Genomic DNA, 72,089 nt, shown 5'->3' with positions numbered 1-72,089 from the left:
CAGGCTCTTGGGAACCTATTCTTCATACTGGATTGCCTTGTCCAGCCTAAACACATGGGTAAGAGGGGTGCTTCGTCTTATGGCAACTTGATATGATTTGCTAATACTCATGGAAGACCTGCCCCTTGCTGAACAGAAACAGAGGAGGAGTAGGGGTGTTGTGAAGGGAAAATGGGGGGAAGGAATGGGAGGAAAAGAGGGAGGGGAAATTGCAGTCAGGATGTAAAATAAATAATTTAATTAAAAATAGTGATGAAAAAGAAATACATTATTGACTTTAAATATTTATGGTTTCTCAAATTAAGTCTTCAATGACAGAAGTTTCTTCTTACCATTGCCACAGCTACATCCTATATATTTTGACACATTTTAAAATATTGTTTCATTTATCTCAAAATGTTTAACATCCTAGTATATTTTCCTCTTAAGTGTGTTTAATTTTCCATGGTTGTGATTTTATAAGTAAGTCTTTTGCTATCAATTTCTAATTTTAATTTCATTGTTGGCCAAGAACACATTTGGTATAATCTTTGGATTTTTGTCTCTTAGTTAGAGTTGGCTTTATAATTTATTCTTCTCATTTTTTCATATGCTCCTGAGAAGAAACTGTCTCTTTTGTCTCCTATCCAAGTCATCCCTCAAGAATATTTTCATGAATTCTTTCAATCCTTTTACATGTGATCATGGTAAGCTTCAGTATTTGAATTCCTCCCATCTCCACTGTACACAAGGTCTCACACTTCTTCATATTCCCATGCTTGGAATTCATCAATTTCTATTCCTTTTTTGACATTTTCTACCAGTGTCAATCTATGTCTTTCCAGGTGAGCAAATATACAAACATCCACCACCCCCTTATAATTCCTGAGACTTTGTGTTAAGCAAGCCCTCTGTCCCTGATTTTTGAAACAGTTATATTTTAAAGTTATTTTGATTGACTTTTCTTGTCGTTTAAAGTATAAGTGTAATATTCCTTATAATTCTCTATAACACACTAGAACAACTTGGTATTAATTTAAGTCTATTTCTAAAATACAGAAGTTCTTCACTCTCTATTCCTACACTTAGAATCTATGAAAAAGTATCATCCACATAATTTCCAGATGTTTTAAAGATGTGAGATATCTCTACATAGACAATAGCATTGAATTTGGGCATAGTTTTTAGAGAATAAAATAACAATTCCAAAGAAAGCAATGAAAATAGCATGCAAAAATTATATACTTCTTTAATAATTAAAATTGATTTATGATCTGTTACATTTTTGCTTAATCATGTGAGAAAAGTTTATTACAGGGATGAAAGAAAGAAAAATAAAATCAATTAACATACCTTACAGTAAGATTCAATTACTGAATTATAAAGAAATGAATCTAGAGATACAGAACCAAGTAAAAACTGGAACAATGAGCCACCAACCTTCATCTACCATTTGACATGTGGGGGTAGCAAGCCCTATGGAAAACTTTTTGTCACTGTTTAAAACAGTGACCCATGCAAGTTGCTTTTTTATATCTGACATTTAACTGCATTGTAACATACTGTTCCAGGAAAGCTTTTTGCAGTCAGGCACATCAGGCTCCAATTACAGCTTTCAACTTTCAAAGTTAGCCAAGGCTGACAGCTAGAATTCAATAGACTTCTAAAAAAATAGCTTATACTCAAATACTTCATCATTATTCCAGATACCATGTAGATTAAGTTTGAGCTGCCAAAGGATACTTGGCAAAGAAAACCCACTGTGATCATGTGTTTGCTATTAATTTTCCTCAAATTTGGAAGTACAGCAACTTCTATTTTTTAACATGATATCCTTGATTAATGAAAAGTAATTACAGAGTTAGCTAAACATACCTGATTTCTAAATCTACCCATGTACCAGTGAGAGAAATATTCAACAATATTACCTATAGATACTTCTGCACCCACAAGATGAGAATTTAAAATACCTACATCTCTAAATAGATACAACTAATTCACCTAAACTATCTAAATCTCTATTACTTCCATTATTACCATTTTTAATATCATACAGCTGGAGAATATCAGATCCAAGATGTAATTACAGATCTGTTTACAAATTTGTGCCCATACCAACACAAGAAATATTACTATTTCCTAATGAGTTTCCATTTTAAACGCCACAATAAAGATTAAGAAGACTCAAAAGAAATTCTTTACCGCTGATAACAAAACAGTATTCTGGGGTTTTAAAAATTGACTTTGATATTAAATTTTATCTTCAATTTGTGTTTTCAAAATAATTAGGTGGAAATGAATAAATTAATTTCAGATATACTGATATTTCTATTTTCAAACATGAAGGGATTATATGAGAAACTTGAAGTCATCCCATACATCACTCCATGTATAGATATCCTTAGTTCTTTATATAATTTGAAACTTTTAGTGATGTTCATGACTTGTTTCATACTTCTTTGTAATTACTGATTTGCTTTGTAGTCTCCCAAAGGAAAACTTAGATATTTAATCTTAAAAGACTTACTAGTCTATTTCCACAATTATAACAGGACAACAATTCAGAATAAGTTCACTCTAAGTACAAATTAAACTCCCCATTAGACTTTTTGAACAAATAAATTAATGTGAGTAATTCTTAATGGATAGGTTTTCTCTTGAATTGTGAAACTTTCTGCCATGGTGCTTTTTAATTTGTCTTTTGGTTGAAGTAACTATTAAAAACTATTTTTGACATAATGCAACAGCTTTACATTTTTGGCTGTGAAAGTTTTCTGCTATATGGAATTTTTTTTAAATTGCCAGATGTTGACTTAAATAAAAATATAGTCACTTGAGGCTGGAGAGATGGTTCAGTGGTTAAGATCATTGGCTATTCTTTCAGAGAACCTAGTTTGATTCCCAACATACACATAGCAGCTCACAACTGTCTCTAATTCTAATTTTAGGGGATCCAATGTCCTCTTCTGCCCTCTGTAGTCCCTAAGCACATGCACGGTACACAGACATATATGCAAGCAAAACACTTATATACATAAAATAAAATGATAAAAATTGAATATACAGAAACTTATGGAAAAACATTCAAAATATATTTAATTTCCTATATAGTCAATAAAGTACCAATATATATTCTCAAGAGACTTTTCTTTATTCTTGAGTTTCATCATCATTCAGAGTAAAACCCAATTATATGTTTCCTATCCTGTTTTATAACCATTGTAAAAGTCCATATACATAATTTCACGAGATACTAGCCTTTTCCATAGCCTCTGGTTCTTACAGGCACACTGCGGTGCAGCCTCCAAAATCACATTCATCATTCCATCCATTTACTTTACCTACTATAAGATCTTTATAGTGTCCGTGCTAATGTTAAGAAAGATTCTAAGATCACTAAGAGTAAAATTGATGGCTTTACAGTCCACATGAGACAAAGGATCAAACTTCACTGCTTAAGGATATAGACTTTGACTCCACATATCTAAATGCAGATCCTTTCTCTGCTACACATTAGCTGTGAATTATTTGTATTTTGCCCAAATGGCTTAACAGTAAATCAGAGACTATACAATCTACTATTGAGTGTTGTAAGATACTCTGGTGATGTTATTATATCCACTTACTGCCCTTAGAAATACTAACTGCCAAAATTATTCAGATATTTAGAACACCTTTAAATATAAAATCTAAGAAAATTTTCTTCTTATTAAGTTACAGCTAACATTTGTGTATAAAATAGTAGCTGCTTTGTTGATGCAGATAAAATACAATACAGAACTAAGGGTTTGCCATCTTCCTAAACATTCTGAAAATGATTCTCTGCAGATGACCCCGGGAGGCACTTGAGATACTTCTGAGAATGATAGCTGTCTTCAAATGCACAGACACAGCATGTGTGAGTGCTGAGATGTGTTTTGAGTACTTCCAGACGGCTGAATTGAGACCCAAAGGTGGAAGCTGTGAGAGGTAAATGACAGCTCAATATAAAGAAATTGTTGAAAATAGACCTACCTGTTCAGAGAAAAGGCTGATGTGGCCATCCCCAGGCTGATCTAAAGAGCAAAACAGACACAGTATCCATGCCCAAGGAACCTGTTATTATTTCAAATATTTTAAATACAATATTACTCTGGTCCCTTTGCATGGAAGCCTTACTGTCTTTTCCTTACTGATACTTGTTCTCAGGCAAGGCTGATATTGAAAAGACAAGTAAGCGATAAACACATGATAGGCACATATTTCCCCCCTACTTTTCTGCTCTCTCTGAGCTCTGTATTTTAATCCAATGCCATTTTATACCCTATATTTTCTGTCTATATAAAACAGTGTTGTCCTTTGGAAGCAGAGCCAACCCCAGACCTTGACATTATTTAAACAATCCAATAGGCACTTTCTCCATCTTTTTGTGTTTTTTCTGAGTGGGGGGAACAATAGACAATTTTTGCTTATGCTGAAAATGAGCACCAGGAGGAGCCTGCAGAGTTGGAGATTTTCTGATTTTGGAGAACCTGTGAAAATGACTGCTTCAAAGAAGCTTTTTGGTACAACCTCATCATCAGAAACCTTTGATTTTCCTTTCCCAGCAACATGATATTCTAGAGACCAGTGTAAAATATGGTGGAAATTAAGTGGATGATTTCTGTGAGAAATGGAAATGTGTAGAGATTTTTGTAAATAGAGTAATACCTTCCCATGACAGGACTGATGTGTTGGTTAACAAATGCAACAGATATATTTAAGTGACCAGTATGCAAGACTGGTATTTTTGATCTGGATTAGCTCAATAAAAAAGGATATCCAGATGTAAAAATAAAAGGATAATTTTAATGTTGATTATATTAGTGACACTACACAACAATGATAAAGAGTCCTGTATTTTTGAAATGACATTCTGTCTTTGATAAGAATATGAACTGCCAAGACTTGAGAGGTAAAATAACATTCACTTCTCATAGTTCTGAAGGTCAGAGAATACAATATCAAGGTTCTGGCAGACTTGGTTCCTGGTGAAAGTCCTCTTTGTGATTTCAGATCATTGCCCCAAGTTCTCACACAATAAGCAGGCTAGTCTCTGTGTCTTTTTCTTCTTATTAAAACACCAATTCCCTTTGTGCTTCTGCCGGGCACGGCATATAAGATGGCTGACGTGCTGCCAGCAGAGATTGGAGATAAGGGGACCTGAAATTGTGGACCATCAACACTCCGGATGTTCCCCTCCTGATCTTCTGCTTAGCATGCCTCTAGAGGGCCAAAGCAGAAATGTCTATGTGTCCCAAGGTCATGCTTTATGGCAAGCACATGTCATGCCCTCCTCATATAAATATTTCTGGTAATACTAGTCTTTTTCTTTTATCTGATCTTCATGTTTTGTGTTCCTAGATCAATGGTGATTTCTGTGATGCAGGAAAGGAGTGAAGTAAATTTCACAGGAAATTATACAGAGATGATCATCCAGGCTGGGGTTAAGGCAGTTATGTAGTTCATGGAAAAGAACCTGCAGCCTGGGGAAGCTTTTAATGCTTGGATAAACAGTACTGAATGTGTGGTCAACTATAGCACATGGTATGATGTGGTCAATGTACCAGACAGTCATTTCCTTCTCACACAGTCTGCTCCAACCTCAAGACCCCTGTAGCCACCTAAGTTCCTCCTCAGTCCTCTGCAAACACTAAGCCCCATGACTGGTGGGCTACACTGACCTCAGACAAGAAATCTGCCCCTGCAAGTCAGCAACTTCTGTCCTTCTATATCCAGCAATTCCAAAGAAGACCTAATCTAATTTATAAAGCTCACCTTTCTTGGCAGCTCTTTTCAGTCTAGGAACCCAATAAAGCTTGTAGCAATCACTTCATCAGTTGTCACATTATCTCCACACTCCTTCAGGAGGAATAAAAAATATCTGAATTAAAGTTGCCATCTCCATTTCTTTGTGAAGGCCACTATTTTCCTCCTATTCTAGGTTCCCACACTTTTAGTCTGTCATCCCATCTATATGTTACTCCATCCATAGTCTTCAGCCAATGCCCCTTAGGATCTCAAGTTTTACACAATATCCTTGGAATATCCTCAGAAACTGAATTATTCATCATGGCCAATTTAAGTCCAGTGTGTTGATACACATCATACCATGTGCTAGTTATCTTCTGTTACTTTTATATAAAATAAATATTTTCTAATAAGTTCACTTTCCATTGTGCCGCTAATAGTTGTAGTTAAGAGACAAACTCATCAAGTTTATGAAAACCTAAAGAGGTTGTCTGATGTTAATTTATAAACCTGACCTTAAAACCTTCTTATGTCAAACATGTTGGGCAGATCTGCCCAACATGTTTGACATAAGAAGGTTTCATATAAAACTAACAGAAGATAACTAGACAAATTAAAAATAAAAGCAATGATGTCCAAGTTCCTTTATAATTATTTTTTTTGCTGAATTTTGCATCCTATTGAATTTTTTTCTCTTGAAGGCTTTTATACTTTAAATATTAGATTAACACAGGATTAATCTGATCTCTTTTTCTTTTAAAATGTTTTTAAAAAGTCCATTTCCTGCCAAATTATGAATTCCACTAAATTAAAGCATTAACTCTAGACATTCATTTATTTATTTACTTAGCCATATGTAAGTAATTTTTGGTGTTTTGAAAATTATTAAAGGGTTTGATTACATGGGATCACACCTGGTACTCCAAGGCTACAGAGAGTTAAGTGTGAGAGCAGGTAGGTGGACAATCGTCACAGGAGCCCAACTTTATGAAGGTTCCTATCCCCAACCTCTGGATAGGCCATAGAAGGCATTGGAGTGTGAGAATGCTAGGTGGTTCCCAAATAATTCCCCACTGGCCCAATGGCCTACTGCCCCTCTGCCCCACACCCCACCCTCAACCTGACCTCACCTCTCTGCCTCCCCCAGGGATGAAAGGGAGTGGATCTGGAGGTGAGGGAGGTGGGGAGGAACTAAGAAGAGTAGAGGGAGGGAAAATTGTAATCAGGGTATGTTGCATGAGAGAAGAATCTATTTTCAATAAGAGAAAAGAAAAAAGTATGATTATTCTGTGATTATTAATGAATTGCCTTAAGGAGTATAAAATAATAAATAATTGTGTAAAACTTAAAAAATGAAGTGGAATATTTAATATTCTGTCTCTGTGGGTCTATATGCTTGTTATATTCCTCTTAGAATCAATGAAATTCCAGAAAAGTAAGAGTGATACCTTTTGTGGTGGTTTGACTAGGTATGGGCCCATAGACTCATATGCTTTAATGCTTGGTCACAGTGAGTGGCACTATTAGGAGGTGTGACCTTGTTGGAGAAAATGTGACCTTGTTGGAGGAAGTGTGTCACATGGTGGCAGACTTTGAAGTCTCAGAGACTCAAGCTATGTCCAGCACACAGTCTCTCCTTCTGCTGCCTGTGGATCAAGATGTAGAACTCTCAGCTCCTTCTCCAGCACCATGTCTGCCTGCATGCCACCATGTCTCACCATGATGATAATGGATTAAACTGTAAGCCAGCTCCAATTAAATGTTTTCCTTTATAAGTGTTGCCATGGTCATGATGTCTCTTCACAGCAATAGAAACTCAAACTAAGATATATGCTAATATTTAATAATGGCATTTAATATTTTAAAGGCATACATGCATTGAAATAACATGCGTTTTGCACAAATGCCACAAATATAAGCTATTTCATGTAGCAATAATATATAATTTAGAAAATCAGTTGTCATTTACTTTTCTAAGCCATCATCAGTGCTGCAGAGACATTCTCAAGTATTTCTATCCATTAAATGTGCCACTCATTGCAAAACACACTTTTCTGAAGCCTTAACGTCACTCTAAGAACATGGGAGTGTTTTCTACTATAATGTCTCTGGATGTGCTTGCTCCCAGTCACTGTTATTAGAAAAACACAATTATTTGCCTTTTCTTTAAAGTATTCAAGAAGGAAAAGGAGGAGCTGGCATGGTAGCTCACTTTGTAAAGTGCTTGCCTTGCAAGCATAAGGACTTGATTTCAGGGCCCAGAGCTCATGTGCTAAAGCCTGACATGGTGGTCTGTGCTAAAATGTCTGTGCTGAGAGTGCAGACAGGCAATTCTACTGAAATTGTAGACCAACCAGGCCAGCTTATTGGAAAGTTCCAAGTGAGTCAGAGAGGCTTCCCTCCCTAGTTAAGAAATTAAAAGTTAGGGAATGTCTAAGGATTATTTGAGGTTCACCTCTGACCTTAACATACATACACATACAAGTATAACCAAATACATGAACAGACATACACAGTGGTAAAGAAGTAGCAGCAGTAGCCATAACTCCCTATTTTATTTTATTCTCATCTAAGCTCTATTTTATTTGTAGAATTGAAACAACGCCTATCATTAACTATAATTGTTCACTCATAATACCATACATATATCTTTTTCCCTTTTCTTTCTCCTAGTTCATTCTCTTTTTTTGCCTTTATGACAATATCCAGGTATGTCTTAGAAATAGTACCTGGAATATTTTATCTCTTTTATTGCTATGATGATGTCACAACATAAAGTCTGTGCATCTGAGAGAAAAAGAAATGGTCTCATTTTTATCATTGTACAAGTATCTGAACACATCTATATTATATTGAATTGCACACTCTAAAGAAAATCAGCAGACAAAGGCAATTAAAAAATATTGTGACTCTCAATCACACTAACCTCAGTCACAAGGAGAAATTTTTGGATTTAAGTAGCAGAAACATTTCCTAGGAACATGATTATATTCACACACAAATAAAGGAAAACATTAAGTACAGCTTACTAAAATTAGTTAGTTGTGAATCACCTTTCAGATAAATTTAGTCATCCTTTAAATTTTCCTTGGTTTGAAATGTATGAAAACAGGAAGATTTTTTTTTTAATCTCAGAGCTGCTGGTACCTTTTGCTATTTCTCCAAAGGTATAAAATATGTGTATGTAAGTGTTTCTAGCACTGTAGGGGATCTTTTAATGAAATGGTCTCTTGTCATTATTGCCTACACCTATATTATGCTCTTTTAAAGTCAGGTACATATTGTCTTTATTTGTCAGATTTTGTTTGTTTTGTTTTTTATTTTGTTTTTGTTTTTGTCTTTGACTTTTCCCATGGTTGCCTGCAGACTTCTAAGTTGTATGCTTACAAAATTATACTGACAGAAGCACATAATCCACTGAAGGCAGACAGCATTTCTACTACTGAAGTTGAAAGTTTAACTTCCATTGTCTAACACCATCTCCAGGTGTCTTTTTAAAATAGTTGTAACTTCACTTTTTAGTTCTTTTATGAAACTTAAGTCAGATATGAAAAATGTAATTTGTAGTTCTGTCAACCTGGACATCACATCCTTTGTACCACCATTCCTTTTGCCCTGGTCTTCAGTCCTTCTTCTGTTCACTATGCATCTCTTAGTTTTTAAGTCTGTAATTATTTTTATGCTATCTGGATATCAGGGCGATTAAATATTTTACCTTATTTGAGTTTGGAAAATAGTGTGTATAACATAGCCATTTAGGGGGCTAGATCTACAATTATTTCTCTTTTTGTTTCTTGACAGTTTTGTTGATTTGGGGATATGTTTCTATTTTAGAGATGTTTTTATTTACTGCAAAATTGAGTTGAAAGTACAGGAGAATCTCATATGTTCCCTTACTCTATTAGTACACTGGCTTCATCACTATCAACTCTACACACCAGTCATACATCTATTTGCTGTGGGAAATACTATGTTCTGTATACTGTGAATGTGTTTTGCTCTGATTGGTTGATAAATAAAGTTGTTTGGACAATGGTGAAGCAGAATAAGGTTAGGTAGGACATTCCAACTAGATAGAGAGGAAGGAGAAAGGCCGAGCTGAGAGATGCTGCTAGCCACCGCCAGGAGAAGCAAGATGTAAAATACCAGTAAGCCACAAGCCACATGGCAAAGTATAGATTTATAGAAACAGGTTAATTTAAGATGTAAGAGTTAGCTGTTAAGAAGCCTGAGCCATTAGGCCATATAGTTGGAAAATAATATAAACCTCTGTATGTTTATTTGGGTCTGAGTGGCTGCAGGCCAGGAGAGGACCAGAGAAAACTCCAGCTACAACTGACACCCAACGTTGGACTTGCACCCATGACCCAGCGATTAAGAGTCTCATGCTCTACCAACTGAGCTAGCTAGGTTCCTGCTGTGTGCCCAGATGTGGTGGCAAGAGTTTCCACCTAAAACCTGAGAGATTAAGAAGAGATTATAAATGTAGGGAGGAGCACTTTTCTAGTTCATGACCCTCATCGTGGCCCTAGGTATCATGACATGTCCCCTGGCTGTGTCAGGTTCACAGTATGTGGGCTAGAGCTACAGCATGGCGGATTCCCACCAAGTTACACAGAGGTTTCTCCAAGTGTGCAGCACACTGTGTGGCAGATTTAGCTTTTGTTAGTACAGACCAAGAAAAAAAGGTTTCTGGGCTACATAATGCTTTGATGGAGGCATAGATTCACTGCTTCCAAGAGTTGGTGGTGTGCATGACTCCCAGAGCTGGTAGTAAATATAACACCACCCTATTGGGAATCTGAAATGGGTGGAGTCAGCAGCCAAGGCTGCCATTTCTGTCCTAGCCACACTGCAGTTTAAAACAATAGATTCACAATAAGACAGATTTAGACAAAATAAACCTTTAAACAGTGTACAATGTATGTAAAAAGGTATGTAGGCTCAAAAGAGAGAGAAAAAGGGAATATAAACTGTTTTATATAAAGAAACGGATAATTTTGAAAGTATTATAAAAATAAGCCATGAAAGATGAAAATCACACACAGAGTCTGGATAATGTTGTCTTTGGAATTTTTAACTAAAGAGAGACATTTGATTATAAAGGTTGCTAAGTTAAACCAATATATTTATTTTAAAGGTATCTTGATTTCAAAATTTATGTCTAAGGCTATGTTGATTTGTAGAAAAAGGTTCTGCTTTTGTTTCCACAGAAGATGAGAACCTGTGAATTGATTCCAGGCTAATATGGTTGGATCAAGTAAGACCCCCTGAGATGCCCAGATGATTCACCATTCAAAAACAGCTTCAAAGCTACAGGCTCAGAGAATGCAGCATAACAGACTACTCCAGTCAGGACTTGATCATAATTCTTACTTTTCTCAGGATCCCCATTAGATTGCCAACACCCTATCCAGCAGGAAGTAGTATGAGAAGGTACACCTAAATTCCCAAAATATTGTTTATGAATGTGCATTTTTATTTAAACCAAGTTGATTATAAATGCAATCTCTTTATAAAGAAGAAAAGGGGATAGTATAGATATGATAGGATGAAAGGGTGGATTAATAAACCTACTTTTAAAGAGCAACAGCTTGTTTAAAAATATTTTACATTGTTAGGGATCTTAGTATATTGATACAAATTTAGTTTATTTTGTTATTATATATATATGTATATATATATATATATATATTTCTACTCTCATTTAAGGTATTATGTTTATGTAACTCATTTAAGTTGTAATGGATAATTAAGAAATACAGATTAATAATTAGTTTTCTATGATAGTCAAACTTATATTCATGTGAAGTTTTCTGGGTATACATAGCTATAATTCAGTTAGACATGTAATCTTTAAACACTTCAAAGACATACAGAATATGGCATTTAAAATTTTTTAAAAACTTAGGCTTTCTGGACAGTGAGACATGTCTGCTCCTGGTAGCACTGATTTACTTCAAAGAGAAAGATAGGCATCGAAGACATCTATATGGAGTTTGTCTTCTTCTTTGCAAAAATAGCCATTTGGCAAGAAAGTGTTCTTGCCTGGACTGCTTGACAAAATGTTGTATCAACTGGACATATAGGACCCATAGGAAAATGATGACTAAATTTTTCTGCTTCGCCGAGGAGACTACCAGATATTCTACAGGTCACACAGAGAACCAACTAAAAATCGCTTGGCCTATAGGCTGAAGATGGATGCCCCAATATTTCTGAGGAACTTTGGTGAGTGTCCAGGCAGCCAGCTGTCTCTGTCATTATAGACTTTTGGAAGTTGCTTACAATGTATTTCCTGTTTACTTAGGTATTAAATCCTTCCAGGGTCTTTGATGTAGTTGAAGACTAAATAGTTATAGTTATAATTTTCCTTGTTTATGATAAAAGATAAATTAGATATGAACTTTAGACTCACAAATACAGGATAGATGATAGAATATTTTCTTTAATTTTGCCAAATACAAATAGACAAGATATTGTAACTCTAATTCTTGCTTGATAACTGTTCAATTATATGTAATTTTACTATGTTAAAGTTAAAACCTTCATTTTTGATTAGACAGAAAAGGGGAAATGCTATGGGATAAGGCTTTTGTACACTGGTTTAATAAAATGATGATTGGCCAGTAGCCAGACAGGAAGTATGGGCAGAGCAAACAGACCACGATAATGCTGGGAAGAGGAGGGGCTGAGTCAGGAATCACCAGCCAGACACAGAGGAAGCAAGATGACAAGGCAGAACTGAGAAAACATACCAAGCCACATGGCTAAATATAAATAAGAATTATGAGTTAATTTAAGTGTAAGAGCTAGTCAGTAATAAGCCTGAGCTAATGGCTTAGTAGTTATAATTAATATAAGCTTCTGAGTGATTATTTTATAAATGGGCCATGGAACAACAGGGTCTTAGCAGGACCAGAGAAATCTTCCAGCTACATCTATTACAATTCATGAGCTTATAGTGTCACACCATTTTGATCAGAGTTCACAGTAGTCCATCTTTTGTATTTTACATGATGTGGTTTTGATGAAATTTATACTGACATATTATCTACTATTATAGCATTATTGAGAGTGACTTATTTAGAAACCCTTTGTGCTGTTCCTGACCTTCCCTCTTTCCCCCTTCCTCTCTTTCTTCTTTTTTCCATGTTTCCCACTCTCCAAACTTCTCCTAAACTTTATAGTTTTACTATGAACATGGTTTTGACTTATTCAGAATTCACAATGGTGAACTCATATAATATACACCCTTTGCTGACTGGCTTCTTTCACTTAGCAACATGCATTGTTTCCTCTATGTCTCTTTGTGAATTGATAAATCATCTGTATTTAGAACAGATTCATTTTCCACTGGTTGGATTTATTATAATGGTTGTTTATTGCTCTCCTGAAGATATGCTTCTTGTTATTTGCTAAATTTTAAAGTCCAGTTTTCAATGGCAGTAGATTGGCATCCAACTAATTCAGCATTTAAACTTTAAACTAATCACTAATTATACTATTAATGTTTTTCATGTTCTGTATAAAAGTATCAATTTATTTGTGAGAACTGCCCTTGCCACTTTCTGGGATTTCTTGATCCAATGATTCATGTATTTTTTTAGTTAATTGTTTATGTTCCTGAAAAACATCTATGATATCTGGCAATGTTGGGTGTTTGGGTTTTTGCATTATCTGAAACTCTCTTCTGAATGAAGGCTGGGCTAGATAAAGATTTCTAGCTTGTGATAATATTCCTCAACATCTTCACACAGTGCTATAGCAGGATTCTTAGAAGGTCTTATTAATAAAATCAAACCTGAGGCCAGTTATTGGGGTGAATGCTGGAAGATCAGAGAAGAAGAACAAGCCATAGCCACCTCACCTTGCTAGTATCTCAGCTGATCCTATTTCCTCAGACTGGAAACCTCTGTGTCCTCATCCGGAATGAGTCTCAGCTGAATTGTGCTGCTCAAAGCCTAAAAGATTAACCAGCCAAAAACTTCTATTTTCTGGTCTTCACGCCTTAAATTCCTTTCTGTTTTCTGCCCTTACTTCCTGGAACTAAAGGCTCACTTCTTGGGACTAAAGGCATGAGTCCCCATGCCTGGCTATTTCCAGTATGGCCTTGAACTCACAGAGATCCATGCCTCCAGAAGGCTAGGATTAAAGGTGTGAGTGCCACCATTTTCTAGTCTCTGTATCTAGTGCCTGTTTCATTCTCTGACCCCAGATAAGTTTATTAGGGTGCACAATATTTTGGGGAACACAATACCACCACACAGTGCACTTAGTGAACTCCCACCAGCACACATTTTGGTCCACGTGAAACACATTATTTTAAGTCTATCAATTTCAGTTATAGTCTCAGGATGTTCCTCTACAAGTTTACAACACCTTTCCTTCTTTTCCATCTTCACTTTGGGATTCTAAAGCTCACAAAAATCTGTTTCAGCAAACGTGCTTATCCAGTATGGCAGAAAAGAAATGGAGCGGGACATGCCAATTAGAAATCTCTTTTTATTTGACATTCTAATTAACTTTCTGTACTTTTTAGTCTTCTACCCTTTCTAATCTTCTCCCACCAGAGATTCAAATGTTCCCCTATGGGGTTTTGTCTTCTACTTCCACACTCTACTTTTCATTTCTATGTTTCTATCTTCACACATCAAAATTGTACTTATTGGCTCATTTTATAATATGCAATGGCTAATCTTTAGTCAATTTGTCTACATTGAGAATCACCATAGAAACACACCTCTGGCTGTGAAGACATTTCCAGAAAGTATGAAATAAGACACATTTCGATGTGGGTGGCTCAATTCCATGGGTCCAGTGCTGAATAAATAGGAGAATGTAGCCGTGAATAAATCTTTCATTTCTCACACTCTACATATAATTATTTATCAGGTTTTTGTTTGATTTTTGAGATTTCATTTTATTTTATTTGTTGTTGTTTGTTGTTGAAATTGTTACTTATTTGTTTTCATTAGGCCAGAATAAAAATAAATAATGGATAAGCTAATTATTTCATTAAGAAATGACTCAAGAAAGAATGCAAACTTCATTTGGAGCCTGTTCTACTTAATAAGAGAGAATGTATGGTTTAGAATTGAAGTCTTGGGACTCAAACAGAGGGTCTGTCATTCAGTAGTTGCATGTTGAAGAAGGTGCTTTTCCCTCTAGGAGCATTGTATTCCTAACTTAGGAAGTATTGGGAATTATGGAAATGCTTATGGGGCTGGTAAATACTAACTACGAAATATGTGAGAAAATATTCGGAATCAAATCCAAAGTTCTCTATTCTCTCCTGCATAAAGAAAAGAACTGCTGAATAAAAGAGTGGCATTTATTTTCCAGGATGACCTTGAAAGAAGAAACCAACTCTTTTATATGAAGAATGAGGTGGAAGAAGTATATGTTATAGGTCTAAGTTTCTACAATGATGACTTTTTTTCTCAAGTGGAACTTAACATATTTTAAATACAGCCTGAAACCATCTTTTATCATTTTTCTTTGTTATGGCATGGATGTTTTAAGTGATCATGCTTTTAGCATACATGGACATGAACACATTATGTCTTCAAAAATACTGTCAGAAACAGAGACTAGACAGATGACTCAACAATTAAGAGCACTTGGTACACTTGTAGATGACCAAAGTTCTGCTCCAGCACCCGAATCAGCCAGACAACTGCTTGTAACTCGAGTTCCCAGTTATCTGGTGGCCTTTGCTGGCATCCTTGGGCACATGCATGCTTATGGTGCACATGCATATATACTGGACTTGACATTTTTTAACTTCTGCATCCAGTAACAATGCCACCCACAATCTTACTTGCATCTCTTCTTTTACAGATTTTTTTTAAATTTCTTCAATAACTTGAGGATTCCAGAATAATGTATCTATATATTTAAAGTTTGGTTTTGGCATCTTAAAATATGCAAAATGTAAATCTATTTTGATATCTTAAAATTAACATGTACTGATTCTAAGTGAGCTTTCTTAACATAATTCGACATACACAAAAATCTATCCAGTTCTCTCTTTTTCACTGAGTTGTGTAAGACAAATATCTGAAAAAATGGCTCCAGAGAGGAATGGCACAAGGTTTTCGGCCTGTGTTTGAGGGAGAGATGAGAATTTTCTCCTATTGTTTTATTAATTAGCATAGAAATCATTAATAAAATAAATAAAATTATAGCACTTTAATAGTAATCATTTGTCTTCTTCACAAAAATATATATTCAATATCACTAAATTTAAATGTTCTTTAAGGAATATTAACTGTGATGATATTCAAGTTAATCATAAATAAGTAAAATGATTTACCTTGCTGTCAATCTCAGCCAGGTTGAATACATTGAGCATGGTAAATCTAGGGTTTATAAATAGTAAATTATGCCAATTAAAAATCGTCTTGGATGTCAAGCACCTTCAGTCCTGTGGATAGCTATATATGGGGAACAATTTCTGTCCCACAGAGAATTATTGAAAAAGGCATAGTTTCAGCATGTTGACATTTAAAGGAGAATTAAATAAGGTCTCAGTGTTTATTAGGGGCCAAATAGTTCCTGGGTTTTACTATTTCATGCAAGAAGATGCTGACCTTGCACCTTCATATCCTTATAAAAATTCCTTCTCTGGCTCATTCATGTCTCTTTCTAGTCTCAATTTTATATTAAATGATTTTCATTGACCTTTTTGTCATTTCCTTCCACAGTAACCTCTTTTCTTCACCATAAATACATAATAATCAATTATTATATTACTTGTTTATTATTGACTATCCAGCTGCCATGAGAGTGCCAGTTCTATGAGTTAGGAGAATTTTTATCAATATTATTCTCTAACTCATGTCAAGCATTTGACACAGTATTGTGCATATAGTATGAGTTTGATGTATATTGTTAAATACACAAAAGATGACTAGTCACAAGTTTAACCTATTTGGAGGATACCTTTGTGCTTTTTTGGCATAATGAACTTAGAAAATTCTGTCAACTTCTGCGTGTATCTCTTATTGTAATAGAGATTACCTGACTTCAGGGAATGTCATCCAATTTCAGTGGCAGAACAGATAAAAGCTTAGGTTTTACTGATTTCACACACCTCATGGCCCTCCACTTTTGTGAAGGAGACTTTATCCGAGCAGAATTTTAGGAACTGTGTTCTTTTCCATCCTAGACATCTGCTCTCTTCAGCAGTTGTCATTAAATGCCATCTGCAGCTTAGGAGGCCTCAACCATTATACAAAGAATGTAGACAACTGGGAACTACTGAGAGCAGGAGAAACCATCTTTTCCCATGGAAAAACACACCAATTTCATTACCCAATAGCAAATGGTCAGCACTGAAGATACACACATACAAGTAATAAATGGACCGAGTGGGTTTTAATTATATATGTTGGCAAACACACACACACACACACACACACACACACACACACACACACACACACACACACACGTACATGCACACATACCTGGAAATTTTTTTTTTTAAAAAAAAAGAGGCCATGAATTTGAATGAGAGCAAGGAGGATATATGGGAGAGACAGGATGGAGGGAACAGAATGAGGGAATAGTTTTTAAAAGGTCATCTCCAGAAGAAGAAAGAGGAAGAAAATGGAACCTGTGAGATACAAGCTCCCTTCGGAGATCCACCTACCCATTCAAACATATGACTGAATCATTTAGAAAATCTATGACATAGAAAAGAAGAGATAGGTTGGGAAAGTGAATAGCTACTATTTTCAAGAGAAACTGGTATATGCAATCTGGTTATGTGCCCAGAACCCAGAGAAAATCATTTGAGTAAAATTAAGTGGATGTTTGCTGCAGGGCTTTAAATGAAACCTTATTTACAGCCTCTGTAACACAACATGGCCTTTGCTTATATGTGTAGAACACAGTGCCTGGAACACAGTTGGACTTTAATAAAGAATTATGTTGGTAGATACTTTAGATTTACATTTAAAGATAACCTGTGAACTCATAATATTAACAAAAACCTACAGTTCAGCTTTTGTTCATGTTAAATACTAAATTAAATGTATTCTTTTGTTTAAGGAATATGACAAGGTAGATGATAGTCTCTGATATTGATAAGTGATCCACTCATAGTTGAAATAAAATCGTCGTTATTTAGTGATTAATTTTTGACAAATCTGGAAATTGCATCTGAGGTCCACTTTTATTGCTTGCTTGTATTTAGCAATGTGGTCACACAAACATATATTTGGTATAGATTGCTTGTCTGTGCCAGATTCATGTAAGAACATAGTCCTTATTGGTGTCAAAACTCTTGGCAACTATCAGCTTTCACTGATACTTGTGCTCACTTGCAAAACTGTTGTGACAAAATCAAGTGAACAGTTGGTTACACCAAAATATACAGAACTTAGAATCAGAGTTACCGCTGATGTCTAAGTTGTGTGATGCTGAGAGTTACATAAGCCTTCTGAGAGTTTCTTCACTTGCAAAGTGGCAAATCTACCACCACTGGCTGTAATAAGCCAGTCTGTGAAATCATTCTGGGAATGGGAGCGAGTTACTGTCTAGGAGCCAGCTATTATTATTCTTGGTCTTTGGTGGTGCTTTAGCACTTATTTCCCCATATGTACACCCTCCCAAGAAACATGTAGGTGAGAAAATATAATTAACTCAATTCCAGCTTTTCATACAAGAACTATGAATTCTGGAACATGGAAAAACAGGTGGATATTGTGACAGAATAAAGAATGTTTCATGGGACTAATTTGCATATTAACCTCAAAAATCTCACTAAGGACAAGTAACTATTAGTAAGAATAAGCATATGAACAATTTAAAAATGTTAAGACTATTATTGAGTCATATATGTATATATACATACATATATGCACATATATAAAGACCATATATGTTAAGGTAGTATATGTTATATATGTACACATATATATTAATTAACATTATTATTATTATTATTATTTTTTTTTTTTTGGTTTTTCGAGACAGGGTTTCTCTGTGTAGCTTTGCGCCTTTCCTGGAACTCGCTTTGGAGACCAGGCTGGCCTCGAACTCACAGAGATCCGCCTGCCTCTGCCTCCCGAGTGCTGGGATTAAAGGCGTGCACCACCACCGCCCGGCTAACATTATTTTTAATATATATTAAGATCTACCATCAAGTGCCCAAACAGGATTACAATTAAACTGAAATCAAAATACGTGATTCATTATGAAATTGGTTAAAGTGATTTTTAAGTATTTATGGAGGAAATTGCAGGAGGGAGAAACCATGGCATTTTCTTTACAGGAGAGATATTCAGGCTTGGGTTAGCATCCTACCTGCCCTGAATAAACTAGTTATGAGCATATACCTAGTCTGTATGTAATTCAGCTTCCTTATCTATTGATGACAACTGATCATTCTTAATACATCCAGCTTCATAGCCAGCAAAGCTGATGAACATGGTCATCAGTGGCTAATGCGTGATAGACCTAGGACCTCAATGATGTTTACACATAGCATTTGAAAGGCCCATCTGCCATCTCTGCCCATCATACCATTGCAGTCCTTATGTCTTGTTGACCTCTCTATTCAGTGTAGACTTCCTGTGACCACTGCTGTCTCTTATCAGGACTTCAGCACCCTCATTCAAAATTATAAGCCAACTTGTCAGCTGTAAACTCTAGCTAATCTCTGGCTTGCATGTGTCCAGCCAGTTCCATCTTGGAAATTGTTGCCTAAGAAAACGGCATCCCCTTGTAGATATGCTACAATCACAGTGCTCTCACTAACATCAAGAATCTCCTGCCACACCAGCATAAACACAGATGTCATTATTGTTTTATCTTTATGGAAACACATTTTGATTCTCAGCACACTTTCTTCTCACTGGCATAAATCTGACTATTCCTAGTTCCTAAATACACCTTCCAATCTGTAACATGTAACACAAAAGAGTTTTATCAAATAATCTTGGTATCAGAGAAAAAAGATCCAAACTTTTGGTTTCAGTATTTTTATGTATACACATATATGTGTTTTCATTTGTGTGGTAATAGAACAATCTGTCTGGGTCTCTGTGTTGTTCCTTTCCTCTATGTTTATATGTTCATGTATTGTGGCTTTTATCATCCGTTTATCTTAACAGGTCCCCAAAAGAAAGACCTTAGTTTTATTGTACCTTCTGAATTTTTAACCTATTTTAGCACAAATTTTTATAGGCATTCCTTATTCATTTGAATAAATGACACTTCCTACCAATTAGGAACACACTAACATTTTTCTTATAGCATAAATCTCAATGCCTAAACTTATTGGCAGAAGACCTGATCATACTGGATTGAATATTTTAATGGGTCTTCTTTCAGATGAAATTGGTATAAATGGGTCTAGAATTCAATATGTCATTTACATTTTTTGAACCTCATTAATCCAAGCCAGAAATAATGGGACTGTATATTTTTCTAACTTGTGAATTAGAGCATGAATACAAGTTCCAAATGTATTTTTCAAAATAATGAAGAGTTCATTTTTATACACTGCTGGTTTTTCAAATGTAACAATATTTCATTCCTTATGTATAAACATGCTGCACCACAATTTCAAGAATAAAACAAGTGTTCATTATGACAAGTCCTCTCTCCAGAACCATGATTAACATTTACACAATGTCACTGAAGGTCACTCTTCAGTGGGAATGAGAATGTTTATAGTGATAATCATAATTATCATATATTTAATATCATAAATTATATGAATTATCATCCATAATTTCATGGCTGATAATTTTAAAGAACTGATATTTAAAATATTTTTATATAAAATTTTTATTTATTTATTTTTATTTAAAATAATTAAATATTTATTTTAAATGTACTTAGAAAAGTCAGTTTCCTTCATATACAAATAATATGTCATATAATTTTATATTTAAAATGCAACCATATTGATTTTTACTGTAAAAGCATATACTTGTGCAACTACTTCAATATAATTTTAAACATTTTCATTATTTTAAAAGGAAAATCTGTATTCACTTCATCTCACCTATACCCTCCTGATCTAGAAAAGCATTATTCTAATTTCTGTTTCTATAAATTTTCTTTCCCCTATAATATAACACATGTTACTTATCACTTGCTTAATGTACAACTTGTAAAGTTCAATAATATTGTGTTGTGTGGCCTGTGCTTAATTTTGTATTCATATATCAATACTGCTGAATAATATAATATTGTATGTACATGTTATACTTATTTCACTCATTAATTAGATGACAGACTAACTTTTTTTTATTGTAATGATTCTATGAACGTTGATGTACAATTTGTTTATAAATGGCTTATGTCTTTATCTTAGGGTGTATCTAGGAATAGAATTACTAAGTCATGCATAAGCTTTCTTTACTGATGTTTTTCTCAGGTGCTGTATGAAGAATATCTTTATTAAACATTGCATTTTTAATCATATGATTTAGGGTTTCTGATGTTGACCTACTAATTTTATTTTGAACCCCATTTACTTTAATCGATTATATGGATCTTAATGGAAAGAATTCAGGTTTTGTTTACCAGTTATATATTAATAATTATTAAAAATTGAGTTTCCATTAATGTGTAAAGTTTGCTTTAAAATTTATATTAGCTTGACAGTGGTGTTGAACTCTTTTAATCCCAGCACTTGGGATGCAGAGGCAGAGCTCTGTGAGTTCAAGGCCAGCTTAGTCTGCAGAGGGAGAATTCCAGGATAGCCAGAGCTACACAATAAAATTCAGGTTTGAAAAAAATTTTAAAAAATGAATAAAATAAAATTTATACTGCTAAGTCATATATTATTCATTTAAAACTGTAAAGAAATAGATGCATTGTAACATTTAATCCTAGTGTCCACAGGCTCTTATTAGTGAGTTCTCTCACTTAAGTATCTTGCCATTGTAGATCCCCACTTTAAAAGCAAAAATGGTCTCCCACCAATGCTGTGGGAATGGCCACCTTATCTCTACCACTGCAGAAAAAAAAAACCCACAGGAAAAAAAATGGATGGAAAAGGAAATTACTAAGGAAAGTTACCTAGAGCCAGACAGACAAATAGAATGGTGGAGGGAGAAAGAGAGGATGCACAAAACACATGAAAACAGAAAGAGTGGGTGTACACCTGCTGGGTGTAGGAAAGCTTCAGCAGGGGCCAGTGGAATGGGAGGAAAGTGGGAGGAAATTCAGCAACAACAGTATATGAGAATACCATGAAGAACTCTTTATTTCTATTTTAATTTAAATCTAATAGGTGGACAAACAAAAATTCAGTAAGTGCTATGCAAATATAATGCTGATGATGGGTGGACATTGCTCACATACTAAAATTGTTGGTAGGGCCTGGAGTGGTGGCTCAGCTGTTAAGAACACTGGTTGCTCTTCCAGAGGATAGGGGTTCGATTCCAAGCACTCCAATGGAGGACTCCAGTTTCCTCCTCCTCGAGGCTTCAAGTGTACCACATGCAAGTGGCACACAGACAGTATGCATGTAAAATACACATACACAAAAATAAGAAAACTTTCCCCTGACAATTAAATGAATATACCAGTATTTCTCCAAGCAGCTGGGAATTTTTCTACTGAAATAGGGTTTTTTTGTGTGTTGTTTTGTTTTGTTTTGTTTTGTTTTCTAAACTGTGGTCATGTTCTTACAACTAATCAAAATGGCCCATGGATTTATTTTGATTATTATTAATTTTTGCCATAAGAGTTGTACAAAAGTAGTTGTAAAGGTTAAATCTAGGATAATAATATCTATAACACCTGGAACTGTATTGTCTTTTGAAACCATGACGTAGATTCTATTTTTTATAAAATTAGACAACATGAAGATGTGATGATGTGAAATATCCATAAGCATGTCCATCTCACCCTGACCTATTTTGAATAATGATAGCAAGAATGTATAAGTATTATACTGAATACTTCCAATGTAACTGAGAGTTTTAGCATGATTATTGGAGATTATTGAGGTGTCAATAAGTGGGCTCAGTGGGTTAAGGCACTTGCTCTCAAAGCTGATAATCTGTTTTCAGTCTCCAGGATCCACGTTGTAGAAAGAGACAACAGACACTCTACAAGATGTCTTTAGACCTTTACACAAGCACTATGGTATGTGTGCCCCCTTGTTATTTTTAACACAAAATAAATATTTTCTTTAAGGTCAAAATTATTTAAATACCATTAGATCAACCATAATATGTGAAAATGTCTAACAACTCAGGTACAAAACCATCTGGGAATTTACTAAACTACAGGTCCCAATAATAACACATTTCTAAATGCAAAATAAAAGCTTTTATATAATTTTTCTACCAAGATATCTCAAGGTCAAAAGATTGTCTTAACCTAAGTTAATATATGATAATGAAGTGTCCCAGAGTACCTTGCTTTCTATATTTAAGAAACCAAATTCAATTTAATTTAATCTAATAAAACCTGCATTTATTTCTCAAAAAGGCTATTTTTTTTTTTCAAATACCTTTTAGAGAGAAGATGACAGTATTTTACTTTATTTTAGAAGTGATTCCCACTTCTGCTGAACTCTTTTTCTTCTTCTGTGTTATGGCTGAAAATATAGTAACTAATCCTAATGACATCCTTTAGTGTTAAATGACTACTCTTGGAGTACTCTACCATGGTTTTAAATGCTCTTAGCGTTGTTAGGAACGAACTGTGAAATAGTTTGCATTAAAGTGTTGCTGAAACAGTAGCCTCAAATCGCCTTATTTTTCTTAGAATTTCATCTAAGGGCACATAGGAAGTCATGGCTTCTCTCCTTCTGAATCTCATCTTTCATTTGATTATTTACCATGGCCATAATGAAATATAGGAAGAAAAATTTTTAAATATTTAAAAACATGAACAGTAAACAGACAGGCATTATTACCATTTAATACAACTACAGAAGAAATGCATACCACAAACCACAAAAAGGGCAGCATAAAAATCTCACAGTTTGACTACAAATGCTTTCTAATAAGCCTCATTGCAAATGTTGAATAGCTGTGAATACATTATGTGTCTGATTAAGAATATATGAATCAAAACCAATACATTATTTCTGGGTATGTGGAGAGCATAATAACCTTTAATGCAAGATCTAGACTGTTCATCAATCAGTTATTGTGCAATCTAGGATATAACTGGTTGGCTTTATTGTAATGATTATCATGATAATTATCACAGAAAGAGCAGCTCCTCTTCATGAAGTGCTAAGTCTGGGTCAAGGATATTGCTAAGCATTTTACTTGCATTATCTCCTGACTAAAGCTCAAATAATAATATGGCAGTTGGCAATAGACCAATTAATTCTTGAACTTCACATGGGAGTTCTTACTCTATTTTGCTGGTAAGGAAATCAAGGTCTGACAGTACTAAGTGATATTTAGAAATCATGAACATTCAGTTTAATAAATGACAAAGCTAGAAATTGAATTCAAGTTGATCTGAAACAGTTGCTAACCCTGCCTTTCCACATACTTCTTATAAATATTTACCTCTTTATTGCCGAGTGATCTCTATTTTATATCTTGATTTTTACCTTCTACTTGAAACACGGGCGTCAGCTATTTTTCTGTGTGTGTTCTAGTGTTTTGGGGTGGTCTCTTTGGTCCTGTACAAACCCTGCCGTGGATGTGCCTTAACCCAGCAGTTTGGAGTTATTGAGTCAAGGCACTTCTTGAACACCTGTGATATGTTAGGAATGATAATAAGGTTTGTAATTCTATGATCTTTTCCTTTTTCAACTTACACTGAATTTTGAACATTTTAGTGTTTTTTTTTTAAATAACTAGATAAAAGAAGTTTAAATAGATCCGCTCTATAATGGAAGGGAGAGGTCTCCTAAATGCTATAGGCTGTCAAATGAAAAGTCTGGTGCCAAGAATGGGTTCCTTATTTTGTTTGCCAGAAGGATCCCCTAGATCCTCTAACACTCAGGCTATTGTCACTGCTCTTGGTAACCCCCTGAATTTGACAGGACGACCTTATTGATAAAGACACCAAATATTTGAGTCATGTAATATCAACCACTGTCATCCATCTGAGTATTCTCTTCTCAATTAGAATTGCATTACTGTCCTATTTGGAAAAGAGGATCCACTGTTTTTTCTAAGATGTTTTCTAAGGCCAGTTTCTTGCCAAGACAAAGAATGCTTTGACATAATTACATTTCATCCCAGTTGCTGAGTGCCTTGGTAATTCTATTTGTAAGTGGCAGAAATCTAAATTAAATTGGCTCAAGCACAGAAAGGAAGCCTTGGCTCCTGCTAATGAAATGTTCTAAGTGAGATCTTGATCCAGGCATTGTGGGTTTAGGGACTGAAATATTAGCCTTCTCCCTGAGTTTCCTTCTTCCTCTTCTTGTCTGTGTCCTCCTTTGTATTATGACTTCATCCTAGCCTCGAGATATAGTTTGAACTTACTTGGCCTATAGTTCAAAGTAACCATGTGAAGGTGTAGGCTATGTACATATGCGCATGCTCGAAAACCTCAGTACTCAAACATATCTGCACCCATTCTTACTAGCACCCAGAAGCTCTGGTAGATATAAGGCTAAGGAGGAGGCTAGGATGGCCGGATGCTAGAGAAAGGGCATGGATCAGCTTCTTTCACAAGATTCACTTTAGGAAACTTGGGGATTATGCTCAAGCTAAGATTAATATGCCAGACTTACTGTCACCCTATTACCAACCCCACCCCATTATTTCATACATGGAAGGGTGGGGAAGTGGGTTATTTGGTTTCCTTTCTCTAGGTTTCTATGCTTTTAACAAGTCACTAGTATTCTAAACCATTCACAGCCTTAAAAATTTAAGTGTTGGGGACTATAGGAAAGGCCCTCTCTCTAGGAGTTTGCATGCTAAACAGACACTCTTTCATCTGTAGCTACTAGTACAAAGAGTTAGAAAATAAAATGCTTGCAACTACATGCTCATAAATAAACATGGTTGTCAAAATGGTCACTTTGTAACGTAAGTGCTGATTAGGAGAGTGAGGTAGGAATGTTCTCTTGCTTGTCAAGTATAAAAAAACCTTGAAATCCTGAACATGCATAATGCAATGTTTCTATATGTAACTTTTAACCACTAAAATATGTTAAATGTGCCATTGTATGCATAAATCAAATTCACCCCAAATGCCTTTGACACATGTCACTGAAGGAAAGTGATAAAAACATAAGAAGCTATTAGTGTTGTCTAAATAGAAGATAATATTCTGGTTTTGCTTTGATACCTTATTTGGTATCAGCTAAAGTCTCATTTCCATGAGAGGAAAGTTAAATTCTAACTTGTTCATGTTTTAAATGATGTTAATATTTCTAAAATAATACAGTGTCACACTGAAGCTGAAATCAGTGGATATGAAGATACATTAAATGTGCAGCCTACACTTTAGAGTCATAATAACATTGACTCATAGTAAATTAGTGAGGCACCAAGTCAGAAATCTCAGCCATATCCTAAACCTGTATTTAAACAAATAGTATAGTCATGAATGTTCACATCCCTATGAGAAGACTTCCATGTGGAATTTGCTTTTAACTGTTATTGTTCTTTTTTTAATATGTTTCTTTATTAAGAAATTTTTATTCATTTTCCATACCAACCACAGATCCATATCTCTTCCCTCCTCCTGCTCCTGAGCCAGCCTTCTCCCCCAAACCCACCCCCATTCCCTCCTCCAAAAATGTAAGGTCTTTAATGGGAAGTCGGCAGGGCTTGGTACATTCAGTTGAGGGAGATCCAAGCCCTTTCTGTTGCATCAAGGTAGTGCAAGGTATCCCACCATAAGTAATGCACCAGGGATAGATGCTGATCCTACTGGCAGAGGGCCCCTTAAGCAGCATTATTCATAAGAGCCAGGACCTGGAAACAACCTAGATGCCCCTCAAGGGAAGAATGGATAAAGAAAATGTGGTACTACCCAGCAGTAAAAAACAATGACATCATAAAATGTGCATGCAAATGGATGGAACAAGAAAATATCATCCTGAGTGAGGTAACTCAGACTCAGAAAAACAAACATGGTATGTACTCACTCATAAGTAGATACTAGATGTAAAGTAAAGGATAACCAGAATACAACCCACAACTCCAGAGAAGCTAGTCAACAAGGAGGACCCCAAGAGGGATACATGGATTGCCCCAGGAAGGGAAAATAGATGAGATCTCCAAAGTAAACTGGGGATGAGGGGGTAATAGAGGGGAGGGGAGGGGAGGGGGATGAGAATATGAGGGAACAGGATGGTCAAGCTGGAACAGGGAAGGAGTGGGATAGCAATGAAAGAGACATGTTGATAGAGAGAGACATCATGGGGATAGGGAGAAACCTGGTGCTAGGCAAGTTCACAGGAATCCACAAGGATGATCCCAGCTTAGACTGATATCAGTAGTGGAGAGGGTACTGAGCTGGCCTACTCCAGTAATAAGATTGGTGACTACCCTAACTGTCATCATAGAGCCTTCATACAGTAACTGATGCAAGCAGAGGCAGAGATCTACAACCAAGCACCAGGCTAAGCTCCAGGAGTCCAGTCAAAGAGAGGGAAGAGAAATTCTATGAGGAAGGGGCATCAAGATCATGATGGGGGAAACCTACAGAGACAACTGAACCAAGCTAGTGGGAACTCATTAACTTTAGACCAATAGCTGTGGAACCTCCATGGTACTGGACTAGGCCCTCTGCGTATTATTCTTTTTAAATAACACTTGTTACTAGCAACAAATATTAAGGATATAATTGGGCTATAAAGGGGAGAACATAATGGTTTTACAAATACCAACCACATTTCAGTTCCCTGTTCTTATTAATTACATTTTTTAAAATACAACACTTGTTTACTTATATGTAAACTCACTTATAGGGGTGAGTGTGTGTGTGTGTGTGTGTGTGTGTGTGTGTGTGTGTGATCAAACAACATCTTTATAAAATCAGTTCTCTTCTTCCACCTTTCCATGGGTTCTGGTCATTGAACTTATGTCTTCACACTTTGTTGAATGCACTTTTACCTGCCAAACTTCTCAAGTCAGGAGAAAGAGGGTGGAGAAAATCTACCAGATTCTGAAAGTAAAAACAAAGCCATATGGCAAGAAAATCTACACTCAATATACTGATAGTCTGCATCTGGGTCTAAAAATAGAGGTGGGATATAACTCAACAGAGATAATAAAGAAATTCAAATAGTTGTAGCCCATAATAACCATGATGAATGGAGGATGTATCTGACCAATAGGTCTATGTCCAATGGCTATCTTGAGGACCAAAGAGATATCAGCATGGATTTGTTGCAGAATATTTGTGTACACTGTAAAGATGTGTCTCTGCCTAAGGCACCTTCTAATTGGTTTAATAAAGAGCTGAATGGCCAATAACTAGGCATGGGATGATAGGCAGGACTTCCAGGCAGAAAGAGAGAGAAAAAAAAAACTGGGAGGAAGAATCTAGGGGCATGAGTCATATATGCCATACTATGAAGAGGTAACTGAGCCATATAATAGAATGTAGATTTAAAAATATGATTAATTAAATTATAAGAGATAGTTGGGAAAAGGCCTAAGCTAAGGTCAAGCTTTCATAATTAATAATTAGTCTCTTGGGTTATTATTTGCGGGCTGGCTTTCCAAAGATAGTCCAACAAATAAACTAGCTACATGGATGGGTTCTTTTTTCTATATTGGTTTTAGAAGTGAAGCCACAGTTTAGATATTCTATCTTCACATAGAACAACAAAAATAGTTAGATACCTTATGACATTAAAAGAACTACATTGCTAGTGTTGTAGGCTTTTTTTTTTTTTTTAAATTTTCCCCCAATTTCTGATGCATTGAAACTGCAACTCTAGACATAATATGAAAACCAAATTGTAAAACTTCCAGCATATTTTAAGGATTTTTTTTTGGCATTGTGAAACAGCTTAAAATATTGAAGTAGACAACTATGCATAAGAAGGGACACACTGCTACCCAGTGAACTAGGGTTGTGGTGAGGATGAGACAGGACACAGATGCTCTGATTGCTTAAAGAGAAAAAATCAACAAAGTAGGGATTTTTAAGAAATCCTTTCATGTATTCAGAAATGTAAAAATTTACCAAAGGTTTTTATGGATATGCTCTTTTCTATATTTTAAATTAAATCTTATTTTTTTTACCAAGTAGTTATATAGTTTATTAATAGAGCACAGTTAATATTTTAACTCTTTCAACTGAAATGTACATTCATATTATTGCTATACTTCTCATCCTTCATTTACTAATTTCTGACGTATTCACCCACAGTCATAATCATTTCTCATTTAATGTTATTACAAAGTTATCTTCTAGCTGGAAGTTTCTCTAGGCCCGCCAGGCCCAGAAGTCTGGATGAGTGTCTCCCACCCACAGCCCTGCAGCTGCTTATAAAATAATCATTCAGAGGCTTAATATTAATTATAAACTGTATGGCCTATGGCTCAGGCTTCTTGCTAGCTCGCTCTTATAACTTAATTCAGCCCATTTCTATTATCCTATGTATTGTCACCTATTCCCTGGCTTTATCTGTGTCCCATTACATATTGCTCGTTAGATGGCAGGTCGGTGTCTCCCCACTCTGCCTTTCTTCTCTCTATATCCCTTTTGGATTTTCCCACTTGACTCCATCTTGCCCTGCCATAGGCCAATGCACTTTATTTATTATCCAACAGGAGCCACACATATTCACAGCATACAGAAAGATGTCCCACAGCATTATCTTATCAAGACCAGTATTGTATTCTGAAGAACCAAATATTGTACTTAAATATATTCCTTCTCTGCATTGATTTTAGTATTCCATGATATAAATAATTTCTATCAGATGTTTCCAGTACCTATCAATAGTCTGAGAACTTGACTGCTGACTGAAACATATTGAAGAAACTGTCTCACTTCAATTTTTCCCTTATAGGACCCTTACTTTTCTATTTTAATTTAAATAAAGTATTTCTCACTGAAATCTAAATGCTCAGAGAAAGTTTACAGATATTATTGGGAAATGGATTACCATTGAGGGATTTTAGCAAGCTGACACTTGCATAATAAAATATATTTTTTTACTTTCTTTCAATATAATGCATACACTATGTTAGGTCGTTATACATCAACATCACAGAACTCTACGAATAATTTATAAAGAAGAGAGGTTTTTGTTTACAGGTTAGTTGGTTGGTTTTGGTGTTGTTGGCTTAAGGTTCTGGAAGCCTAAAAGCATAATAATGACATCTGTTCTCCATCATCTATGATCGTGATGTGACCGAGAATCTCATTGGTAAGACAGAGCAAACACAACTGTGATTATATTAGTCCAGTCATGAGCATGGGACCCTCATGACTTAGTTGACTTAGTTGTTTCTTACAGGTACCATAAGGTCCTAGCTCTGAATATCTCACAATGAGAATCACATTTCAACTGACTCTTTGTAGAGATTTGTATACTCATGCATGCTTCCACTCTAGCAGTGAACACACATAGCATATTGTACTGATAATGTGTTTGCTAATATGATAGTTTTATTTCTAGTTTGACTGTACTTCATGGTTAATTATATTAAACATAATTTATAATGTATTATCTCAAGTAATTCTAATCCTATCATTTCTTTAAAGTGTTTACTACATATTATACTAGCAGAGAGTCTTATGTACCCAAGGCAGGCTGTGTAACTGAGGATGATCTTGAATTTCTAATTTTCTTGCCTCTACCTCCCAAGTCCTAGGATTACAGGTGTATACTACTATGCCTAGTTTTTACAGTGCTAAGAATCATACACAGGGTTCTTTGCACCAACTTATCTACATGCCTAAACTTAGCTTATGGCATTTTAATCACACATTTACTTATTTGAAGTTCAAATCTGTGTTCTCAGTCCTTGAGTTTCCTTATTCTAAAATATCACTTGAATATAATCTTGAATATAATAAAAGGTGTATATTAGATTCTCATTTGAAAGGATCTTTGGCAAAGATTATGGATTTTAAATACTTTTATGACATCACACAGACATACACATAAACACACACACACACACAAACATACACATTATTACTGCCCATTAATAGTCAACATTTTGAGTTAACCATGCAGTTATGTATTTTATATGTATATGATATATATGCATCATTTTAACTTACATAAACAGAAAAAAACTAAACACAGCATCAGAGAACTCCATGTTATGTTTCAGTGACTGCTCACTTACAATTATTATTACCATCTTTTCTATACAACTTTCCATAGTAAAAGTCATAGACATCATTGTACAAACATTTCAATTTTGAAAACTTCAGAATATAATACACAACACAAAGTCAGCTTCATCAAACATTTTTCCCCATTCCTTTAAGAGTGAGGGTAGTGAGAAGACAGTGGGAACTTAGAAAGCATTCATTATTGCACAATATGCGGAGCTACAGGAGAGGGAAATTAAAGCCAAAGAGTGTAGGAAAACAGCAGCAATATCTTCAACATCAGCAACACTCCTTAGCAGGGGACTAGGCACCCAAGGGGAACAGAATCATAGAATGCCCCATCATCTTGATCTTGCTTTCCCCACCTGGAGCAGCAAGATACGAGGACAACACAAAATAGTTCTGACAAACCAAATGACAAAGAAGTGAATAAAAGGATGGCCATAACACCAAAAAGTGGCACTGATAAAAGGTGGATCTTAATGTTACTGTGGGTTTGAATTTATACTTTTTAATGAAATTAGTATATGCACACAACATCATGCAATATTTAGATACATGTGTATATTCCACAATGCTTAGTTGGGGTTATGTATACACATGTATCCATTATCATGTCTCTATTTTGGAGACAGACTTTTGGACCACTTAGTGTACAGGACATTACTGTTATCGATGATGACTTCATTGTAACACTCCAGCACTTCATGCTCCTGTATAACTTAACTGTGCCCATTGCTGGGCTTCGATTCAACCTACTGACATTTAAGAATCTGTCACTCCCCCAATGCTTTTCTACTCCATGTATTTTCAAACTGACTGCTATCATGTTCATTAATCATTTCTCTCATTTGGTCCATAGTATTCTGTTGGTTTTAAACTTCTCTAGGTAGGTATTTTTCATCCCAAGAATTTCTGCTTGAGTTTTTAAAGTTACTTTCATCTCATTGTTATGTTTCTCTATAAGAGTTTGAAAACATTTCTGCTTTCTTCAATTCTATTGAAATCCTTTAAAACCCGATTTTTAACCTATCTATCTGGAAATACAGTATAACTCAGTAGTAGAGTTCTTGCCTGATATTACAAAATTAATAACAATTATAAAAATAAGTATTAACATTCTCATTCTTAGAATATCCTAGAGTGATGACTATGTGGTCAGTTTTGGCCACCTCATCCTGAGTGTTATGTGATTTCATCATTTTACGAAAGCTCTTGATCCTTATTAGCATGCACTAGCATCTAGAGGATTAAGTATTTTCCAAGCATCCCTAATTTAACTCCATGAAACCTATGCCCATAAAATTTTCCTCCTATAGTATGGCAAGTAATTTTATTCAGCTATGCCAAAGTGCCAAATATTTTTATAAACAAAATATAATAAAAATTGAAAGGAAGTAATAGCAATTATTTGTCAGTTAATACTATGGTGGGATTGCATAAAATTCCACTTATTCAGCAATGAATATTTAAATCTGGCTACCACATCACAGAGCATAGCAAAGCAACCTGACAATTTGGCACACTCCTTGTATAAGACAATAGTGGAAAGGTGCAAATAGAAAAAGACATTTGTAACTGCAGTTTCTGAATCAAAAACATTATTTTCTAAATGAGTAATTTCTTTGCAAAGCAAGCAAACCACAAAGTGTTGTTCTGATAAACCTATAAAAGTATCTAATTGTGAACTGAATTGTTGTTTTCTGTGTGACAGAAAACTGAATAATAGAAGAAGCAACTTGAGCCATTTTTTCCAAATCAACACGAAGCAAAGGAAACTTAAAAATTCATTATTCATTTTGAACAAATATGAAATTCTCAGCTCCAGCTGGGACCACAAAAGTTGAAAGGCAAATCAGGAGAGAGGCAGGTTTTGTGATGTACACACTTCATTTGGAATTGGAATTAAGAAGTATTTTGTGGGCATATATTTAATAGACATTTCGGTATAGCTGTTTTTATCTTAAGCTCTTTAGACTTGCTAAATAGAAAAAAATACTATCAATTGTTGTAAGCAACAAAAGCCATTCCCAGAATCAGGCAGATGGAATTCTCCAGGGGTGTGGCAGCAGCAGCACCACAGGTGTTTAAAAGTGAAGAATTATATCAATTTCCTCTTCTCTCTCTTTGCTGTAATCCCAACATTGCTCTCTCTCAAACTTGTGACTTCTTTCCCTTGAAGTGTCTTTATTCATTAGAATTTCATTGCTTTCTCTGCCTCGTTGGTTTCCAAAGTTTTGTACACAGTAAGTGATCAATAAGCTCATTTTTAATAAGCTGATGTCACATAAAGATGTGGTCATATTATTGTCCCGTGTGGTAGAGCCAAGTTCTAATGATTTAAAGATTGAAAGAAGAGTGAATTCATCTCAGAAAACATCAACTACAGATAAAAGAGAAAGATGGTTAAAAAATTCGAAATAACATTAAGGATTATGTAAAATGATTGTAGTTTATATATTCTAAATAGAAGAAGCATGTCTTGTTTTCAAAAACCTTCATTGAGTAATCTACAATTTAATAATCAAATATATTAAAATTCATTGTACTTAAATGTTCAAAAACCATGCAAGGTACACACATGTAAAATCCCAGGTGTTTGATAAGAGGAAGCAAAAGGACAATTTCAGCCCAGGAGACCAGTCCAAGCCAAGCAGAAAGAACTTAGGTCAAAATAAAAATAGAAAATGCAAGATGTGGTCTGGCAGAGAAAAATAAATGCATAACTAGGAAAGTGTGTTAGAACTACCTCAAATATTATCTCTTCACAGCAAAGAACTTTAGATAGGAATCAAACCAATCTCCTATATATTGACACAAACATATTCTGACTACAAAAAGAACAAGAAATAAAATATGTATCTTGAAGAGTTTTCAGTTGGAAATTTAATGAAAAAAAAGAAAAATATGTTTTACATAGTAGAGGTTCAAAATAATTTATTTTCTGTCAAAGTGTAATAGAGAAGAGGACTTTGGACTCATTTTGGAACAAAATCTATTCCTGAAAAGTAACTATATCATTAACATTTAAGGAAAAGTGGATATAACCCTATATTATCATTATTGGCAGTCAAAATATAATCAACTTTGTAAACAAAACTAATATTTGAAATGTTTAAAAGTTGTGAATATATCCAATACAAAAAAAGAGAGAAAGATAGAACAGACTGCAAAAGATGAATTAATTATTCATTACTAATTTCTTTCCCAGGGAAAACTTCAATTTGTACCTTGAAATAACTTCGTTCTGCTAAAAAACAATTTCTGTAAGTTTAATATGCAGATGTAAATATTCAGTAAAATGTATGCCTTATATATGCTTAATTTTATTTTTACTATGTAACAAGCCATCTGCATAAGATTTTGAAAGCATAAAGAGGTTATTTTTCCACTTTAAAATTAAATTTAAGCCTACAATAGCTCTTCTTTGTATTTCTCAGATCAAAGCTTTATTCTCCACTATTCTATTGTTTTATGTAAGTTCCTAGCCAATGTCTTCAATAACAAGTAATTTTATGACAGTGTTGAGAAAGTATGTTAGCACAACACACCTGGAATAAGTCTATAAAATCTACTGTTAGAACTAGAATCATGATCCCCATGTAAACAACTTTGAAGTCTCCTATGGCCAAGGAGAACACATAGAGGCTGCAGGAAGTAGTCACAAAGAGAAGGAACTTTATTTCACTATAAACAAAGCAAAGACAGACTAAGGAAAATCCTGAACTACTCTCCTTAGCATAAATTCCAACAGTAGAATTATTTGCCACATTTCAAAATCTAAGGTGCTTTGTTCTTTGCAAAACCGGTTTTGTTACAGAAAGTAATGAATTTTTCCTGTTTCTTGGTCGATCCATTTTTTTAAAAGTTATAAACTCTTTTAATTGTATGATGATGGCATAGAAATTAAGTAAATTTCCATAACCATTCTAATTTCTTCTTTAAGATATAAAACACTAGATGTTGTGTAAATACCACACCATAAATGCTCACCATCCTGAATCTAGTGCCTATACACCCAAGACTGCCTTATACATTGTTATTTTATATATTATAATCAACTAAAACTAGGGATTTTATGTTCCAGGGCCTGAAATAAATTCAATAATATTATACACAGGGCTTTGGCAGCTTTGTATTCTCAGCATTTAGGCTTTATTGCACCTTATTTTGATGATTTATTCATTTATTTTGTGCATGTGTGTAGTGGGTAGCCATTCCAACTTCCAGATCAAAGCTGGAATGGCTACCACTACACATGTGTTCATGTATGTTTTCATTTTGTTATAGATGAACTTGTGTGTGAATATAGGCATGTACTACATGTGTGTGAGCCTGGGTGTATGTTTGTATGTGTGTGTGTGTGTGTGTGTGTAGTCAGAGGACAACATTGATTTTTTTTTTTTTTTTTTTGAGACAGGGTTTCTCTGTGTAGTTTTGGTGCCTGTACTGGAGCTCGCTCTGTAGACCAGGCTGGCCTCAAACTCACACACATCCTCCTGGCTTTGCCTCCTGAGTGTTGGAAATAAAGGCATGTGCCACCACCGCCTGGCAATTTTTTTTTTTCCCAGACAGGGATATTCGGTTGCCTGGAGCTTCACCATGTAGATCAGGCTGGCTGGCCAATGAGCTCCCAGAGATCTGCCTATCTCTGCCTTCCATCTCAGCATTTCAAGGATTATAAAAGTATCATGGCACTTGGTTTTTAAAATATGGTTTGTGGAGATCAAACTCAGACCATCACAGTTTTGAAGCAAGCATTTTATCAACTGAACCAAAACCACAGCCCTAGGTCATTTATTTTACATTTAACTTATACAATCCCTGACTAGGAGATGTTTAGTCTGTATTAATTTATTACTATACACAATTCTATAACAGTCTTTCATTCAGAATAGTTAGTACTCAACCTAATCTGAAGAATTTATATTCAAGAACTAACAGTCCATGAAAAAATGCCAGCACAATAGGGCAGATTGTCTCAATGTCTGTTCTGATTTATGAGATAAACATTTTGAAGAATGGATACTCAGAAGTTAAAATGTACAATCAAAATATTTTTATATTTTTAAATTTTTAATTTTGAGATGTAACAAAATTGTCATTTTAATTTTCATGCAGTAGGTTATTAATTTTTTATCATGTTCATTATTTAATCATATTTGTTTTTTTAAATGATGATTAATCAGCTTCATACATTTTGGTCTTTATTAGCATTGGCTTATTCACATGAAAGAATTCTTCATTTATTCTCAATATGCGTCTTTCAGAGACATTTCTTCCTTGTCCTTGGTCTCATTTAAAATTTGCTCTAGCACCATTTCCTCTGTAGACATTTTCTTGTACCTTCCTATTACTTTTACTGAAATAAAATGATGCCATTTCCAGCTTAGTTTATTTACTGTGATACTTATGTATGATGTTTTAATGTATTACTTATATTGAATTGATATCTGATAATTGTACATGCTTATGAAATAAAATGTGGCACCTCAATATGTAAATGTTATGAGTAATGATTCCATCATAACTGGTCCGTTCATCATTCATGCATTTATATCTTAGCATAGGAACACTGACAAGATCTCCACTAGTTACTTTGAGGATACAGTTGTTGTCAAGAACTGTTACTATATAACATTAAGAGCCACTCTTCCTGTCCGCACCCCAGGATCATCACTCATCCTTTCTTCACACCTTCCTCCATGTAGCTTTCCTAATCTTCAGCAACCACCATTAAATTCTCTCCTTCTCCCTTATAGATAATTTTACATTTCATATATAAGTGAGAACATGCAGCACTTGTCTATCTTGTATTTTGCTAACACAATAACCTCCAATTCCATCTCTATTTCTGTAAATGTCAAGACTTCATTTTTATGGCTGGATAATGCATTGTGAGTGTGTGTGTGTGTGTGTGTGTGTGTGTATCCTTTTTTTAACACTTTGCTCATCACAATCAATATAGGCTGGGTGTACATAAAGATATTTTTAAAAAATGTAGGAAAATAAACATTATACACATCTCCTCAATACTCTTATTTCCTTTGCTTGGATATATGCCCAGCATGAAGTCTTCTGTGCTACATTCTATCACATAGCTTGTAATCTAAGAGACTCATTTAATTTTAATACTACAAATCTTTCATTGTGTTTTTAAGAAAAATTTTTCATTACAAATTTCCTGTCTCTTTTCTGACTTTCTAATCCTGCTTCTTCTTATAGATATATGAGATAAAACCTTAGAAATTTATGTCAATTTTTTTAATCTAATTTGTCTTCTTTTAATCAAAATCATTTTCAAAATAGAATGCTGTTTCTTCTGAACTTATTTTTTCCAGGGTTATATAACACCATGCTCAGTTTAATATCTTGATCTATCCCCTAACATTTTCAAAAGCGTTAGCCAATAAAAATGCTAAAAACATCACACTGGAAACTATCTAAAAAAGATTTAAATTTATTAAAGTGGAGAAATATAATTTTGTTAATTCATGCCTCTCCTGAGACAGATACTAAGATGGGATGAGTCATGAAGGGATTAGGGCAAACACAAGACAGAAGATGATCAATTAACAGGGTAATACTGAGATAATGGGTAAGGTGTGATGTAAGAATAAAGGAATGCTGACAGACCCCTATACAGCATGCGAGTTCTTAGAGAAGGCAGGAAACACACAGCTCTCAAAATAAGAAATAAAAATGACCAATGAATAATTTAAGAAGTGTTGAACACCCCTAGCTTTCAGAGAGATGTAAGCTAAATGAACTTCAAGATTGTACATCACCCCAGTCAGAATCTCTGCCAAACATGCATATGATAACAAATGCTGGTGAGGATGTGGAGAAAGGCTTGTTTACTGTTACAGGAGAGGAAACTAGTACAACCACAATGGAAATCAGGGTGGAGGCTTCTCAGAAGACTAAAAGCACTGCTACTGTGTGATCCATCTATATTACTCTCAAGCATTTACCCAGAAGACTGTATACTCAACCACAGAAATGTTGACACATCAATGTTTATTGCTACTCTATTCACAAGAGCAAGAAAATGCAATCAGCTTAGATGGTCATCAAGCGAGATATGGGTAGTGAAAATGTGCTACATTTGCACAATGGAATTTCACTTGGTTGTAAGGAAAAATGAAACTAGGAAATTTACAGAGTAATAGGTAGAATGAGAAAATGTTACATTATATGATGTAACCCAGGCTCAAAAATCCAAATACCATGTGTTCTAACTCATATGCCTATCCTGGATTCTGTTAAATATGTATATCTGTGCAGGAGTAAATGTGGTTAGAGGCTATGATTTTAAGGTACTCTAGACCCTTTGAATAAAATTGTGATAACTGGAAGCCTAAGGAAAGCACAGCCACTATGGCGATGCATAAATATATACTATTTCTACCTCATTCAGTCTTTTCAATATCCTTACCTACATCGCTCCTGGAATGAACTTCACTTGGAAAAGGGATTGAAGAGAATACATATATATGAAAGGAAAATGTGAGATCTGATGATTCTCTAATGGAGAAGCCTCAACACTTTGGAAGCTCACAGTATTTATTATATATTATTGAACATGAAGGTAAGGTTATTGCATAAGCTGCAAATGGATATGGGGTATTACATACAGATAAACAAGGAAATGGTTATTGTCTACAATTGAACAAGGAAGCAGGTTTTAGTTAACCTTGGTAGGATCAATTTCTGTAGAGGAAAAGTCACCAGGCATTAATATCTGGGGGTAGGGGTGGGAAGAAAGTTATGGTGGACAAACTTTTGTGCAAACACTATCAACATCAGCATATGATCCAGAAGAAAGCATGGTTATCCCTCTGAGCCTCACCCTGGTAGGTAGGTAGGTAGGTAGGTAGGTAGGTAGGTAGGTAGGTAGGTAGGTTGCCTTTTTTCTATGGATCTGAGGCTTTGGTCCTTGACACATCTGTGCCCAAGTCTACTGCACATATCCACTCAGGACTTCACTCCATCAGGGCTTCTCAAGGCTTGTTATTTGAACTCAATCAAGTTTCTGAAAGTTTGTCTTCACAGTTTTGGTCTGAAACCTTCAGTATCATACATATATTGCTTCTTCAATAAACAGTCAATAGTGACTATAGATTTGAGCCATTTTTGATAGTAAATTTCATCAATTGTTTCTAATTAAAAATGATAGCCATTCTATTCTTTACATTATATTCAATTATGGAAATTGGTACTAGAAAAACAACTAATTTTATTTATCTTTAAGTATAGGGAAAACCAAAGGATATTGTTATTAATAGGAATTGTTTTTAAGAGAGTCAACATAAAAAGCATTTTATTCAGTTTAGTTCAATAAGTATTCTAAAGACCAATAAATTATAAACAGAAAACTCTATATTGACCAAGAAAGTACATGAGCACTTTCTTCTGTGAAGCTTCTAAACCTTAACTTAATAAATGACAGGGATTCTTCTGTGAGTCTGTTTTTTTCTGTGTGCAACATTGTTTCATCATTTGTAATCCTGTTCTCTTCTCCCAAGGATCACATTAGTAATTTACTCAAGCGTACTTAATTCACTTGTTTTCATTCTTGTTTGGGCTTTACTTCCTTTTACAGTTTTCTGTTCTTTTATAACACTGTGATGATTTCAGACTTTTAGAAAAGCAATTTTCTGAAACAAATAAGAGATTCTAGATATTGTCTGCTTCATGACGGAGAGAGGCAGACAGCAGGATGAAAACCTCTGCTCTTGGTTCCTGACATGATGCCTTTTCAACCCTGCATATCACAGTGTTTTCCTAGCTATACAGACTGCAAATCCTCAACTAATTTGCTGTCCACAATCATCCTCCCTTCGCCCGTGTCTCCTGGATGTCTAGACAGTGGAGAGCAATCTAACAGACCTTTATTGGTTCTTGAGTGAAACCCACTCTTTATCTGGGTAACAATATGTGTGCTGAATTTTTACTGCTTTGCTTCCCTTTATGTATAATTTTAAGTAATATATTTATGGAAATACTACAACTGAGAAAATAATAAAATTGTAATGTTATTTGATAAGTACATGTTGAATGAAATATTAACGTTGATTTCTTTAATCTTGTTAGTAAATAATCATAATAAGCAGTATTTTATAGTAATAAGTGATTCTGATTACTCATTCAGGTATGTTTTATCTTTGGATAATTAGTGTTTCTTAATTTTAATAGAATTGTATGTTTATTAAACAAATCATAAAATACAAAATATACTAACATACAACAGAAAAAGGTAAATGACTTCTAACACAAGCTTATACATATTCACATGTTACATAGATATATAATACATATGTAAATTCAGTCACAATTATCAAAATTTTATACTTAAGTGATAGCAGTTCTCAATAGTCACAATTATACTTTAATAGTCACATGTATATTTATATCATATGTGTATGCTTCTATATATTACATACATAATAAATGTATATTCATATATAATAAATGTATATGCATACATTATACAGTTATGATTCAGTTATAAACACATGGACAACTAAACAGATACAAGCTAATCTAATCTAAGCCTTTATGTTTAAATCTGAGCAGTCTTGAGAAATGATAAATGATATTTTTTGTGTCATTTTTTCTTCTTCCAGACCATCCATTCATAGAATGAAAACCTGAAAGAATAAACAGAGGGAAGTAAACAGAGAAAAAGGAGGGATTGGGGTAAAATAACAAGGATGTCTGAAAAAGTCACTAGGAACCATACTATTAACTATTTACGCTAAAATAAAACTAAAGTACTGTAATTCCCTGAATAAACACATACACACACACACACACACACACACACACACACACACACACACACACGTTAATGTGGGCTGACAATGCTTTCTCCAAGACCCAAAGAACATCTAACAAAAACCCAATACCAGACACGTGAATCTTTCTTTTGAGTTGTTGTGCAGGGCTGTTCAAGGGACTTTCAAAGCACACAAACTATTGCTGCATCCCTTGGTTGTCCCCCAGAAGCAGAAGGTAAGCTCTTATTGTTGAAGAGACCTTGTATTTCAGAAATCGTCGAAAGACCCCTGAGCTGGAATTGAGCTGAATGCCTCTTCCTCCCTTGAAAAGCTTTCATGATACCAGAAGGCACCATAAAAGCTTCCAAAGAAGGGAAGCAACCAGAAGTCCTATACAGCTATGGCATGCACGAGGCACATCAACAACCAGCATATTGCAAGACAACCCTAAGTCTGCATGAGTGGCATGCATGACTTGGTGCTAACCAACAGCTCTCTAATTGGCTTATGATCTGTTCAACAAGAGGCAAATCATGCCTAGTACTGGAAACCTACCTAACCACTCATTGTTTCTGAAGTCAAAGATATTGGAGGAGAATCTACAACCACTATTTTACTAAACCTAACAACAATCTAAACATTTGTCCTTATACACACAGATGAATGTGTCATTCATTCCTCAGCAAGGAAACTACTCTTTAACAAACAGACACCACTACAGTAAACAACAACCAATCAAACTGCAGTATTGTGGAGCACGATCTCAATGGGCACATCTGCACTCCCACATTTAAGGATCAGGAAACATTGCAGAAGATGGGGTGAAAAGATGATACGAGCCAGTGGATTGGGAAGTTTGCTGTAAGACTGTGTGTCCTAGTAGTGTCAGGGGCTACACTCATAAATTCTTAGCAACATGACTCCCTGTATGTGAGCTGAATAAGCATGACACCAATATGCATGCCAAAATAGATAAGGAATACATGCGCATAAGCCCTGTACCCTACACAAAGAGCTACTACTACTGAGGAATATTGAGAGCAAGAGAAATTATCTTCCCCAGGAAGAGCACACCAACTGGTTAACCAAAAAGAAATGGTAAACCCCCAGAACATATATAAGTAATAGTATAAATATAGACTCAGCAAGTTATACATACAAATATATATATATGAATATATAAATGTATATGGATATATATGCAGTTGCTAAAGAACTTTTTTTGAAAAAGAGTAAGAAGAGGTATATGGGAAGATTTGGAGGAAGAAAAGAGAAAGAAGAATATGATGTATCTTAGTTGAGGTTACTATTTCTATGATGAAACACCATTACCAAAAGCAATTTCGGTAAGAAAGGGTTTATTTCACTCACTGTTCCATATAACAGTTAATCAAAAGCAGTGAAGGTATGAAATTAATCAGATCAGGAATATGGAGGTAGGAGCTGATGCAGAGGACATGGAGGAATACTGCTTTCTGGTTTGCTTCTCATGTTTGCTCAGCCTAATTTCTTATAGAACCTAGGACTGCCAGACAGTGGTGGTATCATCCAAAATGGGCTGGGCTCTCTCACATCAGTAACTAATTAAGATATTGTTCTAGATGCTTGTCTACAGCCAGATCTTATGGAGGCATTTTATCAATAGAGGTTCCTTCCTCTCTGATGACTCTGACTTTTGTCAAGTTGACATAAATCTTGCCAACACACTCTGTAAATAATTATAATCTGAAAGTTTAGCAAAAAATAAAATAGATTTAAAGAATGAATGGATGAACAGTCTACATTATGTGTACAAGAACCCAAATACCACTGCTTCGTGATTAGAAGGAATAAGTACATTTAGAATAATTGAAAACCAATATTCTTTTAATTTTGTTCTGGAAGATTTGAGATTTAAAAAAATGTAATTTAGCTAAAGGAAAACTTGATAGAGATTTCCTAAATTATTGGTTACAATATTTTATTTATTTAAAAAGTGAAAGTGAACATGACATCTCCAAAAAATATCAGTCTGATCACCAGGGGCTACACAGTCACTCCATTCAAGGACTAGGTTATCAGACATCAAATATGGGAAATACCCATTTGACCAAGGAGGAAAGCAGAAATGGAGGGCCATTACCACAATCATATATTTGCTATAGACAAGAAAGTTTATCTTTGGCCTACTATTTGGAGTATGTCTTCTATTACTGGTCATATGAACCCTTTCCACATTTGAACATGTTTACTTTACAGATACTGTATTCTTTTACTGAAATCAAACTAAACTAAACTGTTTGCTAAGATTGAGAAGCTACAGTAAAACTCCTACTCAAAGATAAAACTACCAACTGTGGACCCTACATTTTAAAAATCAATTGTGATGACAACTGACTTGCAAAGACTTGCCCTAGGAGAGCAGGCTCATCCCATTTGATCCATTGTGCCACCTGCTCAGTCACTACAGGCATTTTAGTGTGTCACCATGTGTCACTTCAAGGGCCCTGACCATATAATAATAAATCAGAGGTAATTCAATAATAGAAATACATTTCCAACAGCATAATTCACTGCTTTCCAAAGATAATCAGCTACCAGCTCACTCCTTGACTGTTTTCATGGAGTTGGCACTCCTGAAAGGCTACAATTTCTAAAGCTAAGACTGTTATAGTATACAGGCTTCATACAGGTGTTCCCTTGCTGCACCACAATTTCAAAGGGTAGAATTCGAATTCCTTTCTCAAGAGAACCTTATGCAGTGAGAAAAGATGCTCAGATTAAGGTCACCCCAAAGTGGCAAATATATTTGATTCCACGTATGCTGGTATCGTCCTGTATATATTTATTTGTTCTTTAATCAATTTTAATCTTTAGTTTCACACTACATTTATATATTGAATAATAACAGGGACAGTCCAATGGTCAATGACCAATGGATAACTATTTCACTGTGGGAACAACACAGGAGACACACACACACACACACACACACACACACACACACACACACATATATATATATATATATATATATATATATATATATATATATCCAAGCTAGGTGGAGTAGGCTATGTACACTTATGTCATATATGTCATAGCCTAATACACCTAGGTTATAACATGTATGGTGTATTATTGCTTGATATTATGGACAAAGTTTAGTACAATTAAGCATTTCTGTAACTAAACATTCCTAAACAGAAAATGTACAGAAAAAATATAGTATGAAAGATTAAAAAGTATGAGGCACCTATACAGAGTTCTTCATCATGAATAGCACACACAGGGCTCTAGAGTTCTTGTTGTTAGTGAGTAAGTGTAAAAGCCCAGGACCTTACTGTGTACTGCTGTTGACATCATAAACACCAAGTACACACCTTCTCTAAATTTATTTTAAAATTTTCTTCAATAATATTTTAATATTTAATTATTATCACCTGCAAACTTTATTCAGATTTTTAGCAATTTTAGACTCATATTCACACATAGCTTAAAATGTAAACATATTTTACAGCAGTACAGAAATATTTCCCTTTATATCCTTATCCCACAAATTTATTCTATTTAAAATTTTTGTTGATTATTATTTTTTTTTGCTAAATGCCAAACCACAAGCACACAATTTAGCCTGAGCCACCAAGGGATCAGGATCCTCATTCTTATTATCATTTCTCCACCACCTCATTGTTCTGCACTGGAGGGACGGTGTCATCTACCACATAGCAATGTCTTCTTCTAGAACACCCCTACAAAATTTACTCAAAAACAATGATAAAAATTATAGAATACCAACTGCATATTTATCAAGTGTTACCAGTACCACTTATCAAATATTAGGTACTATATACAATAGTATATGCTATAATTTCTCATGACTGGTAACTCAGTGGATTTTATACACAAGCATCACTATAAACACCTGAGCAATTCACTACAATATGACAACAGCTACAAGGTCACTAAGTGATATAAGCTTTAAGTTCTATTATAAAATTATGGGCCACTATACTACATGTAGCCACTTGTGACACACTGTACTGTTACAGGGCACAAGACTGCACCACTGTTCCCACTGATGGTGATCAAGTGGCCTGTTTTCCAGGCTTCTCCCCCTTGAGTCTCTAGAGAGGCTATAAGAAGTTGTTCTAAATCCCCTCAGCTCTCTAGAAGCACAGAAACAAAACTGAATCCTCTGCCAATAAGACTTACTTTCTGTCCTTTTGTTTGTTATTTGAAATATTAGTTATTTGTAATTATGTGTGTATCAGTGTGTGGGTATGTGCACATGAATGCAGGTGCCATAGAGGCCAGGGGTACTTGATCCCCTGAAACTAGAGCTAGAACTACAACAGAGAACCAAATTCATGCTCATTGGAACAGCAATATGTGCTCTTAACCATAAAGTCAGCTCTCCAGCTCCAAGACTGATGCCTTTACATCCTTTGGCCAATGACATTTAGGAGTTTCTGAATGAGGCTTCATTCAAATAGATGAATTTTATAACTGTTATTATATACACAATGAACAAATAAATAAACTATTCACATCAAGTATTTGGAAAAATGTGAAGAATAAGACCCCTCAGGCACAATGTGTGTGAAGTTAAATTGGAGAAACTGCTTCAAAACATTGCCAATACCCTCCAGTGTTGCACAATACTCCAAATTAGACATTTGTGGATAGAGACATTTCTAACAGAAATGAATGTGTCTGTTTACCAAAAATAAGCCGAAGTCTACAAAATAGTTATATCATAATTAATACCCCAATACAGAATGCAGTCCAGGTATCCACCAATAGTAAATGTAAATTTACTAATAACCATAGAACACTACATCACATTAAAAATGAAGAAGTTGCAAATATACAGAACAAACATTACCAGTACTACAATGTGGAAATGAGTCAGTCATAATGAGTACTTACATTATAACTACACTGATGTAAGTTTCAAAATCAGGGAATTTTACCCTACAGGATTAAAAGTTAAGAGAGCAGTTCACATTACTCAGGGGAGCTTCTGTGGCACCAGTATTATTTTGACCATTAATAGAGGCATTGGATACACAGGTGATTTCGGTCTATGAACAGCTCAACTTTCGATTCCTTTATAATTAGGAAATTATGCTGCAAATAAAAGTTAATGGAGAAAGGGAGAGAGAGAGAGAGAACTTGTCTGGCTTAGTCTCCTCATGCCCTCTGATCCTGATACCCAATTTCCACTGGAAAGACAATTGTGAGTAAAAGATAATTTATGCTAAAGCCATCATATTGACAGATGAAGTTGAACATGTAGCCACAGATATAAACATGGAAAAGTGGAAAGTGCCTATGTTTCTGGTGATATCAGTGATAACATGCCAATTCTAGATCCTAATGGCCTGAGACAAATTAACCCTTTGCATCTTTTATATGAAATGTTTAGACATTGTTCTGCTTGCTACCAAATAAACCTTCTAAAGAATAATTGGTTGCCTCAAAGAGCAGTAATTATAACTAGCTGTTTCTTCTATTCCCACATGAAAGTGAGAAGTCTTTGAGAGCGAGGACACAAATGTATAAACTTAGCAGTTAGCACACTGTGGTAAAGAACTACCTATAGGCTCTATTTCTTAACAACATCACTGCAAAGAATAACATTGAATATATAAGGTGTGCTGCAAATACATGCTTGTGGTGATATTTTATTTGTGCTCTAACAAATAAAGCTTGCCTGGGGATCTGGGGGTAAAGCCAGGCATTATGTTAAACATAGAGGTCAGACAGTGGTAGCTTTTAATCCTACCATTCCAGAGGCAGAGATTCTTCTGGATATCTGTGAGTTCAGTCCATACCCAGAACAGAGCCAGGCATGGTGGCACACGCCTTTACTCCCAGCACTAATTAACCAGACAGGTCTGGAGGTCTGTATAGACAGACAGGAAGTAATAGAGCTGGGTGGAAAGGAGAAGTGATGTAGCTGGGCAGAAAGAGGAAGTAAGATGGCAGGGCACAGAAAGGTATATAGGCGTGAGTATACAGGAAGTAGTGCTCTCTTGGGCTGAGGATTTCTTGGAGGTAAGACATGGCTGGCTTGCTCTCTGATCTTTCAGCTTTCGCCACAATACCTAGCTCCAGTTTTTTTTTTATCAATGAGACCGTTTATCAATTCATGTTACACATACTAGCTTGGCCAACATGTATTTGTCACCTTTTTTTTTTCCAGAATTGGCAAAGATTTTGTTTAAAAGGCCAGGTTGTAAGTATTTTCAGCTTTAGGATCCAAATGTTCTTGGACACAGTTACCAGCTATGCCACTGGAGCATGAAAGCATCCATCCAGAACCCATACATGGGTAGGTGTAGTTGGGTTCCAATAAAGGATGCTTACAGACTAAGGCACCAATCCAGACTTGGCCATAAGCCATGTGTGTCAATCATTGTGTGGATAACCTTATTACAAGTAAAATTCCAAATGTTGTACACTACTAATGAAGACAAAGAGATTAGAAACTTTGATTCTATCCTGTATGATAAATGGAAAGGATCAAGGTTAGTAACTCAATTCAAACTCACTCTATTTCAATTTTCTCTCCAGACATTGCAACTGACATATAGAAGAGAAGCCACAGTAAGGTGCTGGTAGATGTTTCTTTTTGTCCCAGCATTGTGATAATCTTTTTTAAAACATAATTCTTTATTGGTTCTTTGGAAATTTCACATTATGAATCCCAATCCTGCTTACCTACCAGTCCCTCCATATCTGTCTCTCATTCCTGCAGAATGCCCTCCTGAAACAATAATTAAAAAGAAAAGAAAACAAAACAAAACAAAAAACCCACCTCACTCCTCCATCTTTGCCACAGCTCTTCATTAATTCTAGTGGTGTTGGGAGCTGTGGTGTGTCATACAGTGTACCCCTTTTGTCCAATCAGCCCCACTTGCAAAATGTTCATTGCAATTAGTCATTGTTCTTGTCCAAGGCCTCTGTCACTCCACCATCACTGGACCCTCATGGAAACTTCTCTTGGATATCCTGTTGTTGCCCAGAGTCATGGAGATCCTGTGGATATCATTCTGCAGGGTCAGTCTCTTTATGCACTCCAGCACATCATAGATGGGGCAGCTTTTAGGGTGGGCCAACCCAATGCCCAGGATATATGTCTGGGTAGTAGCTGAGATGGTAGGTCTGGGCCATTGGGACCACTGTCTTAAGGCATGGGGTAGAGCCAGTTTTCTTAGGCCCATGTCATCAAGACCAGCACTCCCATGCCTATAATGAGGGGTAGGACCATCTCTTCTGAGTACTGCAGTCAGCTCTCCAAGGGGCATTGGTGGTACCAGCTCTCCTGATGCAGTGTCAAGTGTGGGACAGGGCCAACTATCCCAGGGCCAGTGAGAGATATGGCTGGTTCGACACAGACCTTGGATTTCAACATGCATAGTTCCTAAGATGCCCTGTGGTAACGAGCCATGGACATCAGGCCAGACCCTGACTGCTGTTGGGTTACAGACCCAGACATGGCCCACAGCAGCATCCTGGGCCTGTGTGGCTGTGCATGCCACTCAGATTGACATGGTCTCCATGGCAGTGAGGCCTTTGGACACCAACATGGCCATGGGTGGTGGCCCAAACCCCAGATATCCGCCTTGTCTTTGATGATAGCAGGAGCCTCGGACATCAGCATAGACATTGGCTGCAGTAGGGCCCATACCCAGACATGGCCCTCAGCAGCAGCTCTGGCCCAGACAACACCATGGTCCATGGATACCAACATAGCCACAGGATATATTGTGACAATCTTAAGTGCTAATATTTCTGCAACTATTGATCAGTTCCTTGGTATATTTCTTTATGCAGCACTGGGAATTTAATCCAGGTCCTTTTGCTTACTTGATACTCAAGCTTTCTACCCCAAGCCCAGATGTCCTCATGCTTCCAGGCTGTTCCCAATCCATCGGTAGTCTCAACTGACTTTGAAGTTGCAATTTTCTTGCCTTATCTGTCCAAGTAAATAGGACCACAGACATATCAATACAACCAGCCTATTTTTATTTTTAAATTTAATCTCTATCACAAATGTTATGTTTTAACAGTTGGTCTCTTGTACTGTTCACATAATGATGTTTTCATGTTCCAAGCTTAGTATGTGTAGAGATGTGAAGGATGAATTTCTTGCCTGTGACATCATAATGTGCCCAGATTTATGGCATGGCTGCTTCTAAAGCACTTTCCTACAGAAGCATAGAAGCATTCTTCCATACACAACCTGAACAGTACCCCAGAAATGAAGGGGAGCTTTTACTTTGTGCATACAGAGGATGGGACACCATCCTCACTCAATACACTTGAATAGGAAAATACTGATCTCTCTCTCTCTCTCTCTCTCTCTCTCTCTCTCTCTCTCTCTCTCTCTCTCTCTCTCTCTCCCATCCCTCTCTCCCCCCACTACAAAGTTGCATTCTCTGTTTAGGGAGAAACAGTCCTACCTCTCAGCTATTCCTACCCCTGGAATATCTGTCTCAAACTAAAGTCCAAAATCACATTCTCTATTTTTCATTTGAGTCTATAGTTTCTGGGCATACTAGCAATTTTATATTTCTCTCAATGTGAAGTTTGAGGCATGGTCATTTCACTTCATTTTGTAGGGGATTGTTTCTTCTCTATTTTTTACATGGTATTCGGAGAGAAAGGGACTCTGCCCATTAAAAACAACCAGCCCTTGTCTTTCCTCTATACATTAAGTTGTGGAAGATTGTATTAAATTTCTTGTGGAGGTGTGTAGCCAGCCAGTCCTAGAGACGCACAAGCATTCCCTTATGCACTATGCTATGCTTCCTGTTTCACTATAAGTTTGCAGACAAAAATCCAGGAACAAGCAGTTTCTCCTGCTTCGAGAAGGTAAAATGGGTTTCTAAGTTTTGCATTGGGAATCTCATCTGCCCACTGATTTCAATCAGTTTCAATAGCAGGTTTATACAGGGTAAAGGAGATGTTTGGACTCCCATGTTCAAATACGAGCTGTTTTACTTTTTACCATATTTAGAAACCAGGAAAGCAAGGAAGGACGATGCTTCTATGTACTTACCTGAAAAGAAATAGGTTAGTAACATATGATTATCACAATCATCACCGGGAGACCATAGCCCTTCAAGTGTTTTAAATGATTGATCAATTTCATAAACAATGCTTCAATTTCTAATCCCAGCAATCAATAGCTAAGCAGAGATTGTCTTCATCCATAGTTTTGTAGTCATCAGCTACCCGGTGAGAACTGTTTGGAAGCAAGGCTTTGTGGCTGAAGGGTGATTAATCTTCTCATAAACATTCTAAGTACTGAACTCCATTTGCTTCATACCTAAGTCCCACAGAGTTTAGCATCAAGGAATCCTGTATGGTTTCCAAGTACTTGAGCCAGTATGGGAAGCCTGAGGTTGAAAACGCCAGGACAACCTGTTGAAGCCTCATGAAAGAGGGTGAGGAAGAAGGAAGACTAAATGTACCCTTGTAACTGAGTTATCCAACATACTTCAATGAGTTCTTGGAGACCCAATCAGAAACCCATCCATGTCCAGCTCATAGGCCTGTGAGACTGTCCTTCTTGATCAGGAAAGTGTTCTTTGTTTATTCCTAGACTATATTTTCAATTGTTTTTTGTTGGTGGTGGTGTTGTTAGTGCTTTGCCTTATGGAATGAGATTTGGTGATTTTTGTGGGTACACTAAGAACCAGTTGTCAGTATACATTCCTTCACAGTCCCTATAAATTTCAATTATCTGATGCATGATACAGAATGCATTTCTGATACTGCGGGGCTCTTACTAGTACAGTGGAATTCCATCTTAATTCTCTAACTACAGTTCTCTCACTGAAACCGGAGCTAGTCATTTTGGCTGGTTTTAAATACCATGTAATGAAAAAAAGGAATGAGAAATAATCTTTCTGACAGAAAGAATGTGATGTAATTTTCCCTTATTGTCTAAGGGAGATTTTTGAGAAAGTGACTTAGTTTAATATATTCTGAAAACACATCTAATAATAAAGAATACTTTGGAGTGGGAAAATACATCGGTAAGTGTGGTGCTGTGGAATAGTGCCAATTTCCAGGCTGAGAAAACGTCACTGCGGCTTGCTGTACCCATGTAAGGGCCAGAGTTCAGATTCTTCAGAGCCAACATAAAAGCCAAATAGGCATGCCAGCACTCCTGTCGTCTAAGCTCAGTGAGGCAGAGACAAGGAATCCCTTGGACAAGCTAGCTCACCAGAATAGCCAAAATGGTCAGCTCATGTTTCAGTGAAAGGCAATGCCTCAATATAGAGAGTGGGCCATAAAGACCCGGGGCCTCAATCTTGTGTCTCCATATGCACAAGCACACAAAAACATGCACGTGTACCTGTACAGCTATATGAATACCACATGTGCAAATACATGATCACACACATAGACATACCATACTCATGCAAAAAATACAAAAATAAAATGATGGTTTTTTGTACATATGTTCAATTTTTAACTCAATAATTACAAAATATTAAAAACCTAATTTTTCAGCAATTCTAAAATAATAAATTAAGATCAGTTCAATATAATATTCTTGAATATTATATTTTCAAGTTCTTTCAAACATGTGACTATTTACTCCTAGACTTAATATTCAAACAAGGATATAGTGCCAATTTAACTGATTCTTATCATTTAAATGTATAAGATATTTCATGCATAGCTAATTCAAGAAAACTGCATTTTCCCTTATTCACAGACAAGCTATTATGTACATTCTGCTTCAAATGGGCTTATAATTCTAATGATATGCATGGAAATCATTTAGGAGCACAAACTGGAAACACAACACACAAAAAATCCTGTATTAAGCATGGTAGAAAACCAGTAAAACCCCTTGCTGGATGTTTCTTAATAAAAATTGTTAAAATTTACACATGATAACTGTACAGTTCAGGTTGCTAGATTTGGGATTTTAGGATTTTTTTGCCCACAGCTTTTGGGTAGTGGCTTAATATTTAGAGCACACTGTAAGTGAGGAAGAAGCTATGTGCTTTTTTGCATTGCTACCCAGAGTAAATATTTACAAACCTATCAACCTGGTATTGAGTTTTATAGAGTGAATAGAAAGCAAGAAATCCAAATCCCATCTTCCTCCTCCACTGAAAAATATTTGCAATAGAGGCATTCAGGGGAGGAGAAGGTGTAATCAAGGAAGACAAGAAGCATGCGTGATGCTGTGCTAGTCTATGGGGGTTCTGCAAAAAAAAAAAAAAAAAAAAAAAAAAAAAAAACTGCAAGAGAAGAATCAAAGTTGTTTGGGTTTTTTTTTTTTGAAATTTTATTTCATTATATGCCTGATGTCATTTTATTGCCACATTATGGACCAGTATGGATATTACCAAAAATATATTTTTTCAAACTCATGAGTGAATACTGAGAGCCCTACAAATTCTATTTTACAGTGGTAATAAATGCCTACATAATATATAGACTGTAGAGGATGTAGGAAAACCCCAAAGAAGTGACTTAAACATTCTTCATTTAATCCTGTATTTTTTAAAAGAGTGCAATTACCTATTAACATTCTTATCTTGATTTGTTTTTTGCTTCAGAAAATTGAAAGAGATGAGACGGTCATATGAGCTTTTTCTGTTTGGCAAGAACTACCATTGTGTACAATCCACATATAAAAATCAACTCCCGGTACCATCTGTAAGAACATAGCTTAGAGAGAACTAAAAAGTTTTAATTTCCCAGTGCTACTATCAAACTACAGCTGTAGGAGCAACCAGAGTCTTTGTCAAGCTACTCAGCTTCCTTTTGTTTGAGGCATTGGCAAAGCGCCCTCTGCAAGGGAGGTGAACTCGGCATTGTGAATATGAAGTTGTGTTTTATGATCCTCTGCTGCCTTTAAGCAAGAATAAGAATTGACAAACTTCCATATATGCTCAGAAACATAGCGCACTAGAAGAACTGCTATGTGCTTCATCAAGGGTTCTACATCCTTGCTTTCAGAGTGACCTGCCAAACAATATGTGTGAGCTTGTTTTGAAACTCAGTTTTAAAGAGTATTTAACAGAGGGACATGGTGCTTCTGTATGCCTTATAGCCAATCTGCTATCATTTCCAGTTGGTTTTACCTCTTAAGCAACATCTTGCCACCTGCACAGTTGCAATAGCGAAAATTCGAAATCTTTCTCTGCAATGGTTTGAATGTTTCTCTCCAAGTTCATGCCTGGGACACTTAATTCCAGTGCCACAGTTTTGACAAGTGAGATGTTGGAGAGATGATAAGGTCCTACACAGATTAAGGCAGACATCAGCACTTACCCTGGGAGTTATTTTATGAGTGTATTAGTTAACTTAAAAGTGGATTGTTGATAAGAGTGGAATCTTAAGAGTGGGTTCTTGATGAGGGAATAATTTAATATAATGAATTCTGCACTGCCTTTCATCATGGATGACACTGCAGAAGGCCCTCTCAATATGTCAGCTCCCTCATCTTGAACTTCTCAACATTCAGAATAATGAAAAATTCTACTGCTTATAAATCGCAGTCTGTAACATTCTCTCCATCAGTGCAAAGTGATGCTCTTGCATATCAGTCTGAAAGAAAAAAGCGCCACAAGCTGAGGGCTTTATTGACAGAAAACTCTTCTTTTTTCATTATGTCCTTAAATGAGCTTGCTTCAGATATGTATAATTTTGTGTTTAAGTTTCTTTTTCTTTTTTCTTTTTCTTGATTAAGACATCATTCTAATGAATCGCATGCAATCTAACATTCTAACTATTAAAAGACCCCATGTCCGAATCTACTCACATTCTAAGATACTGATCATTGGAGTTTGTGTGAATTCTGTAGGTGAACACAGACCAGGCAATGATACTCCCTCGTACTTTTTGAATTTTAAATCACTTTTCCATTCAGATTCTCATGCTTCTGAGAGAGATGTCGCTGACCATATTCTTCTTTTGTTAACTACCTTCTTGTTGTTCTTCATTATTCAAAGACAAATTCAGATTCACAGCCTATAGTTCATGTTATCTTATTCCCAAGCCTACCTTTCCTAGCACAACACACATTTTAAATTTAGCACGATATTAAATATGTGACTACCATATTTACATCTTTTAAGTCCCTCCTTCTTATGCTCTACTCCTCCTGTGCACTCCAAACTCCCTCTAAAATGCATGATCTCTTATTCAATTATTATAATTAGACACAAACACACACACACACACACACACACACACAGAGAGAGAGAGAGAGAGAGAGAGAGAGAGAAAGAGAGAGAGAGAGAGAGAGAGAGAGAGAGAGAGAGAGAGAGAGAGAGAGAGAATTGCAAGCCAAAATCCCTGTTGAGTCCATTTAGGATTGCTAATATGTACAATTCAGGGGCTCATCCCTAGAGAGAATTGGTTCTCCTTCTCTCACCAGATATTGATTGTCTGTAGTTCTTCATCTAGGACCAAACCTTGTGAAATTACCTTCATTCATGGTAGCATGTCAATTAATGTTGTCATTATATTGGTCTCTTTGGGGAATTATAATGTTAAGATTTCATGAGTGTGACTTTCCTGTCATGTTTAGAAGGCACTGTAGATGTGTCTGATCCTCTGACCCTTATAAAATCTTCCCACTACCTGTTATGTAACATTCCCTGGGCCTAAGGCGTGGAGGTTGAATTGTGGATGTATCAAGTGGGGCTAGATAAGCCATGGTCATCTATTCTCTGCACTGACTAGTTTTGGATCTCTATAATAGTCTACATCTGCTGTACAAAGAAACATCAATTGATGAGGATTAAGAACTACATTCATCACAATAGTCTTTTAAATTGTAACTGGCTGAGAACTAAAGGTGTGGTTGATTAACTCTCAGGCAACTTAACACCTCATCATCTTCCATAAGTTCCCCTGTTTGTAATTTCACTCAGGCTCACAGGAGAATTTATAAAACATGTCTTTTCCCTTTCCTCATCACTCATCCACTCAGCTAGTGTGAGCTGACAACAAATAATATGAGTTCACAAGGAGGTATATCATCCAGATCTGGCTAATGAATGTATCTCAACTCACAAGCTGTAGATATTATTTAAATAATACACATTGGTTAATTATTTCTGCAGGAACATCAGATAAAAAGAAGCTATTTTTGAACTGTCAAATTAATAAAAATAAACCTGGACTGCTGGCATTTCATCACCCAGTGGGATAAATAAAAACAAGCCAAACTCAGAGAGAAGCATATTTAAACAGAAAATTATGAAACAATTCATTGCAATTGTATATGTTACCAAAGGAACATGTTAGTTTAACACTATTACTAATAGCATACTTCTTATCAGGACAATAGAGACAATGAAATTACATTATCAGGGTATTAAATAACAATGTCTATCTACCTTTACCTCCAGATTTTACAACAGGCCAAACAGGAATAGAGCATAAAGTGAAAAACTTGTCAAGCTACATAATAGCAAAAGTAATTTACCATCCATAGACCTTCGAGTAAGTGCTACGAAAAGACATGCTTTATCCAGAGTAACTGTAGCACCAGTTAACAGAAGAGAGAAGACAAGGTGGTGGAGAACAGAAAAAGAACTCATATACAGATTTAGCTAACAGGGAAATGAGAATTCTACCTATTAAAAGCAAGTTTGGTGATGAAGAGAAAGCTATTCATATCTAAAGCATGATAAGGTATTAGTTTAGGTGTAAAGATGATACAAGTAGCATTCACTTTATTGCTGAATATTTGCTCTGTATAAGAAAGTATTCCCAAGGTCGAGATATAAGTCTAAACAGATATAATGATGTGGAAAGCATTTGTATCTGTTTGTTAACTCCTGTTACAAAAGTATTTTATAATATATGTTTTTCTAGGTATAGTCCAAAGATAAATGCATATTTTATTTTTGATATGTATAATTTGATTACAATATTTCTTTTTTCCCTTTCCTCCCCCGCAAATCCTCCCACATACCCATCCTTGCTCTCCTTCCAATGCATATCCTCTCTTTTCCATTAATTGTTATTGCATGCATATATTATATGCATATACATATATATTACTAAATATAACCTGTATAGTCCATATGATGTTACCTGCATATTTGTTTACAGGGCTGGCAGTTTGACACTGAACAAACATTTGTGTGTTCTTCCCTGGGAAGATCACTTCTCCTGCTCAAAGCTTTCCTCAGTTACCTATAGTTCTTTCACACAAACATTTTTTTTTAAGCAAAGAGAGGCAAAATAGTGATAGCAGCACTATTAATATAAATAAGAATAAACATAATATACAACTATTGTAAAAATTGACAGAGTTCAGTTTTTTATTGAACAGACCATCATATATCAAAGAGAATCATGTTAGTCAGCTTTCAGTCACTATATCAAATGCCTAAGTTCATCAGCTTATAAAAAGAAAAAGACTACATTAGTTTATATCTCAGTGGTTTTGGTCCATGGTTAGTTGCCAGTCACCTCATCCTACCCCTTTGTCTGAGCCTGGATAGGAACAGTGTGGAAGAACAAAGCCATTCAGTCCATGGCTAGAAAGCAAAACTGAAGGAGAGGAAGGAGTTGGGTCTCACAATCCCACCGAAGGCGACACAGTCACAAGACCTCACATGAAGCACCTTTTTTTAAAGATTTCACCATAGTACCAACCTAGAGTTGAAGCTTTTAACATACGACACTTGTGAGATATTTAAGATTCAAAGCACTACAGGAATAGGTAAGCCAATAATAACAAATGTGTGTGGACTACACCAATATTATGTTAAGTAAAATGATTCATACACTAAAACACACATACAAAAAGACATTATTCCTACAAAGTTCAAGGATGAATTGACTGACATAATGCGAGAAGGTGGGGATGGTTATCTTTGTAAGTCCAATAGACCATGGAATGGAGTGACAGCCCCTTCTATGGTATAGAATGAAACAAATACTTGTTAATGGATATAATAAAATCTGATATTTGGGGCCAAGAAAGGAATAAAGGGCATTTAAAATTCTTTATCCATACAATGGAGGTCCAGTTAATAACCATAGCAAAGATGTATTTACTAAAAGAGTGTATTAATTTATTCATATATGCAGAAAATATTTATAGAGTGCTTGTTTAGTTTTTTTAGTTACTATAAGCATGGATGAAAAAGATTTGAACAAACCAAAAATATTTTATACTTTGGCCCAAAGGAGTTTATTTCCTAGCAAAAGGAGAGAAAGTAAATATACGAGCATAGTAAATTACACAGAGAAAATAATATGTTGAAAATAATAAATACCTAAAGAATGGAGTATAAATTACTAGTTTGGTTGGGGGAGGTCAAGTACAACAGGATGGTCAAGGGGAAGAAATCACCTGGAAGATAACACTTAAAAACAAAATAGGGGCTAGGGAAATATCTTGGTGCTAAAGTGTGCTTTTTTTTTTAATAAGAATATGGACCAGATTTCACATCATCAGAACCCACTTAAATGTCAGGTAGGTGTGATAGTTCACCTGTAATTCCGAAGTTCATAAGGTGGGGATGGAGTCCTGGGAGCAAGCTAGATACCAGCATGGCCACATCAGTGAGCTCTACAATTAGGTGACAGATCCTACCTCACTGAATTAGGTAGACAGTGATCAAGAAAGACTCTTGACATCAACCTCAGACCTCATATACATGTAAACACATCCACAGACACAAACATGCCTGTACATGTACACATAGCACATACATACAGAAAAAAGTGAAAATAAAATTCCACAAAACAAGAAACAAACAAACAAACCCTGAAGAAATAAGATTTGAATCCAAAAAAAAGGGGAAGTTGCAAACAGTAAATGGCAAGGGTGGCATCCTGAGTTAATAGAGGGCTAATCAAATCCAAGACATAGCACAGAGCCACTGTGGCTGGAGAAAGGAATAAGAAGAGAGTCAAGTAAGGACTCATGACCAGATCATGAAGAACCCTGTGGAGATAGATGCTACTGAGTATATGTCAGGAGCAAGAAGAAGGAAACAGAACTTCTGGAGAAATGGAAGAGAGAGGCCCTCAACTGAGATGAGAGATCCTATTAGGAAAGACAGCACAAGAGACAAAACTAAACGGGTTGAACTCCTTTGATAACATCAATGAGTTATTGGGTTTATTCATAGTACTACACACAGAAGCACTAAGATGCATATCTAAAATTTATTTATTGTTTGTCTATGCATTTATATTGCTGGGAACTGTACACAGGTACTTGTGCCTTCAACCAAAGAACTATTTCCCCAGCCCAGAAGTACAGTTTTTTAAAAATACATATTACACAGAAATAATATTCATTACTTTACACATTTCTGCGAAAGCCACTTGAGGTAAAGAGTTATTTCAAAGATTTTAATATATGCAAAATGCTTTATATTAGGAAATAGGAAGCATCTAATGGAAATTTAGGTGGCAAACTTACTGTTTTTTTTTCTCATTTCATGTGACTTTTATAAGCTTGTAAAGTACTTAGCTCATAAATCCCAAGAAGTACATTCTCAGTAAATGTTAGATACTATTATTAGGTGTAATTGTCTTATGTTCAGTTTATTTATAGGTAGACAAATTCAACTCTCTCTATACATTCCAAAAGATGGGGTTTTAGTCTGGAATAATGGTGTACTTGTATAATCCCTGCATTTGAGAGGCTGAGGCATGAAGATCATCATTTTGTGGGCAACTTGCCATCACAGGATGAAAACCACATTTGGCAATGTTGTGAAATGTTGTCTCAAAACAAAAAAAAAAGGAAAATAAGATGTGAAGATTTTTTGCTTTACTATGATGAAGATCAAGTGCCATTTCCACATGCTTTGTTATAAAGAGCAAGTCAGTCATGTTGGATTTTATTCAGAGAAAACAATAGAAAAGGAAATTTTGAAGCACTGGAATTCAAACTCCTTTCTTTTGTTTTTCTTTTTGAAACTTGCAAAAGGGTAATTTTTAAAAATATTTTTTCACACTCATGTACTAACCAGGCCCAACTCTGCTTAGCTTCTGAGATGAGACTAGATCAGGCACATTCAGTGAAGAGGTTGCAAACAAGATTAACTCAAAAGAATTGGTAACCCTATTATATACAAGTGACAAATGGGCTGAGAAAGAAATCAGAGAAACATCACCCTTCACAATAGCCACAATAATATAAAATATCTTGGAGTTACCCTAACCAAGGAAGTGAAAGACTTATATAACAAAAACTTCATCTTTAAAAAAATTTGTTTGTAAGAAGATATCAGAAGATGGAAAGATATTCCATGCTCATGGATCAATAGAATTAACATAGTAAAAATGACCATCCTAACAAAAGCAATTCACAAATTCAACCCAATCTTCATCCAAAATTTCAACACAATTCTTAAGAGACTTTGAAAGGATAATACTCAGTTTCATAAGGAAAAAACAACAAACAAAATTCCAGGATAGATGAAACAATCCAGAACAATAAAAGAACTTCTGGAGGTATTCTTGATTTCATGTATGGGCACAAGAATTTTTATAAAGAAGCCAGAAATACACAATGGGGAATAAAAGCATCTTCAACAAATTGTGCTGGTCTAAGTAGATGTCTGAATGCAGAAGAATGCAAATATCCATCTTTCTCACACTTCACAAAACTCAAATCCAAGTGGGTCAAAGACCTCAACATAAAGTCAGATATACTGCATCAGATAGAAGAGAAAGTAGGGAATGGCCATGGATGCATTGGGACAGGAGACAACTTCCTAAACATAATGCCAATAGCGTAGGCACTAAGATTGACAATGAATAAATGAGACCTCATGAAACTAGGAAAGAACACCATCAATAGGACAAAATGGCAGCCCACAGAATGGGAAAAGAATTTTACCAACTCTACATCTGGGAGGGATCAGGTCAGAGAAGAAGAAACAGAGGTAGAGACTATGAGGAGAGATGATTGAAATTGGGGGTCATTTAAGGGGTAATGTGGAAATCTAGTGTGCTGTGGAATAATCCTCTTGTACACTGTAAAGATTTGTTACTCAACTTGGTTTAATAAAATGCTGATTGGCCAGTATCCAGGAAGGAAGAATAGGCAGGATGACCAAACTAAGGATGATGGGAAGGAGAAGGGCAGAGTCAGGAGTCACCACCGAGATGCAGAGGGAGCAGGAGATAAATGTGCCATGCTAACAAAGGTACACCCATGTGGCAGAGTGTGATAAGAAATATAGGTTAACTTAAAATGTAAGTGCTATTTAGTAATAAGCCTGAGCTATTGGGTGGACATTTACAATTCATATAAACCTCTGTGTGTTTATTTGGGACCAGGTGGTCAGAACAGCAAATGTCTGTCTACATTAGTGCAGTGGAAACTCTCTGCAATTTGTGAGGGTGACCCATGTGAATACTCCAAGCAATGGAGGAAACAGAGCCTAAACTAGCCATCTTTTGTAAACAGGCAAGGCTTCCTTCCAGTGGTGGGACTGGGACACCAACCCAGCCACAAAACCTTTGACCCACAACCTGTTTGGTTTGCAAGATGTGCTGGAATAATGGTGTCTCAGAGATTGTGAGAATGGGCAATCAGTGAATGTTCTAACTAGAGGCCCACTCTAGAAGACTGAGCCCATGCCCAATACTGCTGCTATACTCACAGGTTGGTGCCTAGCGCATTTCATCAGTGATGCTTTCTTCAGCAGCAGATGGAGGAAGATGCAGAGACTCACAGCCAAACATTAGGTAGAGCTCAGGAATCCCAGAGAAGAGTGGGTGTGCTGTGGATATCGCTCTGTATAAATAAACACTGATTGGCCCGTAGCCAGAAAGGAAGTATAGGCGGGACTAACAGAGAAGAGAATTGAGGGAACAGCAAGGCGGAGCAGGAGACTGCCTGGAGCTGCCACCAGGACAAGGAAGATGTAAAGTTCCGGTAAGCCAAGAGCCATGTGGCAAAGTAAAGATTAATAGAAATGGGCTAAATGTAAGAGTAAGAGCTAGACAATGATAGGCCAAGCAGTTTAAATAATGTAAGTGTCTGTGTGTTTATTTTATATGTGGGCTCTAGGACTGATGGGACTTGATGGGACCCGGAGAGAAAAGCTCTCCAGCTACATGGGTGGAAGGATTGTAGGAGCCAGCGGAGTTGAGGACACCAGGAGAACATGACCCACAGAATCAGCTAGGCATGGCTCATAGGGGCTCACAGAGACTGAAGCAGAAAACATAGATCCCACATGGGTCTGCCCTTGATACTCTATATACATGTTGTGCTTGCTTAGTTTTGTTTTTTTTATGAATATCCTAACAATGGGGGTGAGACTGTCTCTGACTCTTTTGCCTGCCCTTGGGACTCTTTTTCTCCTACTGGATTGCCTCCTCCAGTCTTCTTATGCCGTGTTTCGTTGATATCCCTGGGAGACCTGCTCTTTTTTTGAAGAGAAACAAGAGGAATGGGTTTTAGGGAGGGTGGAGGTCTGGGAGGAGCTTGGAGGCATAGAGGGAGAGGAGGCTACAGTGGAGATATATTGTATGAGAGAAGAATAAATAAGAAAAAAAAGATATTTCTCAGTTCATAGTCAATCATGAGTCCATGAAATGTTCTTTATCTCTTTCCCTAAACTTTCCTTCACTCACTGTCTCTCTTCCTAGTGCCTATTTTTCTCATCAAAATTTCCCATTAATTTTCTTCTATATAATTATAATTATGGTGGTTTTTTTAAGCATGGGATTGTTTCAGAGATACTTTTACGTTTCCTGTTTTCTTACTTGTAATTCTTCTTGGAATGATACTTTCTTTAGCTATGAATTCATTGTCTGTTGCTTTAGACTGATGTTAGATCCTCACCCTATCTTATCTTTGTTCATGTCAGTGCACATCTGTACATACCCAACTGACTTTCCCTTGCCTCCAGCATACACACAGGAAGGACTTTCTAACTGGAGACACATCCTAAATGAATGAGTGGCAGACTTGGTGTGTGGATTCTCCAGGATTGTCACTTCTTGATTTCAAGGTATCCTTGAAGAGTGTTCAGAGTTTCCCCAGAAAGTGATCTTTATGTGTCTGAATATTGAAATGCTAAGGATTCTTGTTAGCTTCTGTCTTCCTTTTGTTCAGATTACCATGATCCTCTCTTCTTCTTGCACATAATTATGTATAAAGTAAAACATAATTGTTTCATATTCTGCCTCTATGGATTCCAACCTAAAACAATATTCATTTGCTTTGTTATATATTATATGTAATGTACTTACTTCCTGCTCAGTACACAGCAAACACCATTCTCCTATAAACCATCATACAGACATTGAATGGAATTTTGGAGTTTGTGTCAGCTACTTTTTGTCATTGTTACCAAAATACCTGACAGTGGCAATTTGAGGGAGGATGGATTTACTGAGCTCATGGTTCTAGGGGTTTCAGTGCAACATGGTGGAGAAGGCATGATTGAACAAAGTATTCATACTCTGCTGGGACAGGAAACAGAGGTGGGGGAAGTAGAAAGTGTTTCCTATCAGTCCCCTCTTTTTTCTCCAAGTCCCCTCTTTTTATCGAATTCCCATCCCACTGGACAGTGCCACTGATATTCAGGGTGGCTCTTCTACTTTAGTTAATCCTCTGGAAAGATCTATGCAGACATATATACATGTGTTGCTTTGTCCCCCAGGTAATCCTAAATTCAACAAAATTGACAATGAAGATAAATCATTAGAGTCATGTGACTCACATATCATTTGAACAAAATGATGGACATTATTTTCTAAATCCTTCTTCCCTCTTCAGACCAATTCTACCCATTTGTTAAGTGTTCAAGGTTTATCAATATTTTCTTTTGAATTTCTATAATTATCAATAAATTTGAGTAGCTTCATAAGCTCTGTAAATCGTGGGCAGCTACCTTGTCCAATTCTCTAGTTGCATTTCATTCAGGGAATTCTTACATCATAGAAATAATTGGAATCTAGCAAAGAGCCTCTCCCAAGCATACAAGTAGATGGTATGCTTTGAACAGAAATTCTTAACTTTGATCAACCACTCAATTAATATGTTTCTATAATCTGTTTTGAAAATGTCATTTTTAGTCTCTTCCTATTCTTGTACTTAAACATGCTCCCTTGACATCCTATGTTACCTTTTAAGTCTTTTTTCTTCCAAATTGATGCCTTAAGCTGTTTTGAAAGTAGTTTATTGCTTTAAAGGATTCTTGAGTATTTGTTAACTTACATCTACACTGATTAGTTGACTACAAATTATTAAAGGAAAAATATGCAATCAAAATAAATGGGAATTAACAGCAGTGGCCTAATTTGTTTTTAATGCTTCATTGAATACAATATTTCAATGACTCTTCCTCCCACTTGTGAGGAAACTACTAAATGATACTTTTGATTTCCCTGGTTTTGACCCCTGCAGTGAGGTGAATTACTTCCCAAAGAAGGACATATGTTCTTTGACAAATTTGGAGACCCTGGAATTGCATATTTGGCCACTTTTTTTCTCCCTACATTACCTCAAATGTAGCAGATTTTTTAAAAAGTATTCTTCTGAACTAAGTTGAATGCTGTCCACATTTATTTTATTTATTTTCTGGGAAGAAAATTATAAAATTATTGCTTTTAATAATTAAACTATATCTAAAATATGGAATTTCATACACATTGTTCTTGGAATTTGTTTTATTACCTCATTTCTTACAGTAAGTGTTTCCCATGTATGTAACATGTTTTAAAAATAACTCACACAACCAAATTTTTTTAAATATCTCATCTTTTTCACTGGAAAATACACTTCTTTGATCTTTTCATTGTTAATAAGTTCCTTAAAATTGAAGTTCTAGAATGGTAATGCATGGTGATAGTATAGAAAGGATAAGTAAATTAGCTTTAACAAGAGAAAGGAAAAGGTGTTATAGTAACGAAAGATCCAAAATTCAAATCACTGAATTACCAAAAGAAAAGGAAAGAAAGAGATTGGGGCTGAGAAAAATAGTCTAAAGAAATAATGACTGAAAACTTCAAAAATCTGGCCAAGTAAACCTCCAGTTCCGAGGGGTTGCATAATCCCCAGTGAGCATCAACCTGTGAAAAATTTACTAAAATATGCTCTAAGTAAACTTTTTACAGACGGAGATGTGAGAAGTATCTCAAAGGCAGCCACAGAGATAAAGCACTACCCATAGGTCATGCATATTGAATCCAGATGAATTTTTCATTTGTATGTCAATTGTCACTATTAGACTGGCACAGTATTTGATAATTGTTCGATTGCTACAACAGCGTATCTACTGAAACTATTGCTGTCATATGATGGAAGATCAAGATAAATCATTACCTGCAACTAAACGCTGGTGGGAGAAATTCTTCAAATACAAAGTAAACAGGCAACGGGAATCTTAGATGATCAAAAATGCAAAAGGATAAACAGAAACAGAATCGTAGGTTAAAAATAACAGATTTTTTATTATGAGTTTTATATATCACAATAATTTTGAAGAAAAATAATTATATCTGAAACTTAAGACAATGGATCAGGTAGTGGGAGTGCACACTTTTAATCCAAGTACTCAGGAGTCAGAGGCAGGAGTATCTCTGTGTGTTCAAGGCCAGCCTGGTCTACAGAGTGAGTTCCAGGAAAGCCAGAGCTACACATAGAGAAACTCTTAATCCTCTTCCCCCCTCAAAAAAAAAAAAAAAACCACCAAAAAGATACCCAAAACAATGATATTGAAATATGAAGTGGCCACACCTAACACACCTCACTTTGAAGTATACAGTTAAAGCAGTGCTGATAGGGAAATTTATAGTGTTAGATATTTTGGGAACGAGAAAAACTTCAAATTGATGATGTAAGTTCCTACCCAAGGAAATCAGAAAAATAAATTAAAATTAACCTAAAGCAAGTAGAAGGAAAATCATAAAGTGAAAACATCAGAAGTCATTGAAATTGACAAAAGAAAAGCAACATAGAATAGCAAAGAAGCAAAATGTTTCTTTAAAGAAGTTAATAAAAGTGAAGCACATTTTGTAAAAAATTAGTAAAATAAAGAGAGAGGGCACAATCACCAATATCAGAAACACAAGTTGAGAATCATGTTGCTGAAGGGCAGGCAGCTGCTGAAAGGACAAATAATGGAATACTACCAACAATAAGCTCTTGATTTAGAAAACTTAGAAGAACTGGGCCAGTGTCCCAGACAACAAAGACTATTCAGACTCAACTAAGATGAACTGAACCATCAGAATAGCTCTATAATTTTCAGAAACATTAGAATTGTTCTTTAAATGATTCTCACCGAAGAAATATCAAGATCCATCCTGCTTCTTGAAGACTTTTTATTTTTATTTAAATAATCAGTATAAATTATATGTAATTTTATTCAGAGAAAAGAGAGAACTTAGGAGTCCATTGCAAAAGGCTATCAGTACCCTTAGATCAAACAAGAAATAGACAAAATTTAAAAAAAAAAGACAAACCAATATTTCTAGGGAATTATTTAAATTACAAATGTCATAATGATGTATTAGAAACTCAAACAGATTTGACATGAATTACACAGCAAGTCAAAGTGGCATTTATTACAGGTATGAAAAGCTGTTCAGTATTTTTTAAACTCATTGAAATCTGCCATGTCAATAAGCCAAAGAGAGCAGCACCATATTTTCATTGCAATTGACTCAAAACAAGATATATTCAAATGCAACATCTACTCAGGGTGAAAAGCTACTGGAAGATAGGACTGGAGTAAAAGATTCCTCAATTTGATGAATAGAGCCTACAAAAAGCCTACAGCTAACATTATGTTTCATTGTGAAAGACTCAATGGTCTCCCTACTAAGATTAAGCACAGCAGAAAGATGTGTGTTCTCATTCTATTATTCACCATAATGCTGGATGTATAGCCACAAAAATAGAAACCAAAATATATAGAATACAAAGGATATGTGTGTGTGTGTGTGTGTGTGTGTGTGTGTGTGTATGTGTGTGTAAAGCACACTAAAATCCCACATAAACTACAAAGGAATAATAAACAACAAAAACTCTTCCACAACTAATGAGTGAGTCCTAACTATAAAACAAACTTGAACACTTCCAGAAAATAGCATTATAAAGCTCACTTTAGGATCTGGGCATAGCTAACTCTTTAGTCTTGCTCTTAGTCAAGATGATTCTGCATAAAAGGACATTTTATTATGAAAGTTAAAGATATTTGCTGTGTTAAACTTATCACAAGGAGAAGGCAGCCACAATAAAGGGAATGAATCAGAAAAACAAACAGCTCTTGCAAATTTCTTGTATGTGAAGACCTCTCAGAGCTCAAAAGAATGAATCAATGCACTATGAAAACAAGAAAAGAGTCTGCATAGCAAAGAGATCCCAATGTCAAAAATGGGCATATGAAAATATATCCAACATTATTAGTCACCAAAGAAAAGTAAATTAAAATTATAGAGTGATATCAGCATGAATCTCCCAAGAGTGATTCCAATCAAATGTGATAAAATTGAACCAACCAACATATTGCTCTTTTGGAATGTGAAAATGGCACAGACATCCTGAAAAGCACTTCAGTTGTTTTATTTTTTCTCTTTTTAAATTAACATGAAACTATACATATTCATGGAGTCATGTGATGCTTCAATCAGTGCATACATTATATATGTCAGTTCACAGTAAACATCTCCAGCTCCTTAATCATTTTTCTGGTTTTTTTTTTTTGTGGTGAAAATGATACAAATCCTCTCATCTAGTTTTTGAAAATACCACATCACTGTCTTCTCTAGTTATCCTGCTGTACACAAGCACAAGAGAACTTATTTCTCTGACCTATCTGTAATTATATGTGTCCCAACATTCTCTATCCCTTCCCACCTACCTCTCTGCCCAGATTCTGATAACTACTGGTTCTTCTCTATGCCTCTATAGAACCAACTTTTATGGATATCCAGTGAATATAAATTTCTTAAATATTTAATCATTCAACAAACAATTCATTAGTTCTACTCCTGTACTTTTATGGAGAGAAAGAAGGAAATAAATGAAGGAAGGAAGGAAGGAAGGAAGGAAGGAAGGAAGGGAAAGAAAGAAAGAAAGAAAGAAAGAAAGAAAGAAAGAAAGAAAGAAAGAAAGAAAGAAAGGAAGGAAGAAAGAAGGAAGGAAGGAAGAAGGAAGGAAGGAAGGAAGGAAGGAAGGAAGGAAAGAAAGAAAGAAAGAAAGAAAGAAAGAAAGAAAGAAAGAAAGAAAGAAAGAAAGGAAGAAGGAAGGAAGGAAGGAAGGAAGAAGGAAGGAAGGAAGGAAGGAAGGAAAGAAAGAAAGAAAGAAAGAAAGAAAGAAAGAAAGAAAGAAAGAAAGAAAGAAAGAAAGAAAGAAAGAAAGAAAGTTGGGTTCAGACACCATAACTAATAGATGAATGTTCTTAGAAGCTGATTCTAACAGCGTAAATCTCATGTCAACTCAGATGTTCTTCAAGTGTGATGTAGTTGACAAACTCTGGCAAGTACATAACATGAAACACTACTGAGCATCAAAGAAACACTATTGATATAAAGCACCTTGGAAGACTGGTCAAAATTTCCCAAAGTTATGTAAGACCATTTCATGACATGTTTGAAATGGCATAACTTTAGGTATGTAGGGCAGGTAGTAGCATCCAGTGTTTGGAAAGGGTTGAGTACAGGGAAGCAAATGGAAGAATACTGGGTGTGTTTAGAAGAAATGTGCATTTTAGGGAACTGAATGCCTGTATCCTGACTCTGATGGTGAATACAGGAAGTGACACAGATGAGAAAACCATGCAGAGTGGTGTATGCAGAGAGGGGTACAAGAAAATTAAAGAGATCTGAGAAAGCTGAGTGGATTTACTTTACCATACATTTGGCAGTGTTATAATTTTACAAATTGACAGCACATGAGATTTTGGGTGAAGCATGATAGCAGTTTCTGCATTACTTCCTCAAACTTCAGATAGATCTCCAACTACCCCAATTAAAATTTTGAAAAAATCCTGGAATTAAATCTTGTTGTGTGGGTGATCCATTCTTTGGCTGAAGCTGCTCCAGTCTCACAGGTTGTAGCCAGAAGAATGATAGTTGTTTTTCAGTCTTGGGGCCACTCTAGTTTTGAGTTTCAGGTTCTGACTGGGCCCACATCTGAAGTCCTGTTTGGAACTCTGGTTTTGGAGTAGCCTCTGATGGATGCAGTGCATAAGGTGAGTGATAAGCTAGTAGGCAGAAAGGGGGACTGGCTCCGGGATGTCTTTTATTAAGACTTGGGGTCTGGCTCCACAAATAATGGTAGAGGCAGCAATAGGGTTCCTTGTTGAGTCACAAATGGCAGGGTCTGAAAGGGATAGACAGAGGCTGAGAGGAGAGCCTAAGTTGTGCAGCAGGTGCCTGACCTGGGGAAGAAGGGCTTGTAGAGCCTACCTGGATCCAAGAGTGAGGGTTCTGGGGTCTGTGAGTTCACCGGGAGTCACAAAGAAGGAATGGAGACAGGCTAGGAAGAATGATTGAAAGTGGCATTGGGGAAGGACTAGTGAGACCTGAGATCCACCCCAGTAGGTCAAGTCCTAAAGGGATTAAGATGGGATGAGAAGAAAGGTTGAGGCGAGCAATAATGCCAGGTCTAAGAGAACCCTAGCAACAACATAGAAGGGATACAGGTAACCAACCTCGATCTCAGATTAGTGTGGTGGCTATGGCGACCCTAATAGAATGTGTTTTTATCTTGGAATTAGGACAAAATTTCAAACCCTTTCTAAGATGCCCTAAATAGACTTCTGCCATTTGGTACTACATATTTATGCAATGACAAATGCTCAGCGTTGACAATTATGAAATCAAATAGCTATTAACTCTGAAATTATTGAAGGTGTCGTACCTTCTCGAGTATCAAATATTCTGCTAAAATTCAACCCTCTATGTTAAAATAAATAAGCACATTCATCTCATTAGTAAGTAAATTTGCTTTCATCTTTAATAAGTGATAAATGTATTATAAACCAAGGAACTATATACTGATTTTATATGGGTTGATTTAATATTTTATCAGGCAGAAAGGAATCATGAGTAGGTAAGGTATAAGAAGTACTAGCCTAAGGGATTCCTTCCTTGAGTCCCATTGGTAGATGACAAACCTAGGCAGCAGGCTTTACTGTGTTCCACAGACATGGGGGCCTGGCAATCATCCTGACATTCTGTAACTATAGCAATCCCTCCAGCAAAGCCTCCTTGGGTTCTTGTCTATATCTGTAGAGCTAGAGATTCTAGAGAACAAAAAGAACATGGTCACCTCAGCTCAGCAGCCTATTGCTCCAGCTAAAATAAACACCAAGTACTGGGATGGTAGTGTATGTTTTACATGAATCACATTATATACTCTCAGTAATATTGGGAGTTACATAGTCTCATATTTCAGACAAGGAAGCCAGGGCTCAGAAGGTGCACAAAGCTAGAAACAGAAAACAGTTCTGCCTCATTAAAGGCCAGCATCAGAGCAAGCAGAATTCTTCCCAGCATGAGATTTGCAAGGGAAAATAAACTCTCCACAGTACACCAAATATGACCAAAATACTTCTTAGGAGAAAAGATTTATTTGGGCTCATGACAGAGAGATTTCAGTCCATCATGTTGGAGAAGGTAAGGCAGAGGTAGCCATGGCACAGGTAGACTGGTTCTGGTTATGTCTGTGGATATGAGGCTGTGGCTTTTCCACATTGTATAGTCTAGGAAGCAGAGCATATGACTATACAGATCCGTAGGTACAGCCTTCAAGTGTTACCCCTACTGACCTACTTCTACCAACTACTCCACCTCATACAGACTACACAATATGCAAAATAGGGCCACATGCTGAGAACAGAGAATTCAACCAAACCATAAAAAAGGCTTAGGTCTGTGGAGAACTGTGCAGTAGACTGTAGGGATCACATCCCCTAGATGCCAAAGTAGAAGAAATTTTCCTTTAAAAAGGCCACAGTGATTTAGGAAGACACCACATTGGACAGATCCCCAAAGCTATTACAATCCTAAGAATTCATCAACTTAGTCTATTATTCAGTCTGTGTTATTACAAAAAATATTGTTACTCAGACATTATCACTTCTTGACATCAAACACAAGGGCAGAGGCAGTGAATTAAGACTCAAGAATATCAGAAGAAAGATATACACTAAAACTGGATTTATGGACAGAGGAGGGAAAGTCCTAGAGAAAAACACAGAGAATCCCCAAAGGGATCAAGAACCTGGCAGCTTTATACTTTATTGTAAGTTAATATTATGGAGACTAGAGGGTTCAAAATTGCTCCTATTAAAATATTCATGAATAATAAAATCATCTTCATTTCAACTGTTCACATATCCCGTTCAAACTAATTTATGGCTTTCCAATGGAAAGTGTGTCAGGATTGAAAGATGCTGAGATAATTTAAAAGCAACTGCTGAAAATCCTTAAGCTTCAAATAATTTCTATTTTGTGAGAACTAAAAACTACTGATGAGTAAACTGGGGAAGGAAGGCATTAACAAAGGCCCAAGAGACCTACAATGTTAGTATTCTAGTTAACATTTTACAACACGTCAACTCAGCTTCAAAGAGCAATATTTTGTCAATTTTAGACTGAAATTTTTATGTTTAGCAATAAAATGCTAGCACTGTCAAAATAGCTCAGGATTTCCATTTGGGCAGCACCCACTCACCAATCTTCTCCAAAAATATTTATATTAAATTGTTATTAGGTATATGATACAATCCTACTTCTCAGGTAGAATAACATCATGCCAAATCAACAAGTTCTATTCCTCTCATGAGATTTTCTTATAGTATGAAACTGAACTATAAATGATGAGTCAGAAACATTCTGAGCTGGCATCCTCACTACAGAAGATAAAGCCAACACACCATACAACCACAAACTGCCTAACATAACACATTTCTTTTTCAGAAAGTATTCTCTTTCATCTACTTAGTTTTCCCATCATTCATCCATGGAGTTTTGCATTATTTTTACATTACCTACAATAAGCCAGTCACACTTTATAGCTAAACAGTCTTTGTTCTGGACAAATCCATTAACAGAACAAAAAAAGAAAAAAAAACTCTGGCTTAATGTTGGTAACTATTTTATTCTCTTGAAAAAACTACACGTGCGTTGCAACCCAGAACCTGTTTATTTGACTTTATGTCCTTCATCTAATTTATTTTACATGATATAGCTTGTAAAATAAATATAGCTTAGGTTGAAAGGACACACACACACACACACACACACACACACACACACACACACAAAGATGAGAGAGAGAGAGAGAGAGAGAGAGAGAGAGAGAGAGAGAGAGAGAGAGAGAGAGAGAGAAAACATAGCTTCAAAGCTTCAAAATTAATTCGTATGTGCTGTGGGATGGTCTGTATGTCAAATTGCTCTGATTGGTCAATAAATAAAACACTGATTGGCCAGTGGCCAGGTAGGAAGTAGGTGGGACAAGGAGAGAGGAGAATTCTGGGAAGCAGAAGGCAGAGGCAGAGAGACACTGCCACCCACCGCCATGACCAGTAGCATGTGAAGACACTGGTAAGCCATCAGCCACGTGGCAAGTATAGATTTATGGAAATGGATTAATTTAAGCTAAAAGAACAGTTAGCAAGAAGCCTGCCACGGCCATACAGTTTGTATGCAATATAAGTCTCTGTGTTTACTTAGTTGGGTCTGAGTGGCTGTGGGACTGGTGGGTGACAAAGATTTGTCCTGACTGTGGGCAAGGCAGGAAAACTCTAGCTACACGTATGTAGATTTTTTTCCATGTCAAGAAACTGAAAAAATATTTTCCCCAAATCCCAAAGAAATTTATTTAAATTCTCATTTGCCCTTGACAACTCCTTCATTGGTCTTTCTAAAGCCTTTCCCGTTAAATTATTTAATAATGCATACCTCCAACATAAGTATATGTAGACCACCAAATGTAAGTATATATATATATATATATATATATATATATATATATATATATATATATAAATCTGGACATTGCATATGCATGTCATAGCTTGGAAATTCATCTCATTTCTAAAATGCAGCTCATTTCATACTTATTTTCAGTTAATAACAACAAACATTTTTTCATACAAAGCCAAACAAAGCAGCAAGTCAATAAATTTAAGGTTTCCTGTTTATATTCCAAAAAAATTATCCCGTGAAAGATGGCAATGGGGTTTTACTTCTCTAGAGAAAGAAACCAATCTCCAAAATAATATCCCAGGAAATAGCCTTTCTCTGAGATTTTCTTCTTCAGTGTTAAAAAGGGAAGGAATACAAATAGAGAAGGAGTCTGAGCAAGTCAAATGGTAAAAAAATCTTCCAAATAAGGCACACTTACCATTTTTC

Source organism: Peromyscus leucopus, chromosome 3 (assembly GCF_004664715.2).
Source record: "Peromyscus leucopus breed LL Stock chromosome 3, UCI_PerLeu_2.1, whole genome shotgun sequence".
NCBI lineage: Eukaryota > Metazoa > Chordata > Mammalia > Rodentia > Cricetidae > Peromyscus > Peromyscus leucopus.
This window is presented reverse-complemented; position numbering follows the sequence as displayed.